The sequence below is a fragment of the Lucilia sericata genome, unplaced genomic scaffold (genome assembly GCF_015586225.1).
Source record: "Lucilia sericata isolate MDLA Ls3-8-SP2 unplaced genomic scaffold, ASM1558622v1 Contig000051F_arrow, whole genome shotgun sequence".
Lineage (NCBI taxonomy): Eukaryota > Metazoa > Arthropoda > Insecta > Diptera > Calliphoridae > Lucilia > Lucilia sericata.
Genome location: NW_023994087.1, coordinates 600398 through 655889, shown reverse-complemented (window position 1 = coordinate 655889; position 55492 = coordinate 600398). Strand labels below are relative to the sequence as shown.

Below are 55492 nucleotides of genomic sequence, written 5' to 3'. Positions count from 1 at the left end.
TTTGCTAATATGTGATTTTTTTTCTAAAAAAGGAAGATATTAATAGGAAATGAAAATCAACGAAAATGAGCAAAAAAAAAAACAAAAAAATCTTTCATGTACAAATTCAAACATTTTGAACTTTTAATATTCTGAATGCAAATGGTTTGGGAAAAAAGGTCATGTTCGATTCATACAATATATTCCATCATTCCAGTTACATATGTATTATTTTTTTCTGTGAACAATACAATTTTGAAATTTCATTACAGATGCACACTTAATTTTTGAAAGAGAGATGAAATGTTGTTTATTTCAGAAAATAATTTTCAACCCTATTAAAATTTTCAATGTTAAAAAAGTTTTTATTGTCTTTATTTATTAGAGCATATTTTATAAATTTTTTTAAAGCATATTTTTGGTTTACCTGATAATGAGTATAAAAAACATAACGTAAATTTACGACACGTGTTGAGTAATCAAATGAAAATACTGTCAAAACAAAGCAAATATTTTCATTTTTAGATCCATTACAACTCTGTCATTTTAATAAAATCTAACGCATAACAACCCTGCGTTATTGTTTTTCTATTTATGTTTTAATGTTGATATTCTTCCAGTTATAGAAATACGTTAATAGTCGGTGGATGTGCTTAGGACCGAAAAGAATATTATTTATACTGAAGGCGCAAAAAAATTACGCTTTTAAATATAAACAAATTATACTCATTCCTACAACAGTTGATTGATACTGATTACTAACGAAATATAAATCTACACAACAAATTGTTAACGATATAATAAATCTACATACTTGGTGTTTTTAATTAATAAAGAGTTGATGAAAGTACATTGTATAAAATTGTTTTATTGTAAAAAAATTATAAATAAATATGTGTAAAATATCAAAGTAATAATATTCAAAAAAAAAAAAAAAAATATGTAAACTATAAACAATTAAATTTAATTACCGTTATACTCACAAAAATTTTATTTCTTCTACATCTCGTCTTTCTTGTAATTTGTTTCTGTTTTGTGCTATCTTTGTTTTTATCCAACAACCCCGGTATTTAGATACAATTCGTGCTTTACTTTAATACCGTATACGCCAAATGTCAGAATAAAATATAAAAGATAGAAGTTAATAAACAAAACAATAAAACAAAATACCCATAAAGAAAAAATCAAAGTACTTAAAAAAGTATAAAAAATATTTAAATTTCTAAACACTGTTATTTGTATCATTTTTCATCATGGATGATGAGTTTAAATTATGCTGGAAAAATTTCCAGGACAACATTGCCAGTGGTTTTCAAAGTCTTTATGATCGTGGAGATTTAGTAGACGTAACGTTGGCATGCGACGGAAAGTTACTGCAAGCTCACAAAATCGTCTTGGCAATATGTAGTCCATATTTTCAAGAGATTTTTATTTCGAATCCATGTAAACATCCCATAAGTAAGTACCTAATATTAATATAATAGAAATATTGAAATGGTATCCACATTTTATCCATGTTTAGGTTTTATTAATATTGTTCAACATGTATGTATGTTGTACGATTAATTTATGTTAATGTATTACGTACATACATATGTATATATGCCCAGCAGTTCGACAAAGAGTTAATGCATCCGAAACAGTGATTTCCACTAACGTCTAACCACCTGGTTGGCTCTAATTCGTCCTTCGTCACGGATTTACTCTTTGCAAACGAGCGTGAAGATAATCGTCACCTTAGTGTCCCCGTTTCTAAGAGAGATACTGGACACTTAAAAAATAAACATAACATAAGCATAGATTACAAAACTATGGGGTGACGATTGACTTCCTCGTAGAAAGTACACCTGGGTCTCTCCGACCGAACTGCTGGGTCTACGTACTATACGGTAGTAAGTAATTTTTACGCTGCCTCGAGCTTTTATAACAGATTTTATATCAATTAGGGCGTGTTTTACTGTTTTTGTTGTCTATACCTTTTAGATAAAGATAAGGAGAAGTTATGTACCAATTTTCATTTACGTTTCTAAAATTCCGCAGCAAACCCCCAATTTTCCTGGACCAATATTAATTGTTGAAAAATAAATTAATAAAAATATGAAATTTTGTAACAGTTCCAAAACATTTTGAATACTATTGTATATCGTCATATGAAATACAAAAAGCTCTATGTTACAAAAAAATCAAAATCGAATTGATTATGATGCACCGTATTAAAATACATGTTTCTTCTAAATTTTATACTCCTACAATTAAAATCAACGTCCCTATCAAAGAAATTCTAAAAGGTAATGTTCTAAAATTACCTTAAAATTCATGAAAATTTTAAAATTCTTTTGAATTTTTAACTTTGAAACAGTGAAATATATAATGTTATATAACAATGCACTTTTAGCGAATCCTTGTAATTTAGAGATTATTTTAACAGTTTTAGTTTTTTTTTTTTCAAAGAAAAATTCCAATTTCCGAAAATCTTTATGAAAACAAAGAAGCCTTCCATGTTTCGGCCTATTCTCAAGGGCGTAAGTTCCATATCTCCGTAAGTAAAACAAAAAAACCACAAATTATTCTTCAAATAATAATTTGTCAATAAGAAATAAGCTTAACCTGAGGAAATGTTGAACATTTTTGGTTTATTTATCATTTTAGACGGGTTTTTGCTTCTGAAAAATTTGTTCAATGTAACTTAGGGCTTTTTGGATTTCATATGACGATATACAAATGTACATATGTTGAATTATGAATCTGTTGTGATAACCAATAAGTTAGTAAATTCAAAGATTACCGAGAGACTTGTATGTTCGTAAAGATTTTTAAATTTTATCTCCTACAATATTTTAGTGGCGTTAAAGAAACCAAATTCTTAAAAGAGCAAAAGAATAGCATGTTTTGGTACGAACTCAACTATATGTGGTTAAAGGCGATTATAAAATTAAACTAATTAGTATTAAAAATTTATATCACGTATGCGGTATTGTTTGCTTCATGTTTTGCACTCAAAATCTCATTTTCATGAAATTGAGAGATAGCGAGACTATTGAATATAGTCCCTCAATATCCTTTTTAATTACGGTATTCGAAATTAAAAATGCAGAATATGTATGTGTGTAATTTATAAACAAATATTTGACAACGTATGAATGCAAATTTCCACCTTGTGCAATGATATCTATTAGACATTTCCCATTGAATAATAAGCTTTAAACTTTTAATATTATAAATATAATAAATAATTCAAAAACAAGAAAATATATTTTTAATTTAAATGCATAAAACTATATAATTAGTAGCACATATTTTTATATTGAACGATGTCTAGATATATAGAACACCCTGCTATCAATACGAGCTATTATTATTGACAATATGTTAAAATAAATTCTAAAATAAGAATTTGTACTTTTGGAATAGAAATAGCATAGTATTTTATTATAATATACACAAAGAGTAAATTTGCATGATAAAACTCAAATTAAAAATCAGGACATGAATAATATAAAATAAATATAAATGAAAAAATTACAGAAAAGTTAAATTAAAATAATTTTGTACATTTTGAACTCTCCATACTTGATTAATCTGCAAATAAAATATATATTGTAATGTTTATTGTCACAAAAATTATGTTTATGTCTAGGATTAGTTGTTAACACTTGGCATTTCTTGTAAACTACCTCCGTTTAATCAATAGACAAAATTAACTATGTAATCAAGTACTCAACAACAATTTTCGAAGATACATTTTAAAATCGCTAATCGTTCACTTAAATTGGACCAAAGGGATTTTCAAACGCCCTTAATTTTATATTTTTAAATTCGAAATGCAATGTTATGTTTGTAACGTTATTTATGGACCGATTTTGGTGATTAATACATACATACATATATACATACATACATACAAACATTTTTTTTGGTCATTTCGAATCAAAAACGTAACGCACCATCCCCAATTTCTAACATAAACCAAAATGTATTCTTTTGTCATATCGCGACTATTTTTACGCAAATATACTTTTTGACATCCCTTAATCAAAAAGTCCATAAAATATAATTTATTGATCATATTTGATTTGACCATATCTCCGATTCTTATGAAACGATTTTACTGGTTTTAAACAGCTAAATTCTTAAAAGCATATCTAATTCAATTATTTAAGATTTGGATTCCCAAGATTTATGGAGGCTCCAAAAAACTAAAGTTAAAAAACAGACGGACAGACATTCGGTGCGTGAACTTATTTAACAACCGCGAAAAAATAATGACGTAGTTGCTCACATTTTTTAATGGTCTATTCGACTATACTATGCCAACTTGGATATCGTCATATGAAATCCAAAAAGCCCTAAGTTACAAAAAAATCAAAATTGACTTTTTGATTATGATGCACCGTATCAAAATACATGTTCCTGCTAAATTTTACACTCCTACAATTAAAATCAACGTCCCTATCAAAGAAATTCTAAAAGGTTTATGTTCTAAAATTACCTTAAAATTCATGAAAATTTTAAAATTCTTTTGAATTTATAACTTCGAAACTGTGAAATGTTATAATAAGTTGGCATCAAATAAAACAAAAATGGCACTTTTAGCGAAAATCTTTATGAAAACAAAGACCACTTATGCCTTCCATGTTTGGGCCTATTTGACCAACAAAAACCGATTTGAATTTAGTTGAAAATGTTAAAACTTACTATTTTTTAATGTAACATACGCCCTTTAGGGTTTTAGAAAAAACAAATTCTCAAGGGCGTGTGTTTCATACCTCCGTAAGTAAAACAAAAACCGCAAATTTTTCTTCAAATAATAATTTGTCAATAAGAAATAAGCTTAACTTGAGAAAATTTTGAACATTTTTGGTTTATTTAAGAAATAGATCTACTTCTAAATCTATTAGTGGTACCCTTAAAATACATATAGATTATCTTTGTTCGTCAATATCAACAACTTTTTTAGTAAAAAATACTTTTACACTTTGTTTCAGTTTTCGATAGAAATAAAAATGTACCTAATTTTACAGCTTTTAACCGATATCGATTGTACTAAAATTTTGTACCATTTCGTTTTCAATACCAATGAACAAAATAACATAACAAGTCTATCATTTCCGGTTAACACTAATGCACGGAATTTCGTAAGTCATACACAAAAAAAAAAAAAAATAAATATTTGTGTATAATTTGATGTTTTTCAAACTGACCGATATAAATCAATTTTAGTTGTATATACAATTTAAATGAAGAAACCCACAGTGATAAATAAAGATTGATATTACAATTAGGATAAATTTCATACAAATTTTACAAGTCCCTATATATACATACATATTTACATCAAATCCCCATTTACATATAATAAAGCTTTATAACTGATTTTATTCAAAATTATGATTTTTTTTATTACTTGAGTGCGAGGATTGAGTTTTTTATTTAATACAATTTTATAATCAAGCCCATAGATCCAAATATGGCTTAAAAATCTTCACTAGAAGTAACAAAATTAGCAAGGGTTCTTAAAACAGAGGCGCTACAAATGTAGGGCACCAAATTCGGAAACTTTTGGAGGATGAAGTATTTAGAATAAAGCCTAATGAAGTTTAAAAGAAGATACAACGGAAAATGGTCAGGCATGCTTACGGATTTTTGTTGGTCTATTTGCCGCGAAACATCAATGAATAGAAAAACAAATGCAAAGTAATAACTTACATATATACATCCAGACATCCTTATATGTAGTAAATTTTATTTGTGTTTCTAACAAAAAATTTTATTTTTTAAAACACTTTTGCAAAAAAGTAGAAGTGATAAAATTTTTTTGTTGGCAGACCTGGATTTAGGAGCAATTAATCCATACCAATTAGCCAAATTTAAAGGAGCGCAAAAAAATTTTTAGAGTTAAAAAAATCAAACAAAAATTTTTGGCACATTCAAAATATTTTGTGTGAATATAAACATACATATGGGAAATTTCGTGTCAAGTGACCCAAGATTTAAAATCAATGTCTTCGGATTTGGATGGAATTTGCACCAAGGTTAGTACTATTTGCACTAGGTTAGCTCTATCGTTCAAGAACTGACGGAGTTAGAGGAGGAGAAACTGGAAACTTTAACTGAATCTTTGCCCTCTGATTGTTTTACTAAAGTATTTAATAGCCTATTTTGATAGTCATATTGATCCATTTCTGCATCCAACATCATACAGGACCAATAACACATCAGGGAAATGCAATAAATATGTATCATCAAATTTCCTCCATTGTAATAAATGATTTCTCTGGAACACTTTAGCTTTATCTGCATGATTGGAGGATACTATGACGAATTCGGTGGCGTTTTCCGGGCTTAGTGGTGATTCTATACACATGGTGGATGTACAAATGGATTAGTAAGACTTTTAAAATATACTCCTAAATACTGTAGTAAACAAATTAGAGGATAAAAGTTCAATTAAATGGCGTTTTTTGGTTGATAACGATCCAAAATATGTTAAAACCACAGAGAGGAGCTAATTTCTAGATCCAAAATCCAATAGAGAACATATGAAATGATATGAAGCAACAAAGAAATTCTTAAGAATTCTGCCAATTTATGGTTTGAAAGTTAAAATTTATGTCATGAAATTTCTAGTGGGTTCTGGTTAAGATTATGTCCAGGAGAAGAAATGATATAATCAAAATGTGCAACTATTCTACAAAATATAAAATTTTAAGTGAAATTTGATAAATTTTGCCGGTTGTTAGCCATCGATCATCACTCACTGAGTACAGACGAGCGTTGATTATATTGTGACTTGTTAGTGTAGAATAACGGTTTACAGTTATTTTTTTATTTTGCTTTGAACTTTACTTCACTAAATTTTTGTAAATAGTTTTGTTTTTGGTGCAATTAATTACATAAAGAACGTAGCGGACAATTCGAAAATGGCTCCCGGGCCACCAAATATTTCATCGAATAGGTTTGCCATTCTTGGCGACGTTTTTGATCAACCTCAGCTACCAACACCCAGCCCAAACACGACACTAAGTGATCCTAAATACCTTGTAATATCATCAAAGGATAATCAACTGAAAAAATTAATCCCATTCAATATACAAAGAGGACGCAATTTCAACACTAATAGACTGCATTAGTCAACTTAGAGATGGAAATCTTTTGATTTTTGTCCGTAACCAGGGCATTGCAAACAAATTCTTGGAGGCGAAAACATTACTAAATTTATGTGAGATCAAAGTTCAACTTCATGAGAATTTGAACTTTGTTAAGGGAGTTGTATATGCACCTTGTTTAAAGGACGTACCTGATGACGAAATTGTTACTGAGCTTAAATCTCAGGGAGCAGTTTCGGTATATAAAATGATGATGGTTCCATCCAATTTAATGGTAATATGGTTCTTACGTTTAATTTGTATAATTTACCGAAAGTTATCGATGTAGCTTGGTATAAGGTTAAAACTTATTTTCCTAACTCAATGCGTTGTCGCAAATGCCAACTTCTGGGTCATAGCAAAAATAAATGTTTTAATCAAGCCTCTTGTGATAAATGTAACCTCCCACCTCATGAACCATATAACTGCACTCGTCTTCAATGTGCCAATTGTCGTGATGAGTATCTTCGAATAAAAACTGTCCTCGTTTCATTCAACAAAAGGAAATCATTAAGATTAAAACATTATAAAAATGCTTCTTTGGCGCTGCTAAGAGAAAATATGAAATTTACTTGAAGACACCAACTCAGACTAATCTTCAACAAACCTTCACCGAAATTGTGCAGGAACCTGCAAATTTGAATAAGACAAAAAAATCTCGGCAAAAACGTAATGCAACATCTCCAAAGATGAATAAAGCTACAGAGAAACTTCCCCGACGAGACTCATATAGTTCTTCATCAAATGAAATAGACCCACATGCATCAACTTCATCATCGAAATCTAAAAAATCTAAGACAACAAACAATAGTAAATCCTCGGAACCTTCCGAACCACAAAAATCAACAAATAATTCTACATCAAAACAACAAACAAAATCTACAGAACCTTCTAAAGTAAATACAGAAATTCAAAATTTTGACATTGATAATGAAATTTTTGTGATTTATCTTCCCCCCTTAGAAAGATAACTAACTCAGGATATTATTTTACCATCATCCGATAGGATGGATAACTCTGATGGCTAATTTACGTACATTCATCATGGCGTCGTGCTTTGCAACATCTAACCTAAGTAAATTAAATTTTTTGTTATGATGTTTTTTGTTATGACGTTATCATGCAGCCTTTAATTAAGGAGTATAACCCATCACTCATATCCATTCAGGAAACACACTGTTCATATAATTTTAACCCTATTCCACCTAAAGGTTATTCTGCCTATTTCTTCAATTCACCTAGTAACATCTTATTTAAACAAGGCGTTGGAATAATGATAAAGAACAATATACCTCATAGAATTGTTCATGTAAACTCAACACTCAACACAGTCGCTGTCAACCATTCTCTAAGCAGGAACTCACTGATTTATTACAACACCTAGGCTAGTTATTGGCGATTTTAATGCGTGGAATGTAGCTTGGGGCTCTTCGGGCAATAACCATAGGGGAAACACGTTGGAAAATGCAATAATTTCTTCCGATTTCTACATTTTGAATGATGGTCGACCCACCCACTTTTCCACTCATGGTACGTTTACACATATTGATGTTTCCTTATGCTCTCAAAGTTTATTATCTTCAACATCATGGAATATATTGGACGATCATTTCCCTATTGTTGTGAAAATTCGTTTAAAAAAAGGCTAACCGGTAGTCATAGTTTACCCAAAAATAATGTCTTATTGCTAAGAATCTTGTGGCATTTAAATCTGGTAGAGGTTGTACGGATGCTCTCCTTCACATAGATTTATTTACTACAAAAGCCCTTTCATCACACAACCACGTTTCTATCCTCTCAATTGATTTTGAGAAGGCTTTTGATAGTGTTGTTGCTCATGTTATTTTGGATGTATTGAACAAATGGAAGGTTGGTCCCTAGATTTTTAATTATGTTAAATCATATCTGACAAATCGCAAATTTTGAGTTAGAATAAATAATACATACTCTATATCCTATGATTTCTATGGACATATAATATACCCGGAAAACCTATTAAATGTATATATCCTCCTTGGTTTTTTGATGATAAATTGTGTGATATTTCCTTGTCCGAATTTAATATGCATGAATACTCAGACGAAATTTTTATCCAGCGCTATCTGGAAAGGGAAGTTGCTTTGAGTGAAGATGGTTGGAATTTGTATTTCACTAATGGTTCTAGGGTGGATAACGGATGTCAAAGATGACATTTTTGGATCTTCCAACCCCAGGGAGTTACTGAAAACACCATTATTTGACAACATATTGAAGGCAAATAAACTTATAACCAGAACTGGATTTATTATTTAATTTTAATATATGGGCAACTCCATGAAAAGGTAAACCACGACTGAAAAAATAAAACCCTTATAATTTCTGCATTTTTGAAGATAATTCAACAAAATTCTTTTGTAGCACCAAAGACGAAGACTGTTGAACATTTTTGAAATCGGTCTATTTTTACACCTCGCAGCCATACAAACGGACCCGTAAATATCCATTTTTAGCTCATAATTATGTTAATTATAATACTATCCCTTCAAAAATCGACAGATCTAAAATGTTTATAAGCCTAAACCTTTATGCCGATTTTCATAACGATTGGACATCATTTGACCCTAGTTCCATTCAAAGTTTAATTTCAGAAAAACACTTAAACGTCCGTAAATCGCCTCTAATCGCTAGTATTATCACACCCTAGAACTTTATGAGGAACGGTCCATATTTGACCCTAGTCGCCATATAACTTCAGTTTTTTATTTTTATCTATAAATTGCTTAAACATGTATATAGGTCGGCCATATCCGAGTGCACTTTCCTACTCCTTTTGATTTGTTGAAGTGTGTGTATGCATATATTTCCAAAATATATATTTTATAACCTAAAAAAAATCAGGAGAAAAATCTGTCACATACGATGTGTCACGTACGATATTTAAAATGTTCATTATAAAATTATATTATTTTTTTTTATTTAAAAATTATGGATTACTAATGAAAAATATGTTCCATAGTGTAAGAAATTAAAACAAAAAAGATACACCTACAGAATTCGCAGATTTTCGTAAATATTTACATGTACTTTAAAAACACTTCCGTTTTTTGTCACGTATGATATCGCTATATTTTAATCCATATTTTGGAAAACCAGGTTCCGAATGATGATTCCTTTTGCAAATATAATATTCTTTAAATGGAACAGAATGACAAAATTGATTTCCAAGTACTCCAAATTTTACAAAATCTATACCACTCTGAAGGCGTGCGAATGTCACATACAATCGTATGGAATTGCCCATATGCCGAATTAATTTTTTGAATTATTTTTATTTCGAATTATATTAATTGTATTTTGAATGACATATTGCTTTTCCATTTAATTTTGTTATTATGAAAACATTTTTTATTATAACGAGTAATTTAGTTTTATGAAATGAATGGATATATAAGTTATTTTTAATGATAATCGATTTGTTGACTACCTTAAGAGCCGATAGTCTTAGTAACTAGTGCTCTATAATTTGTATTAGATTTATATAAATTATAATCTAATAAAGAATTATGTTTCTTTTTATTTTTTAATGATTTTTTTTATTTTGTTCTATGGGGCATCGTTTTAAAGGGGTTTTAATGCTATGCCAAATGATGTATAAATCATAAATAACCGTATGCTCATAGTAGTCATATTCCAAAAAATTTAAATTGTTAGATTTTTCATTAATATTAATAATAAGGAGTGAGGAGTGTAACTCAAGCACCATTTTTTGTGAATCGGTCTAATGTATATACATATAAATATAGTTTATTCTTTGCTACGTATTACGAAAATCTTAACGAGGTCTACCTGTAACTTTAATGCTATTGTTGGTGGTAGGTAACTGATAAAATTATTAGTTTTCTTGCAAATGTATAATAAAAGATTTTATTTATTTATGTCCACATTTTTATAACCTCAATACAATACTTGCTACTTTATTTAATTTTAAAGAGATTTTCCATAATAAAAATTGATATCAATGTTAAGAATGTTATTTGTAATGATATAGAAATTACGAGTATAAATACTAAAAATAATGTCAATTCCAGACTTTGCAAAATAATATAAATCAGGTGTAAATTGTTATACTAATAAAGTATACGTACATAAACTACAATCAGTGTTGTCATAGAATTCATTCATTACTCATATGTCTGACGTATTATTTTTTACATTGTAATAATTTATTGCGTATTAATTTGTGATATGCTCATATATAGTTTAGAACTTTCTATGAGCAATTGAAAATTTTTTATTTAATAATTTATTTCACTCTCTAACACCAGGTTTGCTGCTTCGGTTTCTACGGCAATGGCGTCTAGATGAGTTATCAAGGTTTTTCTAATTTTCGCATATTACATCTTCTAGAGAAATTTCACAGCTTAAAAGTTCAATAACTTCTTAGAATTTCTTCGGCCAATTCTACTTCAGTTTGTCCAATAGATTTCTGGATGAACCCCGTAGAAGTAACACAATTTTTAGGCCTAAAAATCAATACAGAAACACCGGATAAGATAATTGTATAGTAGTAGATTTTACAACAACAACAAATATTGAAAAATTAAGAATTATTGGTATTATTTTTATATCCTTCACCTTCGTGAGAAGGGTATATATAAGTTTGTCATTCCGTTTGTAATTTCTATAATATAATTTTCCGACCCCATAAAGTATATATATTCTGGATCCTTATAGGTAGCGGAGTTGATTAAGCTATGTCCGTCTGTCCGTCCGTCTGTCTGTCTGTCCGTCCGTCTGTGTGTTTGTTGAAATCAGTTTTTAGAGGACCCCAGATATCGGCGAGATCCGAATCTTCAATAATTCTGTTAGACATCCTTTCGAGAAGATCGCTATTTAAAATCAGCAAAATCGGTCCATAAATACCGGAGATATGAGCAAAAATCCGAGACAACCTCTGAAAATTTCATAAAAAAGACAATTTTTTTCATGCTTTGATATAAGCAACAACAACAACACTGCTTATTCATTGAGTATTTCGTTTTATATGTTTGGATGGCTGTGTGTTTCATTGCCTTGTGTATGTATATTGTTTTTGTTTCTTGGTGCATTCAGTTTCGTATGTTTGGATGTCTGTTGGTTTCATTGCGTTGTGTATTTTGTTTTTGCTTTTTTTTTGAGTATTTCGTTTCGTATGTTTCATTGCCTTGTGTATATTGTTTTTGTTTTTTGGTGCATTCAGTTTCGTATGTTTGGGTGTCTGTTGGTTTCATTGCGTTGTGTATTTTGTTTTTTTGTGTATTTCGTTGCGTATGTGTGGATGGCTGTTGGTTTCACTGCCTTGTGTATTTTGTTTTTTTTTTGTGTTTATTTCGTTTAGCGTTGTTGTTGTTGTTCGTTTTGCTATTGCTATAATAATGTTATAAACGGGAAAATGAAATAAATTGAAATTTTATAGAATTGATATTTTTTAAATACATTGTGGTGAAGGGTATATAAGATTCGGTACAGCCGAATATAGCACTCTTACTTGTTTAAGCTTCATTCTCAAAATCCGAAATACTGCATCAAATTTTACTGCCTGTCATTCAACAGCCAGATAACTCAATCTTTTCAAAATAAGCATAGACCAAAATAAATAATTTCAACAGGGAAAACTAAAAACATATGTAACTCACTTGCATAATTGAGTTGATGACCGCTGATGGTAGTGATCTACATATGTACATATGTTACATTTCTTAGTCTCGTTGAAATAAATAAATATAGTTTTTCTTTTAAATATTTTTCGATGTTAATATGCAAAGATAATACAGGTGATAGATAGTTTTGCATGAAATAAAACGTCAGCATTTAGTTTCATTATAAAATATGTATATTTGTTTTAATAATATTAAACATGTACATAATTGATTTTAAACACAGTACTATCATCATAAAATACAAAACTATAACACTGATGGAAAGTTTTTGTTTTAAATATTTATAGATCACATCGTAGAATGAATGTTATTATTTATAATTTTGGTATATTTATTTTACTATGGTTTAGCCACAGTTGATAAAACTATAACTTTTCCTTAAACAAATATTTTCCTTATACTATTTTTGTAAGTCCAAAATCATTTTAAAGTGGTATGATAAAATGTTTTTATAGTCAGATGTATTTGGGTGATAACTACTACAAATGTTTGATTCTACATTCTGTCCTCATACGAAAAAAAAAATAGGTTTGTGTGTATATTTCAAAAAACTCACAATATTATTTAATATGGACTATGGAATGGATATCATATCATATTTACTCATATTGAACCACTTTATCTGATCGAAATACAATAAAATGTTTTTATCTTTTCAAGTGTAGTAGCAAAGGTGTTATTTGTTGGAGCTACTTGCGTTACCAATTTTTGTGTTTTTATTATTTAAAGATAAAGAATAATAAGGCTAATAAATAATAATATTTACTGAAAAGTACAATACTATTAACGAAAAAAAAAAACACATTCAATCTATATTGTGATATTTCGTAACAATACAAAATATTAATTTTTTGTTGTTTAATTTTATCTTTCTATCGCTAATAAGAGTTAAATTTATAGCTTCTTCAATTTTTGTATCATTAGAAAGGCGATTTATAATATTTAATAAACATGTGCATGTATTTCCTTAAAAGGCGGTTGAAAGAATGTTTACAATGAAGTCAGGGCAACCATAAATTTGTAGTATTATTTTTTTTTATGTAAATTATAAACGAGTGGATTAACTTATTATCCGTTTCAGATAAATGATGGCATTATTTTATATATTATATACATATCTTTGGAAGGACAATTTTCTTTATACGATACTATTCCTTCGTAATATATAGAAAATGTAATTTGCTTAATTTTTCAAGAAATCATTAAAAGCCCTATTAGGCTAAAATTTTATGATGAATAAAATAAGATCCATCCAAACAAAAAAAATTTCTCTCGTTGTAAATTATTACAAGTTCTATTTTGTACTAGTAATAATTTTCCTATACAAAATTCAACAGCTGGCTGGCAACAATTTTGTGTTGGTTTTAAAATAAAAATGTTTCCGAAGTAAATTATTTCGTTTATTTACTTATTACTAATTTCGAGAGTAATTTGCAAATTTTGATTTTACTCTCTCGTATTTACTGGAAATGTAAATAAACAGACCTAATATTTAGAGCATTTCTACATTCTACGACAAGGCAAGAATGCACCGTATAACCAAAAAAATGTGAATGTATCCATCTTGGATTGGACAATTTATCGGATCTAAATTAATATATTCGGAAACTCTCTTGTAGATTTCATCTAGAAGTTTAAAGTCGTTGTTCTATGAATTGAAATTTCACAGTAAATATGATCCTACTTCGTACAGAATTGTTGTTTATTTGTCTCGCAAAGGCTTCACTAACAAAGGCTCATGAGTCCTAACTGTCATAGCATCTGCAATGTCCAGATATATACACGTTTTAGCTTTATTGAGTACTATTCTATACTTGTTCATTTATATTTAATTGAAATATTTAAAATGTTATTGATACATGCTTTTTTACAGTTCACTGTAGATTTCCGATATTTTTTATCAGGTGGTTTATTATATATACGTACGTTTGTTTTATAGATAACACTTACGATTGTCAAAAATCGTTTTCGTTTATAAATAAGAACTATTTCGATTCGATAAACATTTATCATAGCCGTAATATAATACTTTTTAAGAAATATAACTTGTTTCCAATTGGTCAAACATAATATATTGAGGCGTGTTTTAAATCAAAAACCTTTATACACAATAAAATCGTGAAACCTTGTACAACGTTTTAATTTTAGTAATACTGATACATATTTTGATTTGAAATTTATTTTACATATTTAAACTACGAGTACGAGAGCATAGCCTCAAAAATGTACATATGTACGTAATTATATGTGGTCGTATAATTCTATATGATTTTTATTTTATTTATAATTTTTAATAACAAATAAAAGTGTATAGCAGCACAAATTTGCTCCAATTTTATTTTTGTGTATCATATACATTTATGTACTTTACTCGCATTTACTACAGATAATAATATGAACATTCGAGACACTAACAGTGATAATCGAAGATGAGCTATGATGAGGATTTATCACGATTTCAATGAACTTTAGACAGAGTTTATCTTGAAATAACCAAGAAAATAAATAAAATAAATATATAGCGTAGAAAAGCGTTTTTATATTTTATTAAAAAAAATGTTAATGGGTTCTGTGAAAAATACATTTTAATGAATATCAAAATATGGTGATAATATGAACCAAAATATAATTAAATAGAATTTTACGATATTTATAACTAACTATTGTTTGATAATGTAAACCAACATTATCTAAAATTATCACAAACCCTTAAATCGAAAACTTATACATTTAAATGGTAAATACATACATACATACATACATACATACATACATACATAGATACTTATGAACTAAAGATAGAAATATTATAAAAAAAGTTTACGCAGAGATAATATTTTGGTTGTCGAGTTAATTTACAAATCTACATACATATGTATATCATCATCGTTTCATTCGTATTGTTGATCGTTCGTTCATCTATTTGATAATTTGTATTCCCTTCCGTTTGTTTTTCAATTCTGTTTAATAAGTTCGTGTTAAAAATGTGATGTGATTGAGAACAAGAGATAATATTGTTTTTAAGTAGATGTTGATGCTGTTCAACTGCTGCTTGGTTGTCATTAAATTGTTTTTAAGATTTCATTTTTGTGTCTTATCGTAAATAATTTTATGTATTGATTTAGTATTTGTACTTGTTATTACTAAGCGATAACATCTTATATGAATAAGGCTGACCTCTTTTTTTTAATAACGTCAGCCGCATTATCATAATTATTTAAATATAAAAACACATACAAAACACAAATGCATGAAATATCATCAATATATCAGATTTAAATGAAATATTGTGAAGTAAAGTGTTAAGAAATACATTTTTCTTCTGTAAAAGTTTGACGAAATCTAATATCCTTACATATTCTGTATGTGTACACCAAAAGGTTCAAAATATTTTTGGAATCATCATAAAACAAATGAAAATTTATTGAGAAAAATAGAAAATTTTTCAGGGTAGATCGATTCCCTGAAAAATGATCTATTTTTTCCAATAAATTTTCAATTATTTAATGATGATTCTAAAAAAATTTTGGACCTGGTGATAACAGTTATAAAGAACAATATTTTTTTAGTTTTTAGAAATGAACTGATAAGATCAACAATATTTTACACTCTTAAATATTAAAAAATTATTATAAAACACCTGTGCAAAATTGTACATTTTCACAAATAGGTAACTGTAATATTTGAAAGATAAAACTTAGTGTAAGCTTGCCATTTAAATATATCAATGGAAAGTTGAAAATGCACAACTTGCACAGTTTGCGAAGCTTTTGAACGTTTAAATGAAAATCCTTATTATGATATTTTAGAGCGCACAAATCGAAAACTGATATATGGGCAATTCCATGAAAAGGTAAACCACGACTGGAAAAATAAAAACCTTATAACTTCTGCATTTTTGAAGATAATTCAACAAAATATGATCTTTTGTAGCACCAAAGACGAAGACTGTTGAAAATTTTTGAAATTGGTCTATTTTTACACCTCTTCGCCATACAAACGGACCCGAAAATATCACTTTTTAGCTCATAATTCTGTTAATTATAATACTATCCCTTCAAAAATCGGCAGATCTAAAATGTTTATAAGCCTAAACCTTTATGCCAATTTTCATAACGATTGGACCTCATTTGACCCTAGTTCCATTTAAAGTTTAATTTCAGAAAAACACTTAAACGTCCGTAAATCGCCTCTAATCACTAGTATTATGATAAAATTTGGCACAAATAAGTTTTATATGAATTAAAATCACACCCTAGAACTTTATGAGGATCGGTCCATATTTGACCCTAGTCGCCATATAACTTCAATTTTTTATTTTTATCTATAAATTGCTTAAACATGTGTATAGTTCGGCCATGTCCGACTGCACTTTCCTACTCCTTTTGATTTGTTGAAGTGTGTGTATGCATATATTTCCAAAATATATATTTTATAACCTAAAAAAAATCAGGAGAAAAATCTGTCACGTACGATATTTAAAATGTTCATTATAAAATTATATTATTTTTTTTTTAAAAATTATGGATTACTAATGAAAAATATCTCCCATAGTGTGAGAAAATAAAACAAAAAAGATACACCTACAGAATTCGCAGATTTTCATAAATATTTCCATGTACTTTACAAACATTTCTGTTTTTTGTCACGTATAATATCGCCATATTTTAATCCATATTTTGGAAAACAAGGTTCCGAATGGGATGATTCCTTTTGCAAATATAATATTCTTTAAATGGAACAGAATGACAAAATTGTTTTCCAAGTACTCCTAATTTTACAAAATCTATACCACTCTGAAGGCGTGCGAATGTCACATACAAGCGTATGGAATTGCCCATATGTAAATGATGGCAAGATAGACGTATCATGGTCAAATATTGATGTTTAGAACAATTCTTCTTTATGGAAAATGTTAATGTTAACTTGCGTTAAAAAAATATATATTTTTTATGAATAGATATTTAACAACTAATGTTTGTTCAGTTATTTCATCACATTTAACAATTGAAAACTAAAAAAACTGCAATTGAGATTTTATATAATTTAATGTATTAGGTACTAGCTGAATTCGGTCCTTCGACATGTAATAGTTCGTTAAAATTTTTGCTGCTCTGGTGTCGAAATTTGGCCCCATATTTTTTTATTTTTTTGCTGGAATTCCCTAATAATTTTTGCAGTGTATTTTACAAAAACTTAAATATTGATAAATAAAGATATTGTCTAATTTTTAAGAAATTGATGATTAGTATGGTCTAATACTATTTTATAAAGTAATACTAATATTAATATTCCATAACACTGAGTTCTAATTTAGATCATTTAATTTTTTAAAATTTGAATTGAACTGAGAGAGAGTTAAAGTTAGATTAGATTAGACCGACTCACTCTGTATGGAAAGCAAACACGTGTTTTTGTTACCCCTCTTAAAATTTACCTTGCTTTGTTTTATGATGATTCCCAAAATATTTTAAGTCTAGCGATGACCGTTCGTGAGCTGGATCAAATTAAAAAAAGGTATTTTGGAATTATTATTTTCAAATTTTAGTTTTGTTTTGAAGCCAATGACCGTTCGTGAGCTGGACCAAATTAAAAAAAGGTATTTTGGAATTATTTTTTTCAAATTTTAGTTTTGTTTTGAAGCAAAATATTCAATATGGGGTATCGTTTCAAAGGGGTTTTAAAGCTGCGTCCAATGATGTATTAATCATAGATAACCGTCTGCTTATAATTGTTATATTCCAAAATATTTAAAATTGTTAGGTTTTTCACTAATAAAAATAAAATGTATGCACAATTTTGCAAATTTTGCGCACCCTAGGCTTCAAAAAACCTTAAAAAAACCACATATTGTATATTTTGTTTAAGAAAAAACAGTAAAATTAAAAAAAAACTAAAAAGGGACTTTTTTTTGTTCCGGTCCAGCTCACGAACGGACATCGATAGACAAGAAATATTTTGGGAATCATCATAAAACAAAACAAAGATTTTTTGAAGCTGGGTAAAATATTGAATTGAACATGAAAAATCGTGTCCCCCATACGATATTTTCTTGAAAATTGACAACATGAAACCCAAAATATTTTGGGTAACATCATATTACATAACAGCGAATATCTTGAGGGGGGTAACGGAAGCACTATTTTTTGTGGGTCGGTCTAATGTTTATACTTTTTCAAAAAATGTAATTATTGTTTAGTTGTAATTCAGGTCTTAGTTGGGGAACAACTCTCGCGTCATCGTTTTTATTTCTTAATTTCGGTCAGGCTTGTGCTTATTGCCGTGCTTTAGAAACAGTATAACTGTTTCTAAGTTATGCGTTGTCTTCATTAAACGCGTGCTTTCGTTTTACCTCAGAGTGAGGTAATGTTTTTAACTGGTGCAGACCATAAAATTAAACATAATTAAACTCAAACATATACTGGTGGAGACCATTAAAACTCTAAAACTTATTTCTGGTGGAGACCAATAACACTTTTGATAAAATTAAGTTCGGTGATCCAACTTCCTATATGAAGGTATAGGTCGTCTGGTGGGGTTTCTCCGGACAAACGTGTGATAACCTGGCAATATGAGTGCTTGATGCACCGGCAACCTAATTAAAACCCAGTAGTTTTTTATAACTATATAAACTATATACAAAAAAAAAACTATAACGTTTTTTCTTTTAATTTCAGTTATTTTGAAAGATGTGTCGTATAATATAATGTGCGAACTCTTAGAATTTATGTATCAAGGCGTTGTGAATGTTAAACACACTGAATTGCAATCTTTTATGAAAATTGGGCAACTATTACAAATTAAGGGACTTGCCACAAATTCCTCATCATCAGCAGCGTCAACGAGTTCAGAGAAGTCATCGAACAAGAATGAAAATAATGTTATGAATGATGAAACTTCTTTCACATCGAAACCATTATTGCCATCCGCGATCGAAACCGCAAGCACTGGAGAAAATTCTAATATCGGGGGCGAAAAGCCATCTGATAGCCATAGCCATCCGAATACACCACAAAGATCACAATCACCTCTGTTATCACCAGCAGCATCACCCTTGAACAACAGCTCTTTAAATTCAGCCACAACAAATCAAGCTAACAAATCAACAGAATCAAATGTATCACAGCAACAACCCTCAAGTCATGGAAGCAGCAGTGCTTCTGGTCTTAAACGGCATTCTGAATATAGTACTGATTCTTTGTCGATATATTCTCGCAATAAACATAGACGTTCTATAACTTCTACAGATCACAGTAGCGAAAATACTGATGGACCCGATGGTGGCAGTGTTTCTGGTGGAATGGAGCAAATGAATACAGAAGATTTCTTTTTACCACACATTTCTATGGTGGAATCACGGTATGAATTAAATAACATAAAACGCGAAAACTCAGACCATCACCAAAACCCAGGTGTGTCATCTGCAGCAGCTGTTGCGGCAGCTTCCGCTTCTCTGCGCAATTCTTTTAATTCCGCTGCATTTGGGTTAGACTATACTTTTTACAAGAACAACAACGTTTCTTCCCAATCCGGTCAAGAATATCCAAATGATTTACATATGTCGAATGAGTATTCAAAGAGCTTTGCCAACCACATGGATATACCACCAAGTAAGTTTGTGCATTCTAAAAAGATAAAAAAAAACTGTGTAGTTTTCACTTCATTTTCTCTTTTATTTTTCTCTAATTATCAAATACGCATACTTAGTATCTACTGTTTTCAGTTTTAAAAAATGTTTCAAATGCACGAAATCTTCTGTGTTTTGGTTTTTATTTGTCATTTTCATTATTAACTCATTTTCATTATCACATTACTAAAATACATGGGTATCAAAACTTTAATATTGGGGATATGATTTACTACATGCCTTTAAAAATAAAAGAGAAATAATCATTGAAAAACGGGTTTCCATGATGGGACTATTTCGGTTCGAAGGTGATTCGAATGGTTTAATGTACATAAATGTTCATTAGGGATATATCGTCACCTGAAATTCAAAAGGGCGTAACAACACTTTTAACAATTTTACAGGAGAGACAAAAAACTAAATAAAATGAATGTAATTTGTGTTATAAAAAACGACATTTTCTTACATGTATTGTATTCCAACATCGATAAACACGTTTGAATATAACTTTATCGTCAGACATTGTCCATTATGTTGCTTTTCAGGACTTTCTTATTTGTGGAAATGACTAATTTGTTGTTACGCCCTTTTGAATTTCACTTCAATAAAGTCGGTATTTTTGACAATAGGATTCTAAAAATTTGCAGCAATATGTGTTTTGATGCGGTGGACCATTTTCAATCAAAAAGTCGATTTTAAAATTTTTGGTTGTTACACCTTTTTGCATTTCAGGTGACGATATGTATGTAAAACAGTTGGGCTTTTTATTTAATTTAAAATACTTTTTATTTTGTAAACAATTCCTTTTAATTTATGAAAATCATTTTTGACAGAAATTTAACGAAAACAAACATTAAAGGTGTTACGATGAATTTAAATTGTTAAATATTTAATGAGCTGAATCAAAGTATATTGTATTTTCCATATTTTTATAAAATATTTATGTAAATTTGGTATTTTATGAAAGATCTTTGAAAGGCTCTTTAAATTTCGTACTACATGAAATTTATGTATATAACTTAGTACGCAAACGTAACAAGTCCACTTTTTATAGAAATTGAGATTTTTATGCAGAATAGTAGTATAACTTAAACATGCACTTTTGCTGTGATATGCAAACGTGCAAAGTCCTCAAAACATATACAAAGAAATAGTACTAAGTCCTTACAATTTGCTATTATAAACGTATTAATTAGTCATGTAAAAAGAAATATCAAACATTTTGAACATCAACGTCTAGAAAATAGTATGTAGTTTGTAAAATCTTCGAATGAGTAAGAAATCATAAAATACTTTTTTAAAATAAAGTAAAACAAGTAAATATTGATAATAAACTGGTTTTCTTTAAGAGGGATGATATTGAGAATAGCGTAAATTATGGACCGAATCTCATAGTAGTTAGTAAAAATTTTTGGTTCCTATAAAACTCGTTAATATTGAGATGCATCGATATACTGCTATTTTAAGCCAGTTGTGTGCTTTAAAGTTGTCATAAAATGTTATATAATACACTTATGAGCGTTAAAATAATTTTCTGAAGGGGATCTTATATGAGGGCTAGGATCAAACGAAGCCGATGTCCGCCATTCTTTACTATATAATTTTTGAATACAAAAAGAATAACATACTCCAAATTTGATCACGATTGCTAGCTACTCAACATATTTATTTCTGTTTAATCTCTTTTCCGAGGAGCCAAAGAAAAGCATTTGTGTCAAATTATATAAAATTATCTTCAAAATAGAAACTGTACGTAAGGAAAATGTCATAAGAAATTGTGCTAAGCCCAACAAAAAATAAAAATTCAGAAAAAGAAAACGTACTAAGTCCTAAAAAAACCGCCATAAGTAATCAACAGCATTAGTATTAAATTGTTTTTCAACCGATATTAAAAAAGGAGAAATCTAAGAAGGAAACTACGTTTACAGATTTTAAAAATATGAAATACTTTGCTTCTCCCGTAAAATTTACAAAAGAGGACTTGTTACGTTTGCGTACTAAGCTAACGATATGTAACTTTAAAAATATTAAAATTTTTGGGAAAAATGTTTAAATCAAATTAAAAAAAAAAACTATTTTTCCGAAAAATTACTGAATTCAATTATTTAACTTTCTAAATATGTATTCTTGTTTCAAAAATTACAAGAACTGTGATATTTTAGGAGTTATGAGTTATGGCGGTACTATAGAAGAGAACAAATATATATTCTCTCTCGATAAAGTAAATGTTTATCTTGTTTTAAACAACGAATTGCTTTATATCTCAGCACATAACAATTACCTGTATAAAGTTAAAGCACTTTTTCTTCTAGCCATTTTTATTTCCTTTACATTTATTAATTTTTATTTTTATTTACTGACACAAATTAAGTTTAATATTGAATACAGCATTATCTTTTCGTTTTGTAAATAACAAAAAATATTCAATAATTATTAAAGCGATGTAAACAATTAAAATTTTCTAATGCTTATTCTTTGTGGATTTATCTTTACTATAAATAAATGATGTTACTGACCAGACTGTCCAAATGTAGTGATGCTAAGTTCTACATCTTTATTGCATGGAAACTGTGTATTTAATCGAAATAATACAGTGGCAACTCAGCAAGGTATGAAAACTTATTGGCTGTGCAAGGCGTATCGTATAAGCATGTGTCGAGCACGTTGTATAACCCACCAAGGCAAGATAATATCGGCCACTGGGGTTCATAACCATCCTCCTCATATGCGTGGAAATGGCAATAGTTCCGGATCCAATGGAGGAGGAGGAAGTTCGGCAAATATTGGTGTTGGCAACGTTAACAATTCAGCTCCTAGCTCCTCTCCTCAGTCCGGAAATACTTCAGGTGTTGGCTTACCACCAAATCCAAGTAGCTCGGGAGCACATGGTTTGCGATTTTCGCAAAACAGTGGCCCTAATGCAAATATGAGCCAACCAACTTATCATGAGCATCATCATTCTGCAACATCACCATCGCAAGCGCCACCATTGCCACCAACGTTTGTTTCAAATCCACATATGCATTCCGGTAATACTAGTAATAGCAACGTCGGTCCTCCGCCACATTTATTTTTGCAATCGATGCCTAATCTTTTGGTACAGCATTATCCTACTAGCCAGGCAACACAGATAGCGCAACAACCTACATTCCCGCCACAACATCATAATGTTTTGCATAATTATGAAATGCCTTCAGCTATGCAATCTTCACCATCCAATGAACACCACAGAAATTCTAATTCATCTTTCGATCCAAACAAGAAACCTTTGGATACACTTAACAAGGATAATTTAAACGATGAACATATACATATACACAATGCTGGATCACTTTCTCCAAATGGAATGCATAACAGTAGTGTTAAAGGTGGTCATGTTGAATCTCTTCCGCATAACAATGAAATTGGAAAGAAAATATCTTCGTTAGAACACCATCAAGTACAAGTGATAGATTCTATTACAATATCTCCAGGAAGTGGACATAATTTTAAAATGGAATCTATGTAAAATTAAGTGATAGATGCTATTTTCTACGGCAGGATAACGTAGATTTAATGATATGTACAGTTTTTATTAAAAACATTTTAATAAATTAAACAAAGTTTATTACTGTGTATATAAAGTAAATTAAAATAATTATTTATGAAAGAACATATACATATATCTACATCTTACTTTGTTTCGGTTGGTTTATTATTTTCTTTGTATTCAATTTTCTTCACTTTTCTGAAATCTTTAAAAAAAAATTTAAAAATAACGCTAAATTATGTCGGTACTATTAATATACAAATTTTGATAATTTGTTTCGTAAGATCAAATTTTATAGCCATACAACTTTTTCTCAACCCATAATGTAAAATATGTTTAACCAATTTTACATTTTCAATCGATTTTGGATTGTCATCAAAGTACTAATTTTACATCAGTTAGTTTTAGTTATTTAAAAATAAAATTATAACTTTTTCACTCTTGTTGGTTGTTGTTGTAGCAGCGACACCTGAAAAGTGTTGTGTGGCTGAGTTGACAATCCTTGTTGGTACTCTTATGTATGTTTATTTTATACATACATATGTATATGGAAGTCTTCTAGTCTGGTAGACCGGAGGTGGCGGGTGGGATTCCCACCTGAGGAGCGCACAACAGGCCCGATAGAGGCCTTAGTGTATTTCTTCGAATTTAGTGCATGTACATCCTCCTTTCAAACTAACTAACTAAGTCAAACATTTTGTGGTAGTCCAAATTTTGAGATATAAAATAAGCAAAAATTAATAAAATCACACATTTTAAAATATCGAGATTTTTTTAACTACCAAGATAATTGAGGTTTAAATATAAATAATACATAAAACATACATTATTTATATTTAAAATCTCAATTATACAGGAAATTTGGAAAGAAATTCTTAATTTTTTTAGAATATCCTTCTAATGATTTGTACTGTTCTGGATACTATGCAATCCATAAAAATCTCAATCAATTTCCGCAAAAGTTAAAAATCACAGTAATTTTTAAAACTCTCCTCAACAGACCGCAGATCTGAAAAAAGCGCTTTTAAGAGTTTTGATCAATTATGATAATTTAGCATACATTTGGTTGCTAAAACGGTAACATTAAAACAACAATGTAAAAATATATAATAGTAGAAATGAGTTTGGAATAAATTATAATAAGTTTTTTTTTCAAATTTTTAAAAATATTTTAAAATTGTATTGTCATCAGTTATATTCATGTTTACCAAATTTCAACCAAATTTATAATGCTTGTAAATTTAACTATAATTGAAAATGGAATTTATTTGCAAATTATAAGTCTTCAATACATAAATGGTAAGTACTTTAATTTTATGATTATTAATACCTAATTGATCCTTATTATGTTAAAAAAATATACATGTAATTGGAAAATAAAGAAGCATGTGATACAATTGACAAGTGCTATATATATTTGTATGGTTGTAAGTATAATGAAATGAAACATTTGTGATGTTATAATATGAAAAATTGGGCTAATAGATAAATTAAGTGTGCATGTTCATTATTTCAATACTGTGGTCATTATAAAGTTAGCATCAAATCCAATATCATAATTATATATAAATCATCTTTGATACAACAATACATAAGTTCTGCATCATTTATAGGAAATACATTAATAAAAATACAATTTTTAAACTTTCTGCAGTTGGGCCCGGGGAACATTGGTTTCAGGGCAAATTAGAATTTATGCTGAGTCAACGTGGTAAACCATTGCTTGTACACGATGGTCATACGTTTGGCATACAATATGTGCGCAAAGATAAGAAATATTGGCAATGCAACTTGTCTCGTAAGTTTAATTGTAAAGCACGCGTTACCACCACTGATACTGGAGAGATTATCGTTACAAATAACGAACATTGTCATACAGAAATTCGTCAACATTTACGCAAGGACTATCAACGCAACAAGGTAATGATGAATGCCCTCATCAATCTCAGTACAAATCGTTTAGCAGTAGAAAATTTTCGGCGTCATAATAGCATTGCCAACAACTTAAGTAATCTACAATCCATAGTAGCTGCTGCAGCTTCAACACCATTAGCCCTACAGTCACACATTAAAGGAACGAGTTCTACCACAGCAAATCTGCTAGATTTGGGAAAACAACCAACAATTAATATAGATACTGAAAACCATTTTAAACACACTCAAACGCATCATTTCGAACACCACATCCCCGACTCCATGAACAAGATTGAAGACGACGACTCTCACGATGAGCCTTTAGATTGTGGTATAAGGTCATCATCGTACCAGAGTGAACGGGACAGCGTAAACGTTTTAAACGAAAACAGTACCAATACAAATACACCTCAGCCAACTATATATCATGAGAATAAAAATGAGTGGCAATGTAAAAATGAAGACATCTAATAGGTTGTACAGGCATGTGCGTAATGTGTGTCATCCATCACTTTAACCTAAAACAGGAAAAATCTAAAATGATAAATAATACGAATTTTTATGCTATTAAAAAAGATTAACGAATCTTTAATAAGTGTTATAAAATGATAGCCAAACAAATAATATTATTTGTTTTTTTTTTCGTTCTTTTTAATTTTCCGAGGTAAAAAATTTTAAAGAAGAGAACGAGTTTTTAATTTTTAATGTAGATTTACGTGTGATGATTTATTGCACTAAATTGTGTTAAATATGACAAAATTAGTCTAAGTTAGTAGAAGCAATGTGATTAAAGAAGTAGAGTGACTTTGATTGGATTATATTCAACGAAATCGACTAGTTAACGCATAAACTATGTATTCTCATGATTGTATACATATTAGTTGGATATAGATATCAATATCAAATATACCGAAATACATACATAATACATTATTTTAAAGTGAAAGTATCTAAACATTGCAAGAATTATTTAATTATTACTCCATTTAGTAGAAATAATTATGGATGGGATCTTAATATTGGATGTGCAACGAATATCTAAATAGATTGTGTCCAAAAACTGGGCACGAGTAGTTTTATTTTTATTTACATAAGGAAGACGCATTTTGTGCTTTATTTTATTGTAATAAAATCAAGAATAATAAGTGAATTTCTATTAAATTTAATATATCGTCACCTGAAAGGCAAACAAACGGCCCTAACTTACCAAAAATTCAAAATCGATTTTATTGTTGATTCTAATGTATTGAATCAAAACAAATTTGAATCCACACACATTGGACACGACCAAAATTAGCAATTTAATTGACAACAAACAAAAGGTCCTATCTGCAAAAACATTTAAATAATAAAGGTAAAAAAAGTCTAATTTATCCATTTCTATATAGTTTTCATTATTAAACAATTTGTTTATTTACTACAAATAAATCGCGTTGATAGAAACAAACTTTTCAATTTAAATAGTTTTTTGCTTCTGTAAAATTTTAAAAATGTTTGATAGGGCCGTTTGCGTTTTAGGTGACGATATGTATATTAATATATATTACTATATTATATTACCAACAAATATCTTAATTTTTTGCTTTTATAGCAATTTTTGAATTAAATTCAATTTCATCATAATTTTTTAACACAGTCGATTTTTAAAATTTTCTTAAAAAACTAAAATCAAGGAACATAAACACAATTATTACAAAATACTTATAAATTTGAATTGCTTAGAATAAATAAAAATAAGATTCAAACATTAATTAGGAATGAACTTTTTACCTTTGAATAAAGCTAGCGTACATAGTCTCGTATATCCACAAATACTCTTTTATGATAAAAATATTTAAGTTGACCAAAGACATTCCCAAAGATATACTGATTTATTTTAAGATTATTTTAAATTTATAACACTGCAAACTATTTTATTTACCAAAGATTTTAATTAAAATCCAAATTCTGAATATTTTTGGTTAATTTATAATTTACTCCAAAATAAACAGATTTAAAATAATAAACTGGTGGTGAAAGATTGATGATGATGAAAACAGTCTGAACGAAAAATCGGATAGGTGCATACATGTTCAAAAGAATGTGTGTCAAACTTTAACATATGTATATACATACATATGCACATAATAATTGTAGATGACAAAAATGATTATCTATAATACCCTTTAACCATTGTTATTTTAACAATTTTTTATTATATTGAATAACTTTTTTATACCTAAATTTATACTTTTAATATTCCCTATTTTTTAAGTTTTTATAGTAAAATTGTTAGATAAATTACCATTGTTTTATGAAATAAAAATACAAATTATATTTGGGACTAAATGATTTTTTATTTATTGGATAAAGTAATGAAATTAGCAGCCATGTTCATAAAGAAATTGGCATGCTTAATTTTTTATAATATAAATACAGCTGTGGGTGATTAGATGTTTATAACACGACTTAATTTTTGAATACGATTTAGAAGAAGATCACCTTGCTTAATAGTGGCTTGATATTGCCAATTTTTATTATCGGGACGATTTGTTTCAACAATGCCACCAACACGATCCACTTTGGCATGTAACCGTCCGGCAGCTATAAAACGTGATAGTTCTTGATCAATATAGTCTACATTAACACCAAAAGCTTCAGCCATATATTGTAAGGTTAAAGAGCGATAAGATTCCAATAGCTGAGTATAAGCTAAAATACGCATCTCACGAACATAAAAACGATAATGGGGATGTGCTAAATAATCATTCCGTAAAACGATTTCCACTTCTGCCAAGTGTTTGAAGAACTCGGCATATTGACAGTTGTATAAGGAGAACAAATAACGTTTTACATCCGGCAGTCCATGTAGTACTTCTTGGATTTCTGCTCCTTTTATAACTTTATCGCGCAGTTCATTGCGGGGCAAAGCAATTAAGGCAACATAGACCGTGTAACGCACAAATGTTGGGTAATCCATTAGTTCGTAAGACGTAAATGTACTAACCGTATCCAAGAAGAATGTAGCAGCAGCTTTAAAGTCACGTACAGCTACTGAATAAACACCCTGATATACCTTCAACCGATTTCGTCTATCCCAATCGCCACCTTCTTCTATTAAATATTTTGCCTTTTCGATATTACGTGTTATCAAATCGTGGTCTAAATAAAAAAGACCCAAGCGTATTAAATGAAAAACAATGTCTAAACGATGGCCCAATGATACAGTTTTTTCATAAGTTTTACGGAATGCTAGCTCTGCTTCAGCTTTATCGCCAATGCGACATAAATATTCCGACTTTTTAAGATTTGCTTCTCTTACTTCCATCTCACCCAAGTTCTTTTCAGCATCTTCGATGGCTTCATCCAACTTTTCCAGATCCTTTCTATTTTGTTCCTTCATTCGATCAAGCAAATCTTTATCAACTGCCCACTGGAGTTCACTGCACAGATATTCATAGAAAGGAGCCATATTGTCTAACTTAACTGCATCCAACAGCTTATTTTTTAAACCCACTTCATGTTTATGTTCAGACAATGTTAGTAAAAACTTGTACTGAGCCAATTCCAAATTAGGGTTTTTCTCTAATCCTTGTTCTTCCAAGTTTTCGGCAGGCATTGCGTTTTATAATCTAATTATTTATATAGAACAATTGGCTCCAAAATATTTTTCTTTTTTTATAAACAATATATTTTCGCTACAATAGATTCAAGACAGCAAAGTCATTTATACAATGAAGTTAGCTGCATGCGAATTGCCAGTCACCAGTGATGACAATATAGCTATTATCTAGTATAATACAGCGATTATGTAAAAGATTTAAAAATTCTAGCGAGTTCATCAAAAATATTTTGAAAATTTGTATATGGATCGATGGTTCGAGTGGGTATGATATTTATCACATTAGTATTTACAATATTTTGTGCTGTGCGTAACGACTGATAATTAAAAAAAGTTCGAGAGAAAGTCAAAAGAATGTTTGGTTGAGCTACATATCCCTACGAGAAATAAATGACCGAAAATAACACATACAAAATGAATGTGTTGCATTTGCAAATTTTGTTTATAGAATTAACAATGAAACTGAGCGTTAATAATACTGTCACTGCATTACAGAGTTGTATTTTTCATCGTTCAACGTAAATTGTTTTATTAAAATTTATGAATAATCGTTTTGAAATATGTGTGTTTGTTTCATAGCAACTGAAATCTCTCTGCACATTAAAAATAAAATATAATCCTTAACCAGTGCCTCAGGTGGCACTCGAACCCACCACCTCCGGTCTACCAGACTAGGACACTAATCACTAACCTACCGGAGGCCAACTTTCGAAATTACCTTTACGGAATTAATAGAAATTTACAAGACCGTTATTTTTACATTTGGAAACGATTGTCAACCTTTGAAATGTCATTTTAACCTGTGAATTTTAAAAAACCAACATTGGGAACTTGTGAATATTAAAATTTTAGAATGCCAAAGTTTGTCATTTTCTGACAAGAAAATTATTTTTAAATGCCGGTTTCTCTAAATGCGAAAGAACATTTTCTTTCTTACAAATATATTGAAATCAACAAATAAATTAAAAATTTTGTTTTTGTTTTCTATATATTTATATCAAAGAAAATGAAGTTTCCATATTTTGAAACAGACAGTAAATATTAGTTATAAACTAAAACTAGAAAAATAATAAACAAAAAAAGAACATGTTATAACACTTTACATGTTATAACACTTTATACGAAATAAAATCTAGAACAAAAAACGTCAATAACAAAAATTTAAATTAAAAAATATATAAATTTTATTGTTTAAAAGAATTTTAAATGTTTTTGTACTAAATTGTAATTTATGTGAATTTATTTATTTTATAAAGTAAATTTTTGAGTCCCAAAAACATTTCAAAACAAAAAACATGATTAAAATGTATGTGGATATTTATTTTTAAACTCATTGTATTTTTCAAAAAACACAATATAAAAAAGCCTTTGTAAACGTTGTATAACAGCGTCCGACAAGAGAAAAAAATCGGTAGACATGAACGTCTGAAACTACATAAGTTTAATGGAGAAAAACTGGTCAAACAATGCCAAATTTCATGTCAACAGAACAAGTAAAAAATATGTCAAAAATGTCTTTTGATATTTTTATCCTTTAATATCTACTTATTGTTTCAATGTTATTTTTTTAGAACAAAATTTTCCATATTATGTCTTAATAATATAAAAACAACATTCAAATGTTATTTACAAACAAAGCGCGACGTGAAATTGTATAAATATTTCAGTTAAACTGAAACATTCTTTTATGCCGCCGCCGAATTTTTAGAGTTAACCGCAGCCGTTAATGTTGGTCGACGCAGGGGTGTGTTGTCATCATACGTAAAAAAGGGGAGTCAATCGATAAATTAGCGAATGAAAAAAAGATAAATTGTAGAGAAATTTGTGTGGCCTAGTGGATTCCTGTGGAAAATTAATTTAAGATTAAATCAAAGTAAATTTTAATTTTGAGCAAAAAAATTTTATAAAAAAATGATCGGTGGTTTGTTTGTATACAACCACAAAGGCGAAGTTCTAATTAGTCGGGTCTATCGAGATGATATCGGCCGCAATGCAGTGGATGCGTTCCGAGTCAACGTCATCCACGCTCGCCAGCAAGTACGATCTCCAGTAACTAATATAGCTAGGACAAGTTTTTTTCATATAAAGGTAATATTTACTTGTATATACGCATGCATGTATATAGAAAAAACCAATAATAAAATAATTTTCTCGGCAACATAAATGTTGTTTATAGCGTGCCAATATTTGGTTGGCTGCAGTGACCAAACAAAATGTAAATGCTGCCATGGTTTTTGAATTTTTACTGAAGATCATTGAGGTCATGCAATCGTATTTTGGTAAAATTTCGGAGGAAAATATAAAGAACAACTTTGTTCTAATTTATGAATTGCTGGATGAAATTCTTGATTTTGGTTACCCTCAAAATACTGATTCCGGTACTCTGAAGACATTTATTACTCAACAAGGAATCAAGTCAGCAACGAAAGAAGAGCAGATGCAAATTACTTCTCAAGTAAGTACAAATAAATTCAAAAAATGGGGGCTACACATTAAGAGTAACAAACAAAAGAAATTAAGTAAAAATTATATATTTGATAAGGGAACAAAAACAAAATACATACATACTTATGTGTATATGTTTATGTGTACATATGTATGTATTTACGTGGAAAAGTTGATGCTATTGAAATAGCAGCTTGAAAGATTTTAAAAGGCGAATCTTAATACAATAAAAACCAATGGTCATACGTTGTAACTTAAATTTTATTATACACTTGTAAATTATATTTTATTTCCAACTTGAAATCATGTGTCATCATTAACGAAATGTGTTCAATCTGTGAAATTTACGAATTTCAAAAAGATTTTCCTTGAGATATTTTTTAAGACGTAATAGCTCAGGAAATAAGAGTTTTGCTGCTGAATTTTAGATAGCTAAATAAAAAATGACACATAACTGCATATTCACTCGGAGAACATGAGGTCCATTCCCTCCAAAGAGTGAAGATTCAAAGACAAAGAAACTAAAACACTACAAGAAAACAAGAAAGAAAGAAGAAGATAGGCAAAGAGGATAAATTAATGGAAACAGGTCTATTCCCGACGGATTCCAACACAGAAGATTTACCAAGTCTGTTTGGCATCAATCCAATTTGTCCGAGATTTTGTATAAAAATAAAACATAACACGAACAAAAAACTTAATTTGGTGGCAAACAATATGTAAGTCCCGTCAACGGTTTACTCGTTAGAATCTTCCAACAAAGGTGTATAAAATTGGCATTATATACTAACGTTATTAAAAATAGTATTATTCATGAAAAGGAGCAATTGCCAAAATGTACCTCGCAACAAAACTCGCTTAAACATTGCCGGTCACCTTGCAATATCTCAAGCATATTGTAACAAATAATTCATTCCCGATATCTTAAGCGGAATGAACTGCATAAATTACAATACTTATTTTAGGCATAACGTAAACATATTTTAGTGAGCTTATTTCGTTATAATCAAGTAAATTTTGCGATAAAAGTATTTCAGTTCCTATTCGACCAAGTTGAATATTCCGGAAAGTTAATAACTGAATTAAAGTAATTAGGATTAACTGGACTGTCAGAATCCAGTTCGTGCTAATAACGACCCTAAATTTTTTTTTCTATTTCCGGTATATCAATAGGCCGGCTATCAAAGGGATTAAAATCCGCCAAACGTAGATTTGGCAATAATTTTTGAATGTCGGCGTTAACGCAAGACATAGGCAAATTTGTCGAAATTTCTGGCAAAACAAATGCATTTATATTTGGTTCTACGTAAGAATCGAAGTTAGATCCGATATTGAAAGAACAAATATTTCTTGAAACAACTGACACAGTATTATTAACACCAGAAATTTCAACATTCATAGATCGCGCGGAAATGTTTTACCTTTTCCGTAATCGATCTGTGATAAACGAGCATTCCGAACCCGGATCAATTAAAGCACGGACCTGATACTTTTTGTTATTACGTATTATATTAACGGTCGCTGTCCCTAAGAGTACGGACTGATTATGCCGAGTATGAAATACTTGACGATTTGACGTAATATTATTCGACGTGGTCGACAGTTGCGAATTGTGTGCCAAACTAGCGGGTCGCAGTAGGTATTTCTGTATGCTATATGAAGCATAGGATGGTGCCTATTATTGCAAATAAAACAATGACGATTAACTTTACAATTGCAGACATTATGTGTCCTCGAATTAACCGTATATGTATTTTGTTTTTATATTTTACGGATGTAAATCTGTAAACAAATGAAGCACAAAAGAAAATCTAAAAACACTAATTTATTGAAAATAAAAAATAACTTTTGATCTTTATTTTTGTATGATTCGATATTTATTGGGGTGATAGTTAACTTTCTTCGATTTGTTTTATATTTCTTCAGAAAACTGATGTCTTTTATATGTACATATATTACTTCTACATATTCTTTTCATTACTTTAACTTGTTTTGCCTCTTTAATTTAGATTTGATAGATTGAAATTTTTGTATGAATTTATTTATGATCAATGCAGTACAATTTAATTGTCCAATATTTATTTTATATAGTTTATTATCTTTTATTAATAATTTAGTTCTTAGCTCTTTTTTATAATAATAACTTTGTTTTGAATGAATAATTTTAAGTAGGAATTTGTAACCGCTTAGGGCTTATAGGCCTAGGGTTATTGAATATTGGTTTATAAAAATAATTCATTAAAATATAATTCATAATCATGATTTGTGACACTTTTTGAAATTATGGATAGACAGATATTGAACTATGGGACATTGAAGAATTCTGATATAAAACCTATAACAATATATAAGCATATGTTGACAGCTTATGTATAACGTAAAAATTATGACAAATTTGTTATCGGTGCGATTTAAAAATATTAGCGCAGTGGAAAAATAATGCACTATAGCTCGAAAATAAGTAATGATAGGCAAAAATAGACTTTAACTAAAATGTAGGAAATTTAATTGAACAAAAATCAACAGAAATATTGTAGCATCTGAAGTCGTAGGAATCACAAAAAGCGAGATATTTTTAAATACTAATTATTGCAACCATATGGACCCAACTCAAAAAATCGATTTCTACGAAATTTGCACTAAAGTTAGTACTATTGAATAGTAAGTCAGACACAAATTTTCAACTATATCGGTCAAGAACTGGCGGACTTAGAGGGTGTCAAAGTTGGACATTTTGGTCATACAGGGTTTTATTCAAATGAGTGTGACTTTTCACCTATTGGCCCTAGCAAAAATTGTCCAAAGGAGTTCACATAGTCATTTCTTTACTCTTTCCAAAAAAAAAAAAAAAAAAAAATATATATATTTTTTTTAATTTTTTTTTTAAATTTTTTCTTTGTTTTTTAAATATTTTTTTATTTTTTTTGCTTAAAAGAAAGCTTATACAATTTCCTTTATAGTTCCATAATGGGATGCAAGTCAAAAAAATTATTTTTTTACTCAAGAATTTTTTTTCAATATTTGGCACTTAATTTTCCCCTATTTTTTCAAAAAGGAAGTTTTGTTGTATTTTTTTTTATCTCAAAAGAAAGCTTAGACCATTGCCTTTAAGAGCTTTTTAACTCCAAAAGCAAAGTTTTTGAGTTAAATTATTTTTTTTTCCACATATGCCCCTTGCATCCCACTAAGTTCTTAAATAAAATGGTCTAAGCTTTATTTTGAGTAAAAAAATACAACAAAAACGAACATTTTGAAAAAAATATTGGAAAATTAAGTGCCAAATATTGAAAAAAATTTATTCTTGAGTTAAAAAATAATTTTTTTTGATGGATATCCCACTCGCATCCCATTATAGGACTATATAGCCCTTTAAGGAAATTGTATAAGCTTTCTTTTAAGCAAAAAATAAAAAAATAAAAAGGGCCGCTTTTGAAAAAAATATACATATATTTAAAAAAAAAAATAAAAACAAGTTAGAGTGCTATATTCGGCTATGCCGAATCTTAAATACCCTCTACCAGCAAGCTACTTTTTATTAAAACCCATTTAACTATTTAATTTTTAGATAATTTGGCAAATGCATATGTCAAACTGATTTTATTTAGGTCGAGAAAAATGTGTATTGATAGGCCAGTTTAAAAACATTTCAATATCATGATTTATCTGTACACAAAACATACTCATTTTGAATTTTATCCGGATATAATCATTTAATTACGAATTTAGTGGTATTAAGTGATTTTCAGAAGTATACCTTATATGGGAGCTAAGACAACCTATGGACCGATCCGGATCGAATTTTATCTCGATAACTTTGATTGTCAATGTGCATTTGAGTAATTTTCGGAAATGGTCCTTATATGGGAGGTGTGACCAATTATCGACCGATAAGAAAAAAAATTTCGTATAATGATTTATATGCCAAAAAAAATTCAAGTCGAATTTTACCACAATAGATTTATTATTTAATGAAATATGTGCGTTTAGGTGATTTTCGGAAGTGGACTTTATATGTATAGGAGCTATGACCTTACACAAAACATATTTGTGTCGAATTTTATCAAGATATCTTTATTTGATAATGAAATATGTGCGTTTAAGTGATTTTTTTGAAGTGGACCTTATATAGGAGTTATTACCATATATGGACCAATCTGGAAAAAATTTGGTAGAATGATTTATATGCTCACAAAACATATTCAAGTCGTACTTTATCCCGATAGCTTTTTTATTCAAAAAAATATATGCGTTTAAGTGATTTTTGTAAGTGGACTTTATATGGAAGCCTATCCGGAAAAAATTTTATAGACTGATTCATATAAAGATAAAACATATTTGTGTCGAATTTTATCAACATAACTTTATTTGACAATTAAATATGTGCGTTTAAGTGATTTTCGAAAGTGGGACTTATATATATGGGAGCTATTACCAATAATGGACCGATCCGGGAAAAAAGTGGTAGAATGATTTACTTATATGTACACAAAACATATTTGTGTCGAATTTTATCCTTATAGTTTTAGAATTTAATGAAATATATGCGTTTAAGTGATTTTCGGAAATGGACTTTATATGGGAGCTATGATCAATTATGAGCTTATCAGGAAAAAATTTCGTAGAGTAACTCATATAAAGACAAGACATATTTGTGTCGAGTTTTATCAAGATAGCTTTATTTGACAATAAAATATGTGCTTTTAAGTGATTTGCGGAAGTGGGCCTTATATGGGAGCTATGACTAATAATGGACCGATCCATAACAAATTTGGTGGAATGATTTGAATGTACACAAAACCGAATGAACCGATCCGTAAAAAAATTTGTAGAATGATTTGTATGTATACAAAATATATTTGTGTCGAATTTTATCTCGATAGCTTTATAATTCAATGAAATATATGCGTTTAAGTGTTTTTCGGAAGTGGACTTTATATGGGAGCTATGACCAATAATGGACCGATCCGTAAAAAATTTGTTAGAATGATTTGTATGTACACAAAATATATTTAACTCGAATTTTATCACAATAACTTTATTCATCAATGAAATATGTGCGTTTAGGTGATTTTCGGAAGTGGACCTTATATGGGAGCTATGACCAATTGTGGACCGACTGAGTACTACGTTGAGAGTATGATTTCTGTTCATATTATATTTGCATGTACAAAATTTTGTGTTGATAGAGATATATTTGAGGGAGTTATTAACGAAAAACTAATTTCCGGGAATATATACCTTTGTATGGGGGCTATGGGAAATATTGGATCGATTGTAAAGATTTTGAATATAATTGATCACTGCCCTGAAAAAATAATGTGTGACAAAATTCATCGAAATATCTTTGGTAGTTTCTGAGAAAACTTCAAAAGAATTATGAAAAAAACCTAATTTTTTTTGAGGTAGTCTGAAATTTTTACTCATAACTTTTTACGATTTGAACCGATTTGGCTGATTTTCAATACCAAACAGCTTAGGAAAATAATAAATATTTTGGGTGAATTTGGTTAATTTCCTTTGCTTAGTTTTAACGTGAGCGTGTTTTACACAGACAGACAGACGCACATAGCTAAGTCGAATCAGACCCAGAATATATATACTTTGTTGTGTCTTAGATGATTATTTCTTGGTGTTACACACGGAACGACAAACTTATATATACCCTCTATCACCACTGATGGTGGTGGAGGGTATAAAAATGGAAAGAATGAAGAAATAGCAATCGGAACTCCTTTGGTCAAATTTTGCTAGGTGAAAAGTTACACTCATTTGAATAAATACCTGTATGACCAAAATGTCCAACTTTGAACCCCTCTGACTTCTTGACCGATAGAGCTGAAAATTTATGTCCGGCCTGCTATCCCATAGTACTAACCTTGATCGGAAGACATCAATTTTAAAGTTCGGCCGAACCCGAACTATGTTCGGTTTTCAAAGCTTGGTAAAACCGAACTTTTTGTTATTAAATAAAAAATACATTTAAGCTACGTTCACAGTGATAGAGTACTCTATTCTGGAATGAATTAAAGCGATATAGTCAATTTTAAAATATTTTTGGTAAAAAGAAACAGAATACAATTTGGTGAAGTACACTATAATTGTGAACGTAGCTTAAAGATTAAAAGTAACAAATTTATAAAATTAAAAACTTAGTCACAATGAAAGTATGAACATCATGTAGATTTTTAGATGCAATTTAATTATAGAGAATATTTATGGAAATTGTTTCTTTATCTCCTCCCGGTTAGGTCCTATCGTCCTAACTTTTAGTATTTTGAAAGGAATTGAAAGGCGCTTAAAATGTTTGACTTTTCTTAGCATTTTAATCAGTTTCTGGTTAACAGTTTTTTAAAACAGCTGAAAATTGGAACAATTTAAAAAGGCGCCATTTTTTAGCAATATCGGAAAATTATTTTTCGAGCTTAAAAATATGATAAATACAAATTTTATAAAAAGTTTGGCGTTCAGTCAAAATTTCGCCGAACACCGTAGATTGGCTGAACCTCACATTTTGCCGAACTCCTTACCCGAATGTTCGGTCGGACACTAATAAATATACCCAGCAAAAAAAGTGTGGAAAAAGATGGAGAATTTTCATCACAACTATATAGTAACCCGAAGTGCTTCAAATTCAGGTGAAAAACCTATGAATTTTACATTAGCGTGTCATTGGAGGGATGTTGTTCATTTTTGACAACTTTGAACTACATCTAATCCTGTCTTTAGAAGCTGTAAAAATCCGACATTTGTATGTCAAACATAAACCACATTCTTTCAATGAAACGCTTATGTAAATTTCATTGGTTTTTCATCAAAATTTGAAGTACTTCGAATATGTTGTTTGTAGTGACTTTTCTACATCTCTTTCCTCATTTTTATACCCACCATCAAAAAAGATGGGGGGTGTATTGTTTTTGTCATTCCGTTTGTAACACATTGAAATATTCGTCTAAGACCCATAAAAGTATATATATTCTGGGTCCTTATTAGATTCCAAGACGATCTAGCCCTGTCCGTCCGTCTGTCTGTTGAAAACACGATAAAGTCCAAACGGAAGTAGCTAGAGAGCTGAAATTTTGCATATATACTTTTAGTTGATGCAGTTCGTTTGGTATTGAAAATGGGCAATATCGGTCCTCGATTTCGCCTAGCCCCCATATAAGGTCCCCTTCAGAAAATTACTTTAACGCTCATAACTGACTAAAAGAAGCACCTATAGCGATGAAATTCGACATAAACATATTTTATAGGAACCTTAAAATCTTTGTAAAATTTTACGAAGATCGGTCCATAATTGACCCTACCCCCCATATAAGATCCCCTTCGGAAAATTACTTTAAAGCTCATAACAGCCTTAAAGAAGCATCCATAGCGATGAAATTTGACATGAACATATTTTATAGGAACCTTAATATCATTGTAAAATTTTATAAGGATCGATCCATAATTCACCCTATCCCCCATATAAGGTCCCCTTCAGAAAATTACTTTAACGCTCATAACTGTCCAAAAGAAGCATCTATAGCGATGAAATTCAACATGAACATATTTTATAGGAAACTAAATCGCTTTGTAAAATTTTATAAGGATCGGTTCATAATTGACCCTACCCCCCATATAAGGTCCCCTTCACAAATGGCTTTAACGCTCATTACTAGCTAAAATCGTTCTAGAAAATTTGACGAGGATCGGTCCATAACTGACCAAACCTCCCTCCCTAATAAGGTCCCTCTCAGAAAATGACTTTAACGCTTTTTACTACCTTAAAAATGCAAATACAGCGACAAAATTTGTTACAAATTTCTCTACCAAATTTTAGGAGGATCAGTCCATAATTGATCCTATCGATATACATAATATGTATGATGGTAAAATTATACATAGATGTAATGAATGAGAAAATTGTTTTGATAATAACAAAAGCATCGATTCTTAAATATCAAAGTTTATTTATAAGCAACCACTCCTTTTCGGCAATGTTTTGATGGTGGGTATACAAGATTCGGCACAGCCGAATATAACACTCTTACTTGTTAACTGTGTTTTCATTTGCAAGGATATGTTTGGTTTATAAAAGCGAAAAGTATGCAATCGCATTTTTAGATGTGATTAAGATGTCGTTTGTAAAGTATGACATCAATTATTTTTTGCTGGGATATAATGTTATTTAACACAGCCCAATGAAATGAAGGTTTGTGAAAATTTTTGAAACCAATTTGACTGATTTTAATGTAGTTTAAGCTGCTGAAACCGAATATGATACCTGTTTTTCTCTATCACCCACCATTTCTCTCTAAATGGTATCGAATATTTTGTTGATAATATGAAAAAATGAAATGCACGTAACATATGAACTTCATATGTTATAAAAATATATTTACGTTAAAGGGTTAATTTCGATTTTTTCGATGTCATTTTAAACACGGGTCTTCATTGTTTATTTTCCCTAAGTCTCATTTAATTCAGTTGAAAACAAATTAATATTTAACTATGGTTTGAAGAAAATTGAAAATTGCAATATTGAAATTTCATTTCAATATTGCACAGCTTGAATTTGACCTTCACAGTTTATGGGTTAACATTATTCGAATTTACTAAAACTTCAGACGCATGCTTTCTATCATCTTGAATTTTATATACTGAAAAAAAATTATATAACTTGCATAACAGTAAGGAATAAAGCCAGTTTTTAAAAATGTTAACAAAATATTGTTTTCTCCGAAATCCTCGAAATTAAAATCGCAGGTATCACAAATCTGTGAGAAATATCGAACTATTTTTTATAACTAAACTCCCTTCTTTATTGTCCATAACTCACATGGAAATGTTTAAAGTTTTGAAGGTGTTTCGCGAATTTCAAAACAGATTCTTGTTGTACTCGATAATATATGATATAAGTTAGTTATATTATTTAACTTATATATGAATGAATATGTTATAGGTTACTGGACAGATTGGTTGGCGACGTGAAGGCATTAAATATCGTCGCAATGAACTCTTTTTAGATGTTTTGGAATATGTCAACTTGCTTATGAGCCCTCAAGGTCAAGTGTTGTCTGCTCATGTAGCTGGTCGCGTTGTTATGAAGTCCTATTTATCAGGTGAGTAAATTGAAGAAATAAAGAACATATTATTAAAAAAGTCATATTAACATATTAACAGGCATGCCGGAATGTAAATTTGGCATTAACGACAAAATTGTAATGGAATCGAGAGGACGTGGACTATCTGGAAATTCTGAAGCCGAAACATCTCGTTCTGGCAAACCAGTTGTCGTAATTGACGATTGTCAATTCCATCAGTGTGTTAAATTGAGTAAATTTGAAACAGAACACTCCATAAGTTTTATACCGCCGGACGGTGAATTCGAATTGATGCGTTATCGTACAACAAAAGATATATCGTTACCATTCCGCGTTATACCACTAGTTCGAGAGGTGGGACGCACTAAAATGGAAGTTAAAGTTGTTTTGAAGTCGAACTTTAAGCCATCGCTATTAGGACAGAAAATTGAAGTGAAAATTCCAACGCCCCTTAATACATCCGGTGTTCAATTGATTTGTCTGAAAGGAAAAGCTAAATACAAGGCATCTGAAAATGCCATTGTATGGAAGATCAAACGCATGGCAGGCATGAAAGAAACCCAATTGTCGGCTGAAATTGAACTTCTTGAAACAGACACTAAAAAGAAATGGACTCGACCACCAATATCTATGAATTTTGAAGTTCCATTTGCTCCGTCTGGATTTAAAGTTCGTTATCTTAAAGTATTTGAGCCCAAATTGAATTATTCTGACCACGACGTTGTAAAATGGGTTCGTTATATCGGACGCAGTGGTCTTTACGAAACACGTTGTTAAATGTAGCCTCCTAGTTGTAACCTAGTTGCATACATTCAAGTTATTGTATGTTGAAAAACTCATTAACAATACTTATATTTGCATTACCAACAAATCGGCAAGTTCAACATGTTAAAAAATCCACAAAAGAAATTTATTTTTACCAATTTGAAAAATTGGAAAAGAAAATGTAATATGTAATTCCAATAATATATACAATATACAATCTACCACATAACTGTATTAGTTAATATGTATTTCTAATTTCTAAAAATTCCCCTACTCTCGCTATCTTATGTTTGCTTTTTAATTTTCGGGAACATTTAACGTATTTTGTGTTTTTATAAATTATTTTTCTTATCTTATATAAAACCATATTTGAATATTTCGCATCTTAACGCTGTAGATGTGAATTGAAGCATGTTGAGGATTTTTTTTTATTTTGTTTTATTTTTCAATTTCTAAAGAGCCTAATTCGTTTGTCGGATATGACATCAATTACGAGTCACTACAAAAATTTATACTAAGTAATGTCTCGTTATTCAAAATATATTGGTAAATGTAAAATACATTATAAATAATAAAATGTTTAAAAACCAAGAAATTTTGAATTAACAATCGTTATTAACCAAAAATTAAAAGAAAAAAGTCGGCAAAATATTATAAAAAATAAAGTTATCGTTAATTAGAACAAATATTATTATTAATACAATACACTATATTCATATATATTAGAACCCATATATTACAGAACAAATATATACATACTCGAATAGTATTAAAATAATAAAATGTGCTGTTTTTATTATATGCTGTTCATAAAAAGTATCGCTAATACACACATATCGCTTATTATCTACAAGACTGCCATAATCCAAAAAAAATCGTTTCGAGAAAAATGACTTTGAATGTTTAATGACAATTTACTATTTGTTTTAAATACCGTTTAAACTTTTAAACCATCTTCAGATAGTAGAGGAAAATATGTTTCTCGTAAAAAATGATAAACGTATGTATTTGAAATTTGATAAATCGATACAAAAGACTTTATTATGAGGCATGTCTTGTAACATTCAGTTCAAAAAACTCGAATTCGACATTTTTCACACACACATATGAAACTACATAATTTGTTGTAAGCTAGCATTTTTTGAAATTTTTGATCACATTCGAGTCATTTATGACTCTTCTGCACGATTAAAATTATCATATATGCGCTCATTTTCTAATCATAAATGATACATTCGTCGGGAGAAAATGGTACCCTACCCGCGACTCTTCTAAATGAGTCATTTATGAGTCCCACTTCTGATCAATTATGACTCATTTTTTAATCTTTTTTGAGTCATTAATGAGCTAAATAACTGGTCGTTTTTGAGTTATTTCCGAATCATATTATAGTCATTTTTGAGTCTTTTCTGAGTAATTTTTATGTTTGTTGCAGACAAATGCAATACAACGGAAAACAGTTTTTGATCTTCCGACTGCGCGAAATATAACTACAAACTAAATTTGTAAACAATCATATTTGAAACTCCTGGATGACCTATTTATGATTGGTGTACATTTTGTTATTGTTTTTTAAATAAATCAGATTTTAAACATTAATTGGGTTATTTAGACTTAGTTTAGTGATACAGAAAATTATCATAATTAAAGCATAATATAATTTCAATTTCCTTGACAGAAAATCGACTTTATAAATATCACACAAATTCAAATACTTATACATTTAATTTTATAAACGAAATGAGAATTATATCAACTCATTTTAGGCCACACAAAATGTTTTGCTAACTCTTCCAAAAGAGTCTTTTCTGAGCCCCATTTCTAATCAGTTTCGACTCATTTTTGAATAGTTTTTGAATCATTTTTAAGTGTAAGTGTTGCTATTTCATTACAAACAAAAACAATTACATAAGGAACAATTTTAGATCTTTCAACTGCTTGAAATATGACCACAAAATACATTTTTAAAACCATCATATTTTAAACACCAGGATGATAAATTTATGATTGCTATACATTTTGTTATTGTTTTTCAAATATTCAGTTTTCAATCATATATCGGGATCATTTTCGAGTCATTTTTTAAGCGCTCAACTTATTAATCACTTTTAGGTTATCAAAAGGAGTCAAAAATGACTCAGTTTACTGATTAATCATCCAACAATCTTCCAAATGATAGCTGGGAAAATGCATGCTTAGTTCTTAATTTTTCGTACAATTGTCCCTTTTAAAGGACATTAAAAATTGAGGTACATACACAGAAAAAAGTTTCAGCATATCGTCACCTAAAACGCAAACGGCCCTATCTAACATTTTAAAAATTTTACAGGAGTAGCAAAAAACTATTTAAATTGAAAAATTTGTTTCTATCAACGCGATTTCTTTTTATTCAATAAACAAATTGTTTAATAGTGAAACCTATCATATGTTATAGTAGTTGACAATGGTGTATAGAAAAATGGATAAATTTTAATTTTTACCTTTAATATTTAAATATTTTTGTAGATAGGGCCGTTTGTTTTTAAATCGCAAAATTTGGTTGGAGGAGTGCAATTTTGTTTGTGAACATTGGTTTTGATGCAATAAATTAAAATCAACAATAAAATCGACTTTGAATTTTTGGTTAGTTAGGGCCGTTTGCGTTTCAGGTGACGATATGTAAGTATTATGAACTGCTTTCATTGATAAAATATTTAAGGCCTTTAAGGCCCAAATAGACTACACAAGCGGCAAAAAATGAATTTTACACAAACATTTTACACAAAATTCTGAGATTATCCCCTTTCATTTGATACCCATATTGACTTACTTAGGCCAAGCAAAGTTTACTGTAAAACTTTTTGTCACTTTGAAACTTCTAAGTCATTTTAAAGGAAGAAACGAATGAAAAACTTAAAATTTAGTATAACTACACCAGGTAGTTTTCAACGTGTGGTATTAATCATGTGTGCAACGTTTTTTTTGTTGTTGTACGGTGTAATTTGTGGAGAAATATTTTTCCTGGATATTTGTACATTACATTCAGTTCCGAAGAAAAGTCTCTGTAATAATAATAAAAACGAAATCCCCTACAACAAATGGGCACGTTATTTGAAATAGGCTACCACTTGACTGATCATTAAAGTACACAATTTCAAAAATATTTCACTTTTTTATTTTCAATTAAATAAGAAATTTGCGTCTAACATTAAAATGTTAAATGTAAAATTTAATACCTAGTCCATAATTTGTTATCTATAATTGTTATCTAGTTTATATAGTTTTTTGTTGAAATTTAATACACAAAAACTAATTTGTCATTACGGCTGTATTCATAAGACTTATTTATATATCACACACTCAGTGCAAAAGTGACTCAACTTAAAATGTTACTTTTGCGTTTTTATAATCTTTAAGCGTTAAGTTTAAGACTTAAACTATGCACCAGATACTTGTTTATCTATAATGCATAATATCGGTGCATTTTGTTGTTAACTGTTGAAGAAAAAACGTTATGTCTTTTTTTATGTTTGAGAATTAGTAAAAAAATGTTACACTTGAGTCACTTTTGTACTGGGAGTGCGATATGTATCTCACATTTCCACCTAAAGAGTTATAACTTAAAATCCAGCGATTTTGAATATCCGCCATGTTAAAATCTATCATATAACATAAACTCAATGAAGAGATATACATATTAGTCTCTGCTACATATCGTCATATGAAATCCAAAAGGCCCTAAGCTATCTTCGAAATTCTAAAAGATTATGTTCTAAAAATATCTTAAAATTCATAAAAATTTTAAAAATCTTTTGAGTTTTTAACTTCAAAATTGTAAAGTGTTATAAGTTGGCATCAAATAAAACAAAAATGTCACTTTTAGCGAAATCTTGCGATTTATAGATTTTTTTAACAGCTTTAGAATTAAAAAAAAATCCAATTTCCGAAAATCTTTATGAAAACAAAGAAGCCTTATGCTTTCCATGTTTCGGCGTATTTGACCAACGAAAACCGATTTTAATTTAGTTAAAAATGTTGTAATTTACTATTTTTTAATGTAAAGAAATGCTAATTTCCCAATAAAAAATAAGCTTAACTTGTATCTTAGGGCTTTTTGGATTTCATATTTACATATCGTCATATGAAATCCGTCATATTGTCCCAGATATTTTTGTTAAAAATTCTTTAAGAATTACAAAAATTAACATCAAACTTTCAAAGCTTTCATTATTATGTTATTGTTCTTCTATTGATATTTAGTTTATGGTAAGTACATTAAAAATAAATTTGTATTCATATATTTTGATAGATAATATTACGCGTCAACTAATTAGAATGCACATATTTGAAAAATAGTAAAAACATTTGTAATATTTTTTTTTGAAAATGTATTTTTTGAGTTGTTACGTTTTTACATAGTGCGATATCCAATAGTTTTGGATATACATACAAACATTGTAGGTATATATGTATCTGCATTCGAATAAAAATTGAAACAATAAATTTAGAGTGGTGACTATAATTGTACACGCGATCGAATGAACAGTGTGCAATAGAGAAATTTAAAAAATGGACACAAGTGGAATTATACCTGATATTATTGACAGTAAGCCTGCAACTATTGCCCGCGTGACTTATGGTGATAGTAGTGTTACCTTAGGAAACGAATTACAACCAAGGCAAGTTAAAGATCAGCCTGAAGTTACATGGAAAGCAGAGGAGGGATCATTGTACACTTTATTAATGGTAGATCCAGATGCACCATCACGGGAAACGCCAACATATAGAGAAATTTTGCATTGGCTCGTGATCAATATACCGGGATGTAAACTTTCTGAAGGACAAGTCGTTGCGGAATACATTGGATCGGGACCTCCAGAAGGTAGTGGCTTACATCGCTATGTTTTCCTCGTTTTTAAACAAACACAAAAAATTTCAACAGATACGTTTATTTCAAATAAGTGCGTATATAAAAATTCCATAATATATCATCAATCTATCACTATTTGTTTTCTTTAGATCTCGTGAGGGTCGTTTGAGCGTAAAGACCCGCGATTACATTGCCAATTATAAGTTGGGGGATCCTGTTGCTGGTAATTATTATCAGGCCCAATATGATGACTATGTGCCAATCTTGAAAGCACAACTAAATTAATACACACATTGTTGTTGAGTAAAACATATTTTATTATATCTTTTATTATATATTTTAATTTATATCCCACAACAACAGTAATTTGGATATTTTTATATTAAACCGTTTGCAAGAAGAGAAAAATGTTTTTCATCAAAATATTAACATTTTTATGTATACGACAGATCTCTTCAAAAAGAATTTGTTTGATTTCTTAAATTCCTCGAAATTTTTCGGGAAGGAAAATTTAATGAAAAAACGTATAAATAAAAATATAGCTGATTAAATTGGCTATTTTTTAAAAAGTAAATTTAGGTTTAATTAAAAAATTAAGAAAAGCAAACCACGGATAGTCATAAACTTTATGCGTATCTGTCTGTAATCAAAATAATTCGATGAAATTTGATACATGTTTTACTTTTGACGAAACCTATTGATTTTAGTTAAAATAGGCCATTGTTGTATAGGCCTATATAATTGTCTCTCGGAATTTCAATTAAACACTCATTGTTTTCAAAACTATGTGAATTAAGGTTGGCAACCATTATCGCTAAGCTATAATTCTAAAAAATACATTTTTAGAACTACTACTGTTACCGTTAAAATAAAAGTACCGAGATAACAAGACACCATTACCGAAATAAACCTAAATACCAAAAACGATATTCTTTTAAAAATTCTAAAAAGGAAATAAATGTCCAAAAACGGTAAAAAAAGATACCGTTACTGAACTAAGCCAATACACCGATACCGCTAAAATGCCGTCGCCGAAAAAAGTTTAAATACCGATACCGCTTTTTTCACCGTTTCGAAAAGTTTTAAATTTTTTTAAAGAAAAATTTCAATTTCGTAAAATCTTTATGAAAATAAAGAAGCCTTATGCCTTCCATGTTTCGGCCTATTTGACCAATAAAAACCGATTTGAAAATGTTAAAACTTACTATTTTTTAATGTAACTTGCGCCCTTTTGGGTTTCAGAAAAAACAAATTCTCAATTCTTCATATCTCCGTAAGTAAAACAAAAACCGCAAATTTTTCTTCAAATAATAATTTGTCAATAAGAAATAAGCTTAACTTGAGAAAATGTTGAACATTTTTGGTTTATTTATCATTTTTTGCTTCTCCTGAAAAATTTGTTCAATGTGACTTAGGGCTTTTTGGATTTCATATGACGATATACATTCATATGTATTTGTATGCATGTACAAATGTTTACTTTAATTTCCTAATATGAAATCAGCAACCTTTTTGTTAAATTCGTCAGCATATTTCAAATGTATATTATGCTTGCCATCTGGAAATTCAAAGTATCTGCAAAAACAAGTAAATGACTTTATATATATTCCCAAAAATAAATTATATTGGTAAGTATGAACTTACTTGACTCCTTGTATATGCTCTTTTAAATAAGGAATGTGTTCAGCGGCAATCATTGGATCTTTTTTACCATGTAATATAAAGGTTGGTGCTTTTATTAATGCAACTTCTTGTTTGCAAAAATCTCCATCACATTTTGTATAAAACTGTACGACCGCATCTACCCATTCGGACCAAAGTTTTGCAAATCGTTCAGGACCGTAAACTTCTTCCATAGGTTCGCGCATTCGTGCTGACCATTTTTTTACGTCTCGAATGTTTTGCAAAGCTTGAACTTCGTCAGCATTCAAATAAGCCCCAGCACCCCAAATTATTAATTTCTCTACATTATCTCTATAGCGACCAGCAGCAATTAATCCAGTTATTCCGCCATCACTCCATCCGACAATTGAAAATTTAGTTCTATTCAGTGCTTTCATTAGATTAACTGCGTATAGTGCATCGTTCTGAAAAAAGTCCAATCCCCATTGTCTTTTTGGGGGAATAGATTTGCCATAACCAGGAGGGTCCCATGCGATTATACTGTGGTTTGGCAATAATTTAGGAAGCTGTTCTATTTGAGGCTTAAAATCAGTCCAACTAGATCCCAGAGCACCCGGTAGAAGTAAAACACTTTTGTCTCCTCCACCGCTTTCGACAATGTTAATTTCAATATCATTTACTTTCACCTTTCGTTCCATGTGGGAATAACGTTTCGATATATTCCTGGCTAAAACTAGTCTTAAAGACGTTAGCAATCTGCAACTTTGAAGAAACATTTCCCGTCAATACTTCATTAAACTTTTACGAATAATAAAAGCAGATCTACATACACATATCCCAGCTGATCAATAATAACGTCTGTCAAGATGGCAAATAAAACGCTTGAGCATAAAGCGCATTTTGAAATTTAGTGGCAACACACAAACAAGTCTGTCGATCAGATAATTACACAACACAAATTAATACTTTTTGTTTGCTCATATATTTTTGGAATGGGCTATGTCCGGTGGTTAATAAACATTTTTTATTTTTTTCCTATACATCGAAATTTTGAGATAAAGTGGTTTCATTTACCATCTTCCATCAGTAGTGCTGGAAAAATATTTGAAAATTAATATTGACTTTTGGGTGCTTGCACCTGTTTTGGGAACCTAACAATCAACTCAGAAAAAAATCAATAATATAAAATTTAGGACTTTTTGACCGATTTTTAGTCATTTTTTGACTTAAAATCCCGGTAGATAATCTGCCGGTTAAACTAATTTTTGTATGAAAACTTTCAATATTTCGTTTCGATAGAAAAAATAACAAGACATTGACAAGAATTAGACGATAAAAATAAAGAAATCCATATACAGTGAATCAATTAAGTAATTTGCCTATGTAAAATTTTATAAATTTTAAGAAAAAACTTTATCTGAACAATTATTTTTAGCAAAATAAAGCAATTTGTTTGTTCTATTTTTAAAGAATATCTTATATTTTAATTTTCTACCATAAAAAGTAAAATCGTGATATTAATTAACGAGATTTTTGATAAAATGTGAACGTATTGTTAATTTTTAAGGTCAATAAAGTATTTTGCTTTTTTAGGTTTTTTGTTCATTTTTTTAATATTGCTGCATTATTTTATAAAATTTAATATTTTTATTACTCCTATATATTAGAATAACATTTTTTAGATATTTTAGTAGTAGAACAACTAAGTTTGGACATTTCTTAATCGATTTATTATCCTATATACCTATAAGAATATTTCAATATTTGACTTAACATGAAATCTATCGTTTCTTTGATTTAATTTCGAAAATAATAAGTAATTTTGAATTGGATACATGATATATAATATATTGGAAATCAATGGATTTGGACCTAGAAAAAAAATTTTAGTGGGGTATAAATCTATAGATTATAACAAAAATAATCTGGGTTTTTGGTCATTTTGTATTGATAAACAAAAACTACATTACGGAAATCCCATCTATTTGAGGAGTACTGTGTGAATTTTATTTAGAATTGTATAATATTGATTCTTATTGAATAAAGCTAACACTAAGTACCATCCTAGCCACTCTAAGTATGGTGATATCACGGTATACAACTATAGAACTATTACATGCTAGAATTTTGATATTCTACCTCATATTTTGAATGCATTATTTTATGAAAAAAATACAGTAGGCGTAGTTGGATTTGGATAGTTATTTTGATTTGGGTTCTGACTATATATAAGTGTATGTATTAGCTGTAAAATATTGCTTTTGTGGATCTTAGGTGATGAGAACCGCCTCTATTTGTAAATATCTAAATTAAGTATTTTTCCCGTACCACACGATAGTTCAATTTATATTGTTTCCAAGCAACCTAAGGTCTGTTTAGAGGTCTAAATTTAAACATAGTGTTCATTTAAGTTCGTATATGGACTTGGGAGAAGATAAATGAGGACTTCAATGGTTTATGCTTGGATACAAGTCGCTCTCCTTTGGCAGTTAAAGATTTTGAAAGACAACTCAGTGCGTTTTTTTAATAATTCTTTGTGTTATTTCATCAATTTCTATATTTTATATTTTTTAATGATTTATTAAACATCTCATAATTGAATTTCATTGATTTATACTTGTTCTAAAAATCTAAACTAATTTTTTATATTGGAATTGCCTCATTTTTTCCCTTCAAACATTTTTAACGCAAATAACTACACAGTTTCACACAATAAGGATATGATTTTTGAAAATTACAATTGAAAAATACTTAACACGTGTCCTTTTAACAATAAAACAATAAATTCCAAAAAGCAATTAATAAAAAATAATTTGAAAACCCCAACGAAATTAACTGGAAACTTCAATATGCAAAATACTTTATTGACGTGCAAATTCTGATGAAAAATAATAAAATGCAACAACAAATGCACTAAAATTTTTATTTTAATATTTTTTTCTTGGTTTTCCCATTCTACACAATCTCTATTTTCAATTGGAAAACATAAATTTACTTTTTACCTGTTTTTTTGGATTTTATTTATGAACAAAAAACAAAATTCTCTTAAAAAAAGGCAGGCAAAAAACTTAGTTGATTCACTGTATGTTTTATATCATGAGCTAAATCGTTGTAAACTAGTGATATTATAGATGGAATTCTACCTGAAATTAATCGGTAAATCGAATATTGCTTTTTTACAAAATTTGCCTTCCTATAACAAACACTCCATTTATTTGAATTCTATGTAAATTTTTTAATCACTGTATGAACGCATTCTAGAATTAGGTAAATTAGAAGAAATTCCTGAAATATTTCTGAAGTATTATTGTTATAAAAATCATCAAATAAATTTTCTTCATTATAGAAAAATAATTAAGGAATTAATAAAGGAAGAACATTTATTATAAAAATATTGAATTTTGTATAAAATATACTGTAATTTTAATGTTAAATAGTAAGTTTTTCTCAATCGGTTAATTGATAGAAATTATTCGGTTTATTCGTTATTTGAAATTTGGCAATTTTCATTTATTCGAGCGATTAATCGTCAAAAATTGATCGATTAACCGATCGACGGTTAATCGTTTGAATACCCTAGTAAATACCGTTTTGTGGTATTTATTAATATATAATTTTTAATTAAAAATTTGGTGTCTTAAAGACCAAAAGTTTGGACTAACCTAACAATCATATATTTGGGAATGTTTCTTATGTAAAATATATGACAAAAAAAAAAAAAAAAAACAACGAAAATTTTGTTAATGGTCAGATACTAAGTTTTGTATATATGTTATAGTATGTATATCAAGTTAATGGGGTTTCAAAGGATTTTAAATAAAAGATTTTCCACGCCAAAAGAATTATTAGCAATTTTTTGCGAAAAATTTTTTATTCTCTAAAAACAGATGCTATTAATATATGTATTTTGTTGCTATGAAATCGGGAAATTTTACATTTTAAGTATTTCAAAGTGTAGGGGATATAAAATTGGTTATACATAGTATGTGTTTATAAACCGGTTAACCGAAAACCCGTTTTTCCCAAAGTAGATTTTTTATAAACACTATCATCACTAATATAAATGATTTTTTGATGCAAAATTGGTTTGCAAAACAAATTTTTAGTTTATACCCACATTTTTGCAAAATACCCGGGTATTTACCCAAATTTTCCTATTTAACCGGGTATTTACCAACTGAATATTTACTAGGGTGATCGATTATTCGACATTTTCCAAAAACCGGTTATCGAATAGTTGACATTTGAAAAAAACCGGTTGACATTTTTCACATGCAGAAAAACCCGGTTAACCGGGTTTTCATTATAAATAAAAAAATTTATTTTAATTTGAAAAAATAAATTTGATTAATAAAACATGGCCCGAACTAATTTTTAACGGTTTAAACGATTATAACTTTAAATCTACTCGTCTAATTTACATTATTTCTTTAATGTTAAAAAATGGAAAAAGGTGATACACTTCTGTAAACATTAGGAACTATGTAATCCTAGCTTATTCTTAAATCCCTATTTAGAAAATTTTCATAGGCACTCCAACACTTCCATAATATTTTAGCCGTAAATTAATTATTGTAATTGGAATATAATCTTAAGATAGATAAAATTTTATCAAACATTTATTCCAATAATTTTTACAAATAAAATTTGTTAATTAATTAGGAAAATCAAAAAAAGTTAAAAAAAGTGTGTTAGAGAAATATACGCTTGTTGCTAGACTCCAATATTTTTAAAATTTAGACGGGCTGTATTATTATTTACTTCAAAATTTAATTTAAGTAATCTTTGTATACAAAGCAAATAAAAGTATTCGAAACTGGTTTTTAAAAAGTAAAAAAAACCGGGTTATTCGATATTCGAAAAATCAACATTTAGAAAAAACCGACACTGGTAAAGCAGAAAAACCGGTTTTAAAGCCGGTTGAAAACCCGAGTCGATCACCCTAAGATTTACCCTTTTCCCATCTCTAATAAATGAGTGATTAATGTAGCCAGATTTGATTTACCTCCAAACAGGAGAATTTGTATAGCCAATGGGAACTTTTGAAGAATGTTTGATCTTTCATCCGGTTTTAAATGTTAAAATGCTCTCCTGAAAAGTTATAAAAAACAACTTAAATGCAGTGGCGGAAAAAATAATAGAAACGGTTAAATCTAGGATGAAACATTTGTTGTCATTAATATCAAATGAAAGGTATTTTTCTACTTTTATCCGTAATTTAGGTTTGATACTTGTTTTAACTTATTTGTATATTTAAGTAATAGCGATACTGGAAAAACAATAGAAACGATTCATGGTATTGCAAAGAGGATATAAAGTAATATTTTAAATATTGTATTTATTAAAACGGTTTTTATGCATTAATTGTTAAAAGTTTTAATCATAAATTACGTTTTTTATATAAAAATGTGATTTTTATATCATTCTTTTATGTTGATGTTGTCTTTTTCAACACTTTATTTAGATAGCTGAATCGGAGGTCCTACTTGAAAAATAAATGAAGTTCATTACTTAAAAATGTTTAATTATCTGTAAAATTTACTTATGATAAGATTTCGAGCCGAAACAGTTTTGGATATTAAATGGATATTAATTTGATATTAATTTGAGATATTAATCATGAAATTCTGACGGGTAGTTGTTGCATGACAATAAATTTTTCATCCGAAATATAAACGTTTCTATTATTTTTTCCGCCACTGTATGTATGTAAAGTCGACTTTTTAAAAATTAAAAATATTAGGCTTTTTATTTCAACCATAGAACACTAGTACATGTTTATATTAAATCATTTTGTTTAATTATATTAACTTGAAATTACAGTAAACATCTGCTTGTGATTAACATAGTATATGAGAACAGAAAATTAAAATATAAAAAAATCAAGTGTGCTGTAATTTAATCAACAAAAAAATATTTTTTGGATCTATAGCTTTGTTCCAGAACTTTTCTGGCTAAAGAGAATTAATGAATTTTCTCTTCGTACTTATAAAAAGTACGGGAACAGAAAAAACTAAATTTCTCTTTCAATAAATTTGTATTGAAGTTTATTCATAAAAATTTCTATTGAAATTAAAATAAAATTGAAAAACTACAATCACACATACTTATTTATGAAAATAAATCAAAAATATCAAACATTTTTTATTTTCAATGTATTTTTTTAAACAAATAATTTATTTGACAATTTTTTTCTATTTGCCAGGAAAAAATTTTCTGGCTAAAACCTGCAAGTTCTGGCAAAGAGAAAATAATTTTAATTGCTCAAATTTGTTCTCTTTTACAATTTCTGGTAAAAACCTGCAAACTTGACAAGTAAAGGAACAAAGCTAACATTTTTTCATTTATTGCTTAAAATTAGGATCATGATCTAGCGATAATTGGAATGGCCTTATACTTATGAATGAATTTGTAGATAAATGTAATTGGTTAGCATTTTTTAAAAAATATACATATTTAGATACTTCTTAATACACATGTATTTAAACTAGAAAGTTGTTGTAGATACTTTTTGATACACTTGTGTTCCAGCTAGAAAGAGTGTAGGAATAGAAAGAATGTAGGAATAGCTACTTTTCCACACACAAGTATATTATAAAAAAAGTATAATCTACACACAATATCGCAAACCAAGTATATCAGTTAGTGTGTCATTTTAAAGCGGCCATACCCTGTGTAAAGTAAGCCAGAGTGTAAGTTTGTAATCACTTTCGAATACAAAATAGGCAACACAATATCAATGTAGTAAGCTATATATTTTCTGTGGGGTAGTAGGAAAATATAGTCGGGCATGACCAAACATACATATGATACCCTACACTAGTATATTTTATAAAATATTTATTTTGCACACCACTAAACGTGGCTTTAAAAACCCTTTCAAATTATACCATATCGAGCCCTTTTTGCAAAATGGACGTAAGCGACTTGATTTTCGATTATCGTTTTTTATAGAAATCGATCATTTAGATCCATTAGCATCATCTCTAAAAATTTCGTAGCTATAGACCCAATGGTTTCAACTTTACAAGAAAAAAGACGTAAGTACACATTAATTTTCTGTTTATGAATTTTTTAACAGCAAAGTGTCGGTTACGTCTAAATTTTCTTTTAAAATATATTAAATTTATAGAAAAATTTTGAACAAATTAACGTATTAAATTTGTTTCTGAATGAAATGCCACATATCTGAGTATAATTGTAATGAATTCATGTAATTATCACTATGCCATTGCAATTTATGTGCTAAAATTT

At 29.1% G+C, this 55492-nt stretch overlaps 5 protein-coding genes across 6 annotated transcripts; 3 read left to right on the top strand and 2 right to left on the bottom strand.

Annotated features, from left to right (window-relative positions):
• Window positions 1-607: 607 nt before the first annotated feature.
• Window positions 608-28119, top strand: LOC119616007 (longitudinals lacking protein, isoforms H/M/V). Of its 2 annotated transcripts, none has more exons than XM_037972122.1 (3): window positions 608-1437; window positions 19480-20412; window positions 25613-28119. In XM_037972122.1, exons 1-3 carry the CDS (start codon window positions 1233-1235, stop codon window positions 26341-26343), a joined length of 1869 nt encoding a protein of 622 aa, XP_037828050.1. In that variant the 5' UTR covers window positions 608-1232; the 3' UTR covers window positions 26344-28119. The 2 variants fall into 2 exon arrangements, with proteins under 2 accessions (XP_037828050.1, XP_037828049.1); XM_037972121.1 differs by lacking the exon at window positions 25613-28119 and adding an exon at window positions 22949-24112 and having other exon boundaries at window positions 650-1437.
• A 69-nt stretch (window positions 28120-28188) lies between these two features.
• On the bottom strand, window positions 28189-29616 carry LOC119616008 (26S proteasome non-ATPase regulatory subunit 6). The gene has a single exon (XM_037972123.1). It carries the CDS (start codon window positions 29468-29470, stop codon window positions 28301-28303), a length of 1170 nt encoding a protein of 389 aa, XP_037828051.1. The 5' UTR covers window positions 29471-29616; the 3' UTR covers window positions 28189-28300.
• A 1571-nt stretch (window positions 29617-31187) lies between these two features.
• Window positions 31188-42357, top strand: LOC119615993 (AP-2 complex subunit mu). The gene is made up of 4 exons (XM_037972096.1): window positions 31188-31561; window positions 31650-31928; window positions 40860-41019; window positions 41081-42357. Exons 1-4 carry the CDS (start codon window positions 31385-31387, stop codon window positions 41776-41778), a joined length of 1314 nt encoding a protein of 437 aa, XP_037828024.1. The 5' UTR covers window positions 31188-31384; the 3' UTR covers window positions 41779-42357.
• A 3085-nt stretch (window positions 42358-45442) lies between these two features.
• On the bottom strand, window positions 45443-49093 carry LOC119615995 (valacyclovir hydrolase). Its single transcript, XM_037972098.1, has 2 exons — window positions 48260-49093; window positions 45443-48190 (listed from the first exon to the last, which is right to left on the bottom strand). Exons 1-2 carry the CDS (start codon window positions 49012-49014, stop codon window positions 48097-48099), a joined length of 849 nt encoding a protein of 282 aa, XP_037828026.1. The 5' UTR covers window positions 49015-49093; the 3' UTR covers window positions 45443-48096.
• Window positions 46261-47017, top strand: LOC119615997 (protein D2-like). The gene is made up of 2 exons (XM_037972100.1): window positions 46261-46706; window positions 46765-47017. The coding sequence occupies exons 1-2, from the start codon at window positions 46315-46317 to the stop codon at window positions 46898-46900; spliced, it is 528 nt and encodes a 175-aa protein (XP_037828028.1). The 5' UTR covers window positions 46261-46314; the 3' UTR covers window positions 46901-47017.
• Window positions 49094-55492: the final 6399 nt, after the last annotated feature.

What these genes read in the sequence shown, in the direction of transcription:
- LOC119616007 (XM_037972121.1), top strand. Translation starts at nt 1,233, where the DNA reads ATGGATGATGAGTTTAAATTATGCTGGAAAAATTTCCAGGACAACATT. An exon ending in TCCATGTAAACATCCCATAA is followed by an intron (nt 1,438 to 19,479) that starts GTAAGTACCTAA and finishes TTTTAATTTCAG; the next exon opens with TTATTTTGAAAGATGTGTCG. An exon ending in CCACATGGATATACCACCAA is followed by an intron (nt 20,413 to 22,948) that starts GTAAGTTTGTGC and finishes GTTACTGACCAG; the next exon opens with ACTGTCCAAATGTAGTGATG.
- LOC119616008 (XM_037972123.1), bottom strand. Translation starts at nt 29,470, where the DNA reads ATGCCTGCCGAAAACTTGGAAGAACAAGGATTAGAGAAAAACCCTAAT.
- LOC119615993 (XM_037972096.1), top strand. Translation starts at nt 31,385, where the DNA reads ATGATCGGTGGTTTGTTTGTATACAACCACAAAGGCGAAGTTCTAATT. An exon ending in CAAGTTTTTTTCATATAAAG is followed by an intron (nt 31,562 to 31,649) that starts GTAATATTTACT and finishes TGTTGTTTATAG; the next exon opens with CGTGCCAATATTTGGTTGGC. An exon ending in TATGAAGTCCTATTTATCAG is followed by an intron (nt 41,020 to 41,080) that starts GTGAGTAAATTG and finishes ACATATTAACAG; the next exon opens with GCATGCCGGAATGTAAATTT.
- LOC119615997 (XM_037972100.1), top strand. Translation starts at nt 46,315, where the DNA reads ATGGACACAAGTGGAATTATACCTGATATTATTGACAGTAAGCCTGCA. An exon ending in GATACGTTTATTTCAAATAA is followed by an intron (nt 46,707 to 46,764) that starts GTGCGTATATAA and finishes TGTTTTCTTTAG; the next exon opens with ATCTCGTGAGGGTCGTTTGA.
- LOC119615995 (XM_037972098.1), bottom strand. Translation starts at nt 49,014, where the DNA reads ATGTTTCTTCAAAGTTGCAGATTGCTAACGTCTTTAAGACTAGTTTTA. An exon ending in GAGCATATACAAGGAGTCAA is followed by an intron (nt 48,191 to 48,259) that starts GTAAGTTCATAC and finishes TTGTTTTTGCAG; the next exon opens with ATACTTTGAATTTCCAGATG.